Source organism: Equus przewalskii, chromosome 20, assembly GCF_037783145.1.
Source record: "Equus przewalskii isolate Varuska chromosome 20, EquPr2, whole genome shotgun sequence".
NCBI classification, from domain to species: domain Eukaryota; kingdom Metazoa; phylum Chordata; class Mammalia; order Perissodactyla; family Equidae; genus Equus; species Equus przewalskii.
Window position 1 is genome coordinate 11,217,146 of NC_091850.1, and position 72,089 is coordinate 11,289,234.

The 72,089-nt window shown below is 41.5% G+C and overlaps 1 long non-coding RNA gene across 1 annotated transcript; it reads right to left on the bottom strand.

Moving 5' to 3' along the window:
* Positions 1-3,299: 3,299 nt before the first annotated feature.
* LOC139077911 (uncharacterized) lies at positions 3,300-42,019 on the bottom strand. The gene is made up of 3 exons (XR_011530560.1): positions 41,775-42,019; positions 41,053-41,202; positions 3,300-4,544 (listed from the first exon to the last, which is right to left on the bottom strand). It is a non-coding gene; the product is annotated as an uncharacterized lncRNA (long non-coding RNA).
* Between the last annotated feature and the right edge of the window lie 30,070 nt (positions 42,020-72,089).

The window sequence follows — 72,089 nt, forward strand, 5'->3', positions numbered from 1 at the left end:
TATTTATACACATACACACACTCATACATGCACACACTCACATGCATGCACACACCGTGAGCTCCCTGAGAACAAGAATGTCTTTTACTCCCTCTGTATCCCCAGCACCTTACAACAGTGTCAGCCAATAGCAGGTTTCCAATAAGTGCTTTTGAAATTGAAAATGAAGAAGTGAGCTGGGCCATACGGGCAGTGGCCTGGGAAGGTACTGATGCAGATGCCAAGTCGGGCACAACGGTCGGTCAGTCTGAGCTGGCTGTTGGGGATAAGATAGGAATCAGAGGGAATAGAAGTGTTGCAGGCAGCAGCAGGGTTAGAAATGCTGGCGGCTGGTCCAGGCAGCTGAGATGTGGCTCTGGCAACAAGGAGCTCTCACTTCTGAAGCTGTCTTCAGCAAGAGGAACATAGCACAGCACTGAAGAATGCAGGGCTGGCGTCAGGGTCCCTGGGCTCATGTCTCTGCCTGCTGCTTACTAACTAAGAGACTGTGGATCACTTATTGATCCTCTTGATACTCAATTCCTTATCTGTAAAATGAGAACAATAACAGTACTTAGCACAAACAGTTTTTGGGGGACTAAATGAGTTATTATGCATTAAGTGTTTAGAGCAGTGCCTGGAATATAGTGAGTGCTCAATAGATATTAGTGATTACTAGTATTAATTATCATTCTCCTCTGAAGTATCTGTCCTTCACTGCTACTTGCATAGTTCAAGTCCTCACCTTTTTTTGCATGGACCGTTGCAGTAGTCTTGCTGACTCTCTGTCCTTAGTCTCAGTCTTATCCAGACAGAAATGATCTTTCTAAAGTGCAAATCTAATCAGACTGTCTCACTCGCCTGCCTAATATCCTTCAAGATTTCCTTTTGCCCTCAAGATCCTTTGGGTTTCCTTTCCCAAAAAGGATAGGAGAGCTCCTTGGAGAAATAGCTGACTCTAGGACTGGGGCAGGAAATATATAAAAAGAACCTGGAACATTTTGTAGTGCCAGAAAGTAAGGAAGCGCTCAAACAAACAAACAAAAAACCCTACAATGATGGAGGCATGTCAAAGGGACACAGGAACCAACTCAAAAGAGCTCCCAATGGCCAAAGCTGGAACAATTTGAACAACAAAATAAACAAAATAGCATTGGATTATAACTTAAAGTATAAAATAAATATCCACGAGACCATATTAATGTAAGTAAAAGATTGAATAAATAAATAAGTGGTAGAGAAGAGACAAATTTCCCCTGCAGAAGAATTCCAAATAAATCATGTAGCTACTCCACCCTCGAGGAGAGCTCCGTCACTGTGGGCTGAGCATTGTGACTTCCTTCCAAACCGGATAGCATGGTCACAGGAGAAAAAGACTTCATGGTGGAGAAACCTGAGAAACGCTGTCTTGGCCAGGTGATCAAGGTCAACCTCAACACTGTCACTCATAAGTGAGAAATTTCCTGTGTTAATAGTATGTACATTTGATATGATGTGATGAGAATGAATTTTCCTCCCCAAACTCATAACTCCAGGCTAATCAGGAGAAAAACATCAGACAAACCCAATAGAGGGATGTTCTACAAAACACCTCATCAGTACTCCTCAAAGCTGTCAAGGTCATCAAAAACAAGAAAGCCTAAGAAACTGTCAGAGCCAAGAGGAGCTTAAGGTGACATAACAACTCCTGGAACAGAAAAAGAAGATTAGGTGAAAACTAAGGAAATCTGAATCAAGTGTTGACTTTCGTTAAAAACAATATTTCAATATTGGCTGGTCATTTGTGACATACATACCCTACTAATGTAAGACGTTAATAATAGGAGAAACCGGGTGTGGGATTGTACTTGGGAACTCTATACAATTTTCACAATTTTTCTATAAATCTAAAACTATTCTAAAAATTAAAATTCGTTAAAATGATAGAAAAAAGATAGGAGAGAATTAAAAGACGAACTTTCCCTTTTTCAGGATTCTGATAGTCTCAGTTACCGTTCCACCAAGCTCATTCCCGAATCAGCAGCAACATCGCCACTACCCATAGGCACACTCAGACTCTGAGTTCTTCAGAGAGATGACAACAGCGGTGACCCCACTTTCTCCATTTAGAATACAGGAGTCACCCTCATTTGTCGTCTCATCATACGTAGGCCGCAGGGCATAGAACTGAGGGAAAACTTGGGCTCTGGAAGGAGGCCAGCTGGCTCTGCCATGAACTGGACAAATTTCTGACCCTCTCTGAACCCATTTCCTCACCTATAAAATGATAAAATAATAATACTTAGCACATAGAGTTGTTGAGATAATATAATGAGATAATGCATAAAAATGCTTAACACAGTGCATGGCAGGTAATGACTATGAAGCGTTACCATCTTATTCTTCCCAGACTCTGCCAGTAGAGCCCAGTGTGTAGACTCTACATGCAGGACAAACAGAAATAGAGCCTGCTCTCTAGCAGTTTCTTATCAGACTGAAGCGGGCTGATATAGTGGGAGTTAGAATACACATCAGGCAGTGAATTGTCTGAGAGACTTGGCCAGAACTAGTCGAGGAGCTCACGCTGCCATGTAGTGAAATGCTTTCAGAGGCTGTACCTTTGGAAGGGAGGCCATGTTGAGGCCTAACATTTACCCTGAGGCAACCCACTTGGCCATTCTCTGGATTGATTTCCACGGGATCAGGAAGCTCTGTTTTAATATGTTCCAGCTAGTTTTCAGCCTACAGAATGATTACAATCAGATCGAAACCAGTTTGAGCAGAATTTGCCAGTAAAATGTCATGAGACTGAGAGCCAATTCTTTATTACTTCAATAATTCTAAACATACAACAACTACAGTTTACCACAACCAATTGTGTTTTTGTAATTTTAACACAAATAACGATTGAGCGTGTCTGGGATGATGTGTTCTCAGCATTTTGCGCTCACCCTGCCTATTGAGCATAATTCTATCCTCCCCACTGGGGTTTACCAAGGTTCTCCTTTATAACTGTTTAGCTATCTGACCAGATGGAGATGCCAGTGGAAGAGGTGTTGTTGCTGGCATCTCTGTCCTTCCTTTCTGAGGAACAGCAGAGCAATTCCCTGTCTCCATCCAACTGTGTAATTTCCCGGCAGAGCGGAGAAGCTCCTGGAATGCCAGGTCTTGAGGCTGAGTTCCCTGCGTGGCAGGCCCCTACTTGTGCTCCTGTGCCCTTAAGCCAGACTCTCAGTAAGGTAGGGAACACAAGATTCCTTCTGGATCATCAGGCAAAGGCCAAGCCATCTTGTAGGATGCTGTGCAAACCTGCTTTCTTCTAGAATTTTGGCACATTCTTCTTTCTTTATAATTGAAAATTCCACGTTCAGTAAGCACATTAGCCAATTCCTTTTAATATGATATCAGTCAATCTCTATGCATTTGCTGTGAATCCGATGTGTCTATCATCACAGTAAAAGCTTTGTATTATCCTCAGAAGCCGGTCATTTATAATACATGTTTTGTGTTTTCTTGTAACGTTGTCTTTCCTGTTTTAGGTGCCTCGCAATTTTCACAACAGTTTCAACATTTTATATTTTAAGGTTTTCTTTGTTTCTCTTTCATTTTATTTCCTTCACAATATAGTTAGCTCTGTGTTCATGCAGGGGAAGTAAAGTTAATGAATTAAACAGTTATCTGATAAATTCAATTAAAGCACAATAACAGCTTGGGTCCTTCTGGCTAGATGGAAGTTTCTAGTAACAATTTCCCATCCACGCCACTTCATTATAAATAGTTGATTAATTCTCTTCTCAATCATTAGGGGAAAGGTAGATAATGATTATTGAATACTTATTATGTGTCAGTCACTCTGTTAAGTTCTTTACAGGCATCATTTCACTAGGAGTAGAGAGAGATTAGTTATAGTCATCACAAATTTGCAATTTCTTTGGTTTTCAGGCAGTTGAATTTCACATTTCCCTGAATACGTTCAGGATAATGCACAAGGACAGAATCGCTGCTTGGTGCACTAGTACATGGCCTTCATGAGGGCAGTAATCTCCTCCTGAACCTCGCATCTTGACGTATTTAGCTCCTCCGTGAGAGGGGTTGAATGGAATGTATAATCTCGCTTTTCAATCTCTACATCTACTCGTCTCTATGTACAACATGTAAAAATATCTTGTGAAAAAAAGCTAAGTTGATACTAAAAATGTATTCAAAAGTATATAAGTATTTTGGAATGATTTCTGACATTTAGATCTGTCTTTGTCCAATATTTGGATGTCTTGATAAGAAAACAAGAACTAAATCAATATTTGAGTGACTTAAAGGATCAGGTGACAGGTTAACTCACTTTAAATGCTATTTTGGCTTCAGAAAACTCCAACTGCAAAAGTGAACATTAAATGCCAGCAAAGGCCCCTCCTGCACGTGTGCACAATCAACTCCAGTTTCCCCTGCAAAGTCGGTCACACTTGCTGGCTGCACATGATGGGCTCAGGCCACAGTACTTCACATGGAGGGGAGAAGATGAAGCTTTGCTCGTTCAACCAAAGAGGGTTTACTGAAAATCCATTGCAGGTGTACCTGCAGAGTATGATCTGGAAAATACAAAGGATTAATAAGACAAGGTCCTGCTCTTCTTGGAGAGACAAGACTAGCATGGCTAAAATAAATATAAAAGAATGCAAAGGTAGGATCCAATTCAATTTAATAAAATTTTTCCTTTATATACGTCTGATTGAAAACTATTAGAAACTTAATTCAACAAATACTTTTTGAGCATTGACTATGTACAGCGCTTAGGAAGGCCTGTCCTGTTCATCACTGAACCTTTGTTCCTACAAAATGCCTGACAGTTAGCAGGTAAACAATACACTGTGAATGAATAATGGACTTTACTGTATAGAAAAGCTTACAAGGGAGTAGAGTGGTAAGACAAATATATAAAGAACTGTAGGGGCCAGCCCAGTGGCACAGCAGTTAAGTGCACACGTTCCGCTTCAGCGGCCTGGGGTTCACCAGTTCAGATCTCGGGTGAGGACATGGCACCACTTGGCAAGCCATGCTGTGGTAGGCGTCCCACATATAAAGCAGATGGGCACAGATGTTAACTCAGGGCCAGTCTTCCTCAGCAAAAAGAGGAGGATTGGTGGCAGATGTTAGCTCAGGGCTAAGCTTCCTCAAAAGAAAAAAAAAGAAAATGATCACAATGCAGTGTTACGAAAGTTCATAAGTGAAGGTACTAAGTAGAAAATTTGGAATACAGGTCCAGTGACAGATAATATAATTTGAGTGAATTTTAGGGGTGTGGTCGAGGGTAAAGCTGTAAAGGTGAGTTGTGGCATGTAGTGAAGGCCTTCTTAGGCGATGGAGCCACAATGGGATTTTAAAAAACAGAACAACATAACTGAGCTATCTGATGTTAAGAACAAGCTGGAAAGTTGTGTCAAGCAGATTGAAATGGGAAGAAAATAGAGGTAAGAAGATGGTTAAGAAGGATCTGTTACAATTGTACAGACAGTAGGAAATAAAGGGTGTAATTAGAATGGACAGTAGGATGGGAAAAGAAGTAATTTTTCAAATATGTAACAAAAGTAAGCACTTTGTTCTAGAAGTTGCTGGTCAAAACCAGGTTATAGGTTTTGCCTACTGAACATATATGGTGTATTAGTCTAAGGGAGATGGAGGATAAATCTAAACTTGAGGCTGAGAAGAAGGTGATTCCTTCAAATATAATGTGGAACAGGGGAGGGGTAGAGGAGGAAATGCGGTCTTTCCGTTTTCTGTTGAAGATTAGAAATTTATAGTAATTTAGTGAAAGGAGGTTTCATTCTGAGTTGGAGAAGCCAGAGATGGCGAGGATTTAGGACATGAGTTCGGCTGGATAGAAAGACAAGACAAGAACGTTATTGTTCAGAACAGTGAAGATCAACAGGCAAGTTAATCAGCTCTGTTTATATATCTGTTATTAACAGTAATTATTTAATCTGACACCACTTGAGTGTATTGAAGCAATTATTTACATGTTAGGTCTACACAATGCCAAACACTGAAATACGTTGTAATAACCCAAGGAGTTACAAGGGTTTTGTTTGTTTATTTTGTTTTGTTTTGACTCAGGAGTGTGAGATCATGTGGTAACGGCTTCAGCATTTGGCTTGTTTTTCATATTAGGGTTTTCAATCTCTGAGAAGATCCATCCAAGCGAGAGAGAATATTAATGCCACCAATTTAGCCAGGATCGCACATGGAGACCATCAATTACACAAGGAGATGTGTTTTTGGAAAAGGTTATTTTCCAAGTGAAGTTTCTGTTTAAGTCTATCAGGAAAATTAAGATATCCTACAAAACAAAAGTAGACAAAATATCATTTTGTTCATTTTGGATGTGACTTACCAAAATTCTAGATTATTTCTCGTGAGGAGGGGCATCTTTATAAAGTGAGAGAAATGAATGAGACAAGAATAAAATAAAACAGCAGCGAATCCTCTGTTTCACTCTGACATTGATAAACGGCCAATTCTGAGAAAAATTAAAACTGTTTTCTAACAACAAGATCAATTTTGGCAACAAATCATAGAAGTTAGCAGTAGCAACATGTCATGGCTGATTTTAAAATTGTATTTTGTTTAATGCTATAGATTAAATTTTACTGTTTTGATCACAGAGCACTTTGAGGATCTGATGAAAGCTTTGTACATTGTCCTCAGGAGAACATGCAACTTTAAACAAACACAGAGTGTTGCATAAATGGATAAAGTGAACATCCCTTGCTATAAGAACTTATTCCACTCCTGAAGGTAGCAACTTAAACAAAGCTTTTCTTTCCCATTGTTGGAGGAGTGTAAATATGGCTCCTCAGAATATATCAATCCAATGTTATTTGGTCCTCAGTTAAGTTTGACATTATGATAATTCTTCTAATCCTACATATTCTTTAAAGAAATTTGCATTCTTTGCAAAAGCTATTTGTGTGCCTGAGATGAGAGGTAAATCTCTGTCTAATGATCCAGACATAAAACAGGACCAAACTCAATCGGCCAGGGTTCCACTGGGAGCAGGCAGCGGGCCTGGCCCTGGAGCTGATGTTCCTGAACTGTGCTGAGCTGCCCTGAGGGGGTGAAGCAAACTCTTGGGGGCACCGCAAGATATCTTAGATATTTTTATGTGTGTGTGAGGAAGATGGGCCCTGAGCTAACATCTGAGCCCATCTTCCTCTACTTTATATAAGATGCCGCCTCAACACGGCTTGACAAGCAGTGCTGGGTCTGCGCCCAGAATCTCCAAACCCGCAAACCCCGGGCAGCTGAAGGGGAGTGCACGAACTTAACCACTACGCCACCAGCTGGCCCCAAGATATCTTATATTTTTGAGCAAAATACAGTGACGTGTCAGACAGCATGAGAACCACCAGCCCAAGGTGGTTCACAGTTTCAGTGTTAGATTGCATTACATCCTTCTCAGTGACGTCGGATCTTCGTGAAGCTGAGTTTGGGCAGCTGTTGTGATAAAAAGCAAGTACTGCATGAAAATCAATGTGGAGCAGGAAATGACGATGGTGACTTCTAATCGGGTTCTAAGATTTAAGAAATTGTGCAATGCCCAACAACCACATAGATCCCATTATTAAGTAACAGTGGTTATTTAAGAATAAAATAAAATATTATTTTTCCCTTCAATTTATATGAATTATTTTTTTTTACAAAAGGCTACTGAGCTGTTAGGACATAAATATTTATTGTTTGGGGGTTCTATTTAGTAAATGGAGCTATTTGGTGTTTCTTCTGGCCTATGGGCGCCATGAAAAATGGCTGACTCATTAAGGGCACTGTGAACCAAAATGTTTGAGAATGACTGTCCAAAAAGGGGACCACATGAGGAAGACCGAGTCCCTGCCTTCTAGTTGCTCAGAGAGACATAGGTACTGCTAACCACAGTTGAAAGTAAAGTGGGATATTTGTCATAACAGAAATATAGACAAAACTCAAAGAGCTGGGAAATCTCAAGTGCCATTCTGTTAGAGGCAGAAAAGAGAGAATTGAGGTGACATATGAATTTAGCCTTAAGAAAGAAAAAGATGGGAAATAGAGGAAGAACATTCCTCTATGAGGGAACAGCATGAACAATGGCACAGAGGCATAAAATAAACATCTTCTTTGGTTGGAAAGGGGAAAGGCAAGGAGTGGTAAGAAATAACCATGCTGGAAAGCGGCAACTTTTACCATGGACAAGGGGAAGACATTGGAAGCTTCTGGATAAGGATGTGATCAGAATTGTGCCTTAAAAAGCTAAGTATTCCAGTGATATGAAAGATGGGGTTAGGGAGAGAAGGTATTAAAGATGACTATAGTTTCCAGCTCAGACAAAACCTCTTGTTTGCACAAGCAATGCTTTATCAATCTGTGTGTTGATACTACCTAGCACAAGCCTGATAATTTGAGGCACTGAATAATTGGAATTTGAGGTACTGGAGCAGACAGAAATGTCTCATGGAAACTATGGGGAAATATCCTACAGTGCAGGAGAGAGGTCAAACTTGTGGTGTCAATTTGGGAGTCATCCACCTAGAAATGAGAGAAGGAACTGACAAAATACAATTTCACAGGGAGCAAATATAGATTAAAAAGAGAAGAAGCCCAGTGACAGATCCCTGGGGAACAGCCACCACTGGGAATAGTGGATGAGCTGCCGGCAGAAGAGACAGGGAGGGATGGAGGGACATGCACGGGGTAGAACCAGAGGGAGTGCTTTCCCAGGAAACAAAGCAGGACAGACTTTCAGGATGGAGACGATGGCCTAATATCAATCAGAGGAGGAAAAATCCTACAAGGAAGCTACTGGATGTGGTAATTAGCAGGTCCTTGGTGACCTTGGAGAGAATGAGTCCAGTAGGATTTAGAGGCAGAAGCCAGATGGCAGTGGAGGTGATCAGAGAGACCCTTCTGGAGAAATGTGGAAGTAAAATGGACCTGGAATGGGAGCTTTAGATGAAAAGAAGTTTGAGGGAAGATGGTTTGGGGACGGGAGTAACTGAAAGGAGAATGCAGTAAGAGGACTAGAACACAAACAGGTCCACATACAAGAGAAGGAAGATATCGTTCAAGTTTTCAATGAGAGAGAAGGGAGTGGAGTTAAAAACAGAGTCGGTTCCTTTTCTCTTCCTCTCTTTCTTCCTTCTGTTCCTTTGCCCTTTCCTTTTGTCCCCCAGAGCAGGAGCAGGGTGTGGAAGGGGTTCATGCAGGAGCAAAAGTGGGATGAAGAGGCCATCTGTGCTAGTGGAAGGGCAGCCCATAGTGGGGTGGGGTCTGGGTGGGGTGAGAGGAGGGTTTTTATGAGCTGGTGGGGGCCTGGCAGGAATGAGGAGGGCATAAGCGATGAGGTGGAGCAGCGATGGCGTGGGAGATTCCTTACACACAGGAGGATTGATCAAATAAGTGAATTTTCAAAGAATAAGGGGGGCTAGATTGCTCACTGCTGGAGAAGGAAGTTACAAATATGAAAAGGAAGAAAAGCTTAGACTGAACTCTATGATTTGGGATTGGAATTGAAGATATTAGTGTGAGCTCATGGATTTCAATATGTATAAGCATATATAAAAACCAACATGGATACATGTGTATGTGTACAATATAATAGCACAAATACACACTAAAAACACTCAAAAAAGACCCAGGAGAAACAGCTGGTTCCAGGGTTGGGAGCAGAAAGTACAAGATGAGATCAACATCTGCTGTTGTGCCAGAAAGCAAGGAAGTGCTCAAAGAGTACACGTCAAAGGACACAGAAGCCAGCCTGAAGTGGCTTCCACTGGCCGAAATGGTGACAAGTTAAGATCAGTACAATACTAATAAAAGATTATGCCCATTGAATAAAATAGGCGATCCTAACTCTGTAAAAATAAATAGAAAGATTAGTTAATTGATAGGAATTTTGATGAGAAACAGGATATTTACATAGTTTGATGGTACCTCTCACAAAATGCTTATTAACTACAAAGGAACAAAGAGTAACTTTACAAGGAGAAGACTGGCCGACATCACTTTAATCAAACAATCGAAGTGAACATCATCAGTAATAGGTCAAATTGAAATCATGTGCCACCTGAGAGCATGCAATGAGAAGAAGGCAGCATCACTTCTGTGATATTCCTGCTAAAGATGCTAAACTTCAGTCTAATCATCAGGAAACATCAGACAAACTCGAAAGGAGGGACATTCTACAAAATACTCTGCCTATAATCTTCAAACATGTCAAAATCTTCAAACATGTCATGAAAGTTAAGGAAAGACTAAGGAACTGCTCCAGACTGAAAGAGACAAGAGAGAAGACAACTAAAAATAAGGAGTGTATCTAAACTGGATCTATTTGTTATAATTTGACATTATTGGGACAACTGGCTAAACATGAATAAACCTGAATGGGGTCTGAGGATTATACGGTATAAGGAATCATTGTGAATTTCCTGATGTTGATCGATATATCCTGTTTATCTAGGAGAATGTCCTTGTTTGTAGAAATACATATTAAAATTGGGGGAAGGCGATATGATGAAGGAAAGTTTGGCAACTTACTCTCAAATGGTTCAGGAAAAAAGTTCTTAGCCCTGTACTTTGATCTTTTCTATATGTTTGAGATTGTTTCAAATTTGAAAAAAATATTTGCTGCTTTTGCACTTCTGCCATTGCTATGAGGAGCTACCCACACAGTCTGGACTCTTGAAGGCACACAGAGCAGACAGGAGCCAGCCTGCCATACCCGCAACTTGAAGCAGCACTGTTCAGCCCAGCCCAGCCCAGCCCAGCCAAAAGCTGTGAAGCCCCAGGGACCCACAAATGCAACTTGAATCTCCAGTGGGCTCACACAAGACTGAAAACGGTTGAAGCAACTGTCAGTCAAGGTGGAATGTCACACTGGAGAACTGGTCACCAAGGGGACTGCAGCCTCTTCTATGATCAGCAAACCAACCCCTGGCTCCAGTTCTATAATCAGGAAACAAGCAGCTTCAAGAAACTGCTACATTCAGGACCCTGCAACCACTGCTGCCTCCAGAACCATGCTGCCCCGGACACTGGAGTCTCATCATTGCCACAGAAAACCAGACCCTGCCACAGCTCTGCTGGACAGCAAAACAAGCGGAAACTGCAAAACCACGGCCCTTGCTTCAATCCTGCCTGATTGCCCAGACCTAAATCATCTCCCCAATGAAGGTTTTAGCTTTCAAACCTCTGTATTACTGGAAGGCATGCTAGAAGGAGGATGGAATGGATGTTGAGTGTCAAATCGCCATATTCATCATAGAAGGGAAAGAAGGAAGGAGCGAAGGAGGGAGGGAGGGAGGAAGGGATAATATATTGTAGTTTATTTAGATGATGAAATACTACACAGTAATGAAATTGAATGAACTAAAGCTAAAAAAATCAATCTGTATAAATCTCAATAATTTTGTATAGGAAAGGAAGTCATAAAATAATACAGAGTTTAACACCATTCATATATGGCTAAAAACATTGCAAAACAGCACTATGTTTTTAAAGGAAAGACAAGTATGTAGTAACATTCTAAAAGCGTGCATTGGAATGAGAGATAGTGTTTGCCTTTGGGGAGAAAGGAGTATAGGGAATGAGTTTGAGGAGGGTGTCCACAGGGTGTCTCAGTTATCTATTGCTGCATGACAGACTATCCCCAAAGTTAGGACCTTTAAAGGCACAGCTTTGCATTTGCTCATGATCTGTGGTTGGCAATTGGACAGGGCTCAGTTGGGATGGCTCATCTCTGTTCCACAGGGCGTAGGCTGTGCTCCCTCATATGTGTTTGGTCAGTTGGTTTGTCATCTTGAGCCGTCTGGTCCCAGAGGTCCTCCCTTAAATGTCTGGAGCCTCAGCTTTGATGCCCAAACCTCTCTCTCTATGAGGTCTCTCTCATGAACTCTCTCATCCTCAGGGAGGCTAGCCTGGGCTTGTTCACAAAGTGGCAGCCCTCCAGGAGGGTAACAGGGGAAGTTGTGAGAATTCTCTCTTAAGACCAAGGTCTAGAAGTCCTATAGTATCACTTCTACCACATCCTATTATCCAAACAAGTCTTGGGGCCAGCCCAGAGTCGAGGAATGAAAAAATAGGCTCTTGATGGGAGGAGCTGCAAAGAATTTGCATCCACATTTAGTGTACCACACAGGAGCTTCCCTTGTTATGTAGTATTTTATTACTACAAATCTAGCACTATATGTAGGATTTGGTAATATTGAGTTTTTAAATAGAGGATGGTCCTGTGGCCGAGTGGTTGAGTTCGCATGGTCCACTTCGGGGGCCCAAGGTTTTGCCGGTTCTGATCCTGGGCGTGGACCTAGCATCGTTCATCAGGCCATGCTGAGGTAGCGTCCCTCGCAGCGGAGCCAGAAGGACCAACAACTAGAATATACTACTATGTACTGGGGTGGCTTTGGGGAGAGGAAAAAAAAGAATGGCAACAGATATTAGTTCAGGGCCAGTCTTTAGGAAAAAGATAAAAGAGTGTTAAATATGGTTGTTTATTATGTAATTTCCTATACCTGGTCCTTATGTTTGAAATATTTCACAATTTAGGAAAAGAAAATGAAATTAAAATGGTCGCAACTGATTTATCCCCATATTGGCATCCTATAGAGACAGTACCTCCATTTTCGCCCCTTGGAGCCTCAGAGCTGCTCAGGGTCCTGCCCTTTCAGAACCTGATTGTTCAGCTGCCTTTTCAATCCTAGAATATAATCCATAGACTTCCAAAAAGTGGACTTTATGTTAAAAGCAAACTGTATTTGGAGAAGAGTTTTTGTGTACTAGCTCATGGTTGAGCGGGAGCTAGAGACTCTGGCACATGCATGTTAGGGATCTATTTATTGCCACTGATCTTCAGAGGCTAAGGAGACTCTTAGGCTAAATTCTGCCCTTAATTAAGATTCAGAGATATACAAATAGAGAGCCAACTGGGGTGGACCTGGTGGGAGCCAGATTACAGAGTGGAAGGTGTTGGGGGGTCCCTTGAGGAACAAGGACCATAAGGGGAGAGAGGACTGGTGCAGCATACTAAGACTCAACAGCAAGGTCTAACTGTGAGATGAGGTCATGGTTCCTGGCCTGTGTGGCAGCTGGTACCAAAAGTGATCCCAGGCCAACCTGTGCGTTAGGAAAAGAGCCCTTGGAAGTTGAAAGGGCTACTTTGCTAAGACCTCTAATGTTTTGAGGCTCAAGTAACCATGGTTGGGAGCGCCAAAAGTGTTAGGAAATTAGGAGTGTTCTCCTTCGCCATTTGTAAGAGAAGTAGTAAAATGCTGACCTCAAAGCATTTTGATGCTTGCCCAGTATTATCAAGATGCAGTGAGGCAAATCTCTGGTATAAATGATGTTGGAAGTGATGGCCAAGTGAATACAGCCCATAGCCTCAGAGCAGCTTTTCTGCAGAAATATGGGCCTGGGCTAGACAGTCCAGACTTGGGGATTGACCAGCTACCAGGGGGATTTGCACCCACACACAGGCATAGCCTTGGGATTCTCAGAAATACTTTAGGAAGAGGGCTTTTCAAAAAGCATCTTCTAGTCAAAGAGATGGTTTGAGTCCATCAAGATTGGAGTTTTACTCTAAATGAAACTTTAAGAGATACTGACTCTCAATGGCTTTAGATGATGCATTTGTAGTTTCTCAGCATTAATGAAACTAACATTTAGCATGTCTTTAATTACAAGAAGTTTATGTTTACGGCATCTATATAGAACTCATTTCAGATGCTAAAGCCTCGGGACACTGAAAACATGTTTAGAATGTACTTTCGTTAAGTACTGAATTCAGTCAGACAATTCCAGAGAACAAACTACTCCTCACTGGTGTTGGGTATTTGTAGGCAGTTTCCTTTATTATTTGACGATTATGATGACGACAATAACGACCACCAGCTGCTTCAGTGAATCTGATGCCCTTTCCTCTTCTTCCTTATATCAACCCGTAACGAATCACAAATTCTTCTATTTTTTGGTTAGCTTTTGTATCAGTCAGTGTTCTCCAGAGAAACAGAACCAGTCGGATGTTGGAGATATTTATATACGGAGAGATATACATATAATAAGATTTATTATAAGGCATCGGCTCATATGATTATGGAGGCGGAGAAGTCCCAAGATCTGCAGTTGGCAAGCTGGAGACCCAAGAGAGCTGATGGTGTAGTTATGGTCTGAAAGCCAGCAGGCTCAAGAGCCAAGAAGAGCCAATATTTCCATTTGAGTCCAAAGGCCAGAAAAGACTGACATCCAGCTCAAAGCAGTTGGTCAGGAAGAGTTCCTGCTTACATGCAGGGGGTGAACCTTTTTTTCTATTCAGGTCTTACCTGCTTGAGTGAAGCACACCACATTAGGGAAGGCAGTCTGCTTTACTCAGTCTACCTGTTCGAATGCTAATCTCATCCAGGAAAACCCTCACAGACATACCTCAAATAATGTCTCACCAAATATCCGGGTATCCTGTGGCCAAGTCAAGTTGACGCACAAAACTAACCAGCACAGAGCTGGCCCCGATGGCCTAGTGGTTAAGAGTTTGGCACCCTCACCACTTCAGTGGCCTGGTCGTGGAACCACACCACTCGTCTCTCAGTTGCCATGCTGTGGCGGCAGCTCGCATGGAAGAACTGGAAGGATTTACAGCTAGGATGTACAACCATGCACTGCAGCTTTGGGGAGGAGAAAAAAAAGAAGAATATTGGCAACAGATGTTGGTTCAGGGTGAATCTTTCCCTGAAGAAAAAAAAAAAATAACTACCACAGCTTTATTAAGGTATAATTTACATACAATGACATTCACAAATTTTAAATGTGCAATTCAATGAGTTTTAATATTTGCATTATTGTCACCACAAGCATGACACAGAACATTTTCATCAGCTCAAAATGTTTCCCTGTGCCCTTGGCAGTCAATCCTCTGCCCCCACCCCTTGAACTCTGGCAACCACTGATCTGCTTTCTAGCACTGTAACTTTGCCTTTTTTAGAATTTCACATAAGTGCAATCACAGAGGATATAGTCTTTTATGTCTGGCCTTTTCACATAGCATAACCCTTTCAAGGTTCCTCCATATTGTTGAGTGTATCAGCTGTTCATTCCTTTTTCTTGCTGAGTAGTATTCCATTGCATGAATGTACCACAATTTGTTTATCCATTCACTCGTTGAAGGACGTTTGGGTTGTTTCTAGTTCTTGGCAATGATTAATAGAGCTGCTATACACATTTGTGTATAGGTTTTTGTGACAACACGTTTTTATTTCTCTCAGGCAAGCACCCATGAGTGGGATTTACTGGGTCATACGGAAAGTATTTAAGTTTTTAAGAAGCTGCCAAAATGTTTTTCAGAGTGGCTGCATCATGTCGCATTCCCACCTGCAGTGTATGAGAGTTCTAGTGGCTACGTATATTCCTTTGTTTATTTATTTATTTATTTTCCTTTTTCTCCCCAAAGCCCCCTGGTACCTAGTTGTGTATTTTCTTTTTTTTCAGTTGTGGGTCCTTCTAGTTGTGGCATGCGGGATGCCTCCTCAGCATGGCTTGATGAGCGGTGCCATATCCACGTCCAGGATCCGAACCAGTGAAACCCTGGGCCACCGAAGCACAGCACACCAACTTAACCACTCGGCCATGGGGCTGGCCTCTAAGTATATTCCTAATAAATAGTATTTCAGGACAATCACGGAAGGAAGCGTAAGGAGGAGCAGAGGGAGAGAAACGCAGCAGAACCTGGTTGCTCTAGAAACAAACTAAGCCACTTTAACCGTGAGAACTTTAGAGTTTAGATACTTGAGGCAAGAGTGAGAAGGGAAAAAATGGTCATCAAGAGGCAATTATCACTTTAAAATGTAGTGAATATCAGCTGAAACAAAAGGAATTGAGGGTTGTGTATCACTGTAACTGCAGTGAGTTCTTGTTATTGAGGAATGATTTACTTTCTTAATATTAACTACATATTAATATATATACAAAACGTGTATCTCTTGGAGGGTGTAGAGTACAGTGTTTCTTAAACCTTAATATGGATGGGAACCACCTGGGATCTTGTTAAATGATTCTGGTTTGGCAGATCCGGTGCAGGGCCTGGCCTCTGCGTTTTTAATACAATTCTCAGTGAGGATGGTGCTCTGGGCTGCAGGCTGCAGGCTGCAGGCTGCTGGTGATGAGTGCAGACTCTGGAGCCAGACTGCACAGGTTCAAATCCTCCCTCTATCACTCATAGCTGTGTAAACCAGAGCACACTTCTTCACCTCTTCACCTCAGCTTTTTCATCTGTAAAATGGGGGTGATATCAGGACACAGTCCCTCACAGGGGTGTTGCAAGGGTTACATGAGTTACTACACATCAAGCACTTAGACCAGTGCCAGGCACACAGTAGGTGCTGTATCATGTTCCTTTAGTTTTCAGTGGATTCCAGTGGTCAAGGCAGTAATATGTGTAACAGCTTTGAACCATGTTGCCTGAGTCCTGCACAGTGCTTTAGACCCTCCCGGGTCCTGTGCCATACTCTGGTGGCAGCCTCCAGTCCCACTGGCGGTGCTAATTAAGGGAGCCCATTCAGAGACACTAGACTGAAACTACCACAAAAAAGAAAACCCACTGAAAGGATTTCAAAGAGAGAGAAAGAGATTGACCACTCCATGTGCTTCACCTGGTGGAAATGTCACCAGGTTCACCCCTGACTGAGGCCTCCACACAATAGACATTCCTACAGGCAGGACTTGTGTGGGGACAGTGCTCAGATAGCGCATTTGAAAGAATTTCCAGCCTAACCCGAGGGCCCAGCTGATAGCTGAGAGAGCAGTACGAGTGTGCCCTTCTCTCCACGAGACCCAGGCAGTGGCTTGGCCACACCATCCAATGAAGAGACTCGCTATTGTTGTTTGCATCCTGCCCCTTTAATCTGCCTCCAGCACCCCTGTAGACATCCTAATTGGTCCTCTGGATCCGGCCCTGTTTGGCCTGTCAGCGCGGCTCTGTGTTCATGGCCCGCTTTCATCTCCCTGCTTGCTTGGCAGAGCGCTCTACTCTCTTAGTTTTCTGATGTGAAAACGCAGCTTGTAGAGCTTGGATGATCTTCATACCATTTCTGCCTCCCTGTTAGTAACTGTACTAGAAAAACAGCTGTTAATCTCAATTAGGTTTTGATTGCTAATTAGCAGCTACCTGTCAGGATCAAGCAGCCCTCTTCCTGGTCCCCTCGGCTATTTCTCATGCACCTGGTACACTTGGTTTCCATGAGAACCATTTAGCTAGATGCCTTCTCAACCAAAGCTGTCATCTCTTCTGTGGCTTTTACAATATCTTTCCAGGAGCTCTGAGGTTCCTTGTCCACTTCCCTGCTCCCTGGTTTCTTAATTTCATTGTCCAGCCAATTTCCAATGAAAGTCCCTCTGTCTCTGTTGCCTGTGTGTCTTGGAAGGGAAACCAGGCAATTAATAAGTCCATTAATTGAACGTAGGTTAAGAACCCATATTTAAAATTTTTATCTTTAGATTTCTGGTTTCTGGGTTTGCACGTAAGAAACTTGGAAGCTGCCACTCTATCCTAAAAACAACTAAAAAGCTGAACAAACCAAAAAGCCAACAATTGGAAGATTTGATTCTTTCACACCACTCTTTCAGTCCCTTCCAAGGGCACAGGGCACCAGAGAGGAGATAGATCCGTATGCTTCATCTTCCACCATAATTTACTTTTCTTTTGTGATTTCTTCTCATTAATTTATGTTTAAAGAGGACTTCTCACTCTATGTTTACCTCTAGTATTTAATAAGTTAAAGGTCATCTATTGTAATTTATTTTAGAGTGGTCATTTAACTTTGTTTTTCCAAATAGTTAACCATCTGTTCCAGCACCATTTATTCAATAATGATTCTTTTTCTCACTGGTTTGTGATGCCACCTCTAATATATACTAAAGTCCTATACATATTGGGTCAATTTCTAGGCTATCAAATCCATTACATTGATCTGTCTGCCAATTCTGCTTTAATGATTGAAGTTGTATTATCTGGTAGGACAAGTTCTCTTTCATTAGTCTTTACTTTCAATATATTCTTGGCTGTTTTCCCCTTTATCTTTAAATTTACTTTGTCACATTCCCCTCTCCCTGTCTATCTTGGGTTTTTAATGAGGATTTAAAAATCTATTTTTTTAAGTATTTTGTGAAAGATTAGCATTACTTTTCCCACGCCAAAACATTCTCTCGATAAGTTTATTCAAGACTTCTTTCATATATCTTAAACACTTGTAACATTCTGCAAATGGGTCACATACTTACCTAGGTATTTTATCTTTTCTGTTGAAATTATGAAATGGGACTTTATTTTTCATTATTTTTTACTCCTGTTTTGAGGGAGTTTGTGGTTGAAGTATGGGGAATATTTGCAAGAAGGCCTTTTTGTAATAAGAGAATTCTATGTGAATTAGGAGTTTTGGTTCATGAAAGTGTTTATTTTGGATTTCACTATGTTCAAATTAATGGCAATATTTGGTGGTTCTTGACTTAAAACCCATAATAATTTGCTTGCATTGTGCTGAATTTTTACGATAAAAAAAAAAGTATGTTAAAAATCTAATAACAGAAACCTAATTCATAGTTAAGTTGCCCTTCAGTAACCAGGGACAATGGAACGCAGCAAGCATACAATTAAGCAAATACCCTCCTTTTCATTTTATCCAAGGCCAGTTCGTTCAGTGCCTAAGTGTTGCTAGAATATGTCAGCCCCTTAATAATATTTTTAAATTTAGCTGATATTCCCAAATGATCTTTCCAATTTTGGATGATGTTTTGCATATTACCTTTAGTTCACAAAACAGAATGTATTCTTCAGGTAATAAAATCTTATTCTGGTACTAAAATTCACCTAGGCATGCTCTAAAGATATGCTATCATGAAAATGCTGCTTCATTATTCTGGGGGACATATAAAACTTGAGGAAAAGATTATCTTAGAAGAAAAGCTTACTTAAAAAGTTAAACAACCATAAGTACAAAGAAAGAAAATCCTAAAGCCTAAAGTATTCATCAAATCTAAAGTATTTCATCAGATCTAAGACATCACCAATCATAAGACACACCTTTATTTCATGTACTGCAAAGAAAGAAAAAGATTACACCAGGTGAACTATGTCATGCTGCAGATTGTAAAACTAATCGCAGTTTTAGAGATTTTCAAATTGGGGGTGGGTGGGAAACGTGCTTCTTTGAATCACTGATATATGTTGGAATACTTTGAGCTGTAATTAACAGAAATCTGACTCAGAATATGTTGGTTCACTTCCCTGGAAGCTGAGAGAAAGTGGAAGCTTCAGGAAGGGGCTGATCCGGTTCAATATTGTCATTAAGGACCCACCATCCTATCAAGGATCTACTTCATTCTCCAAGGCTGGTTCCCGTTGCAGGTAAAACACAGATGCCAGTGGCAAATGGGCTGCAAAATTCCATGTTTACATTAAGTCAAAAGCAGATAATTATTTCCAATTAAAAATTAAATTTTTGAGAGTTCTCGTCAAGATGGCGCTGTGAGCAGACGTTGAACTCACTTCCTCCCATGAACACAACCAGGTTACAACAATTTTGGGAAGAATCACCCTGGATTGAAAACTGAAAACTGGATAAAAAGAAGCCCCACGACAAGGGACAGTCCTGATGAAAGCAGAAGAGGCAGCAACTCTGGCCGGAGAGGAAAACAGCCACCTTTGGGAGCAGCGGAGCTTCTCAGCTGGCCAGGCAGCAGCCAACCTAAGGTACGAGCCCTCCCCGGAGGAGTGAGGTCCGGAGCGGGGGCAGTACTGCTATAACCATCCTTAGGACTCAGCCCAACTGAGAGGGGGTCTTACTGTCTGGCCTTGATGGCTATTAACTGCAGCGAGGAAACCCCAGAAAAGCTATTGGCCGAAAGCCGAAAAGATCCGGGTCTTAAAGGGCCCACGCACAAACTCATTCATTGCAGCAACCTAAAATCACCAGAGAGAAGGTTGACTGTCCCTTGGTGAAACGAGACTCACCTGGTGGGCCCTGGGGGCATCTTGGTGAGAGGAGGATCCTCTTGAGACTGAGACATTGGTGGGGGCCTTTGTTCTGAGCAGGTCCAGGCATGCTGATATGGACACCAGTGGGGGCCATTGAGGTGCATCCCTTGGGCTGTTAGCCCAGGGGTCTTCCACACCCACAAGAGCACAGATTTAATCCAATTCAGCCAGGGCAGGCAACCCACCCTAGGGACTGGCCCTGCCTAACAGCAAGCCCTCAGGCTACTTTTCAGCCTGCATTGACTGAGTGCCTTGATCCTCTACAGGCAGGCAAGGGTGTCTGCCTCTGTGGGGCAGGGCTTGTGTGAGGACCAGGTGAACTGTCGGGGGCATTGGGGCAGAGATGGGGGCCTCTGCAGTGTGGCAGTGGGGTATGCTCCAGGGGGTTGAGAAGTGTGCATGGACCAGGACTATGCTGACAGTGTATGTGGTCCAGAGGGGGGTGAGGCTTATCAGCGGCAGAAGACTTGTGCTTCACAAATGGCCAAAAAAAAGGATCAGCCCCACCTTCCAAAGGCTGAAACAACTGAGTGCCTCCATGCCAAGGGCTAGCCCTACTCAGCTGCACTCCTAAGAGAACTGACAACAGCCTTGTTGGCCTCAGGCCTATCACAACTGTATGCCCCTGAGCCTAGCAACCAGCTGCACTCGGGTACCAACCCAATTAAGAGGACAATTGCAATAAGAGTGTGCTAATAGACTTTGTAGCCAACAGTGCTGAGGCCCCTCCAAACCGGATTTACAAACAGCTGGCAAGGGAAGGAAAGATCAGACTCCCTGGGTACCTGCAGTGGGAGCCACCCTGCCACAGCAGAAGAACACAAGTAGCCCACAAAGGGGTCACTCGTGGTTTTTATGGTCTGGTGACAAGAGAAAAGCACACTGTTGGGCCTCATAAGGCATCTCATACATAAGGCCACTTCTCCAAGATCAGGAGACATAGCTCACTCACCTAGTACAAAGAAAATAGCACAGAGAAAGAGGCATAATGAGGAGGCAAAGGAATACTTTCCTAGCAAGGGAACACTACAAAACACCAGAAAAGGAACTAAGTGAAACAGAAACTAGTGACCTCCTTGACAAAGAATTCAAACAAAATATAATGAGGATGCTCACAGATATGCAGAGAAGAATGGATGAACACAGTGAGCACATCAGCAAAGAATTGGAAGATATAAAAAAGAACCAATCAGAAATGAAGAATACAATACTCGAAATGAGAAATTCACTAAAGGGACTCAGTAGCAGAGTAGAAGAAGCAGAAGAACGGATCAGCAAGCTAGATGAAAGATTAGAGGAAATCACCCAAGCAGAACAGAAAAGAGAAAAAAGAATTAGACAGAATGAGAACAGTGTAAGGGAACTCTGGGACAATATCAAGCGTGCTAACATTCAGATTATAGGGGTCCCAGAAGGAGAAGAGAGAGACAAAGGGGCAGAAAATTTATTTGTCGAAATAGTAGAGGAAAATTTTCCTCACCTGAGGAAGGAAACAGACATCCAAGTTCAGGAAGCACAGAGAGCTCCAAACAAGAGAAGCCCAAAGAGGCCCACACCAAGACATATTATAATCAAAATGTGTAAAATTAAAAACAAAGAGAGAATCCTAAAAGCAGCAAGAGAAAGGCCACAAATGACATATAAAGGGAAGCCCATCAGGCTGTCAACAGACTTCTCAGCCGAGACCCTACAGGTGAGAAGAGAATGGCACGACATATTTGAAGTGCTAAAAGGAAAAAACCTACAACCAAGAATACTCTATCCATCAAGGCTGTCATTCAGAATGGAAGGAGAGATAAAGAGCTTCCCAGACAAGCAAAAATTAAAGGAGTTTATCACTAAGAAACCGCTTCTACAACAAATGCTGAAGGGACTTATTTAAGTGGGAAAGTAATGACTACAAATAGAGATAAAAGAAAAAAAATTATCAAAAAAACCCAAAACAACAACAAGAAAAAACAGGCAATAAAATCACTTGTAAGGTAAAAGTATAGTAAAGGCAGCAGATCAACTACCTGTGAAGGTACTATGAAGGTTAAAAGACAAATGTACTAAAATTACCTATTTCAATGATAAGAGGGTAATGGATATACACACACTAAACAAAAGACTATATATGATGTGAAAAACATATAAGGTGGGAGGAGGGGAGTGAAAAAGTAGAGCTTTTAGAAAGAGGTCAAGGTAAAGAGTCTATCTACTCAATATAGACTGCTATATGCATAGTATATTAAATAGGATCCTCATGGTAACCACAAACCAGAAACCTATAACAAGCAGGAAAAAAAGTAAGACAAAAGAAATCAAACATATTACTAAAGATAGCCATCAAACCACAAGAGAAGAGAGCAAGAGAAAAAGAAAGGAACTGAGAAGAACTACTAAAACACCCCCAAAAAAGAAAAAGAGATAAAATGGCAATAAATACATTTATCAATAGCTACTTTAAATGTCAATGGACTAAATGCTCTAATCAAATGCCATAGGGTGGCCAACTGGATAAAAAAACAAGACCCATGTATATGCTGCATACAAGAGACACACTTCAGACCTACAGACACTCACAAACTGAAAGTGAAAGGTTGGAAAAAGATATTCCATGCAAATGGCAAAGAAAAGAAAGCGGGGGGTAGCAATACTTCTATCAGACAAAATAGACTTTAAATCAAAAACTGTAATAAGAGACAAAGACGGGCACTACATAATGATAAAGGGAACAATCCAACAAGAAAATATAACACTTGTAAATATCTATGCACCCAACATAGGAGCATCTAAATATATAAAGCAATTATTAACAGACAGAAGAGGAGAAATAGAGAGTAACACAATAATAGTAGGGGACTTTAACACTCCGCTTACACCAATGGATAGATCATCCAAACAGAAGATCAATAAGGAAACACTGGCCTTAAAGGACACACTAGACCAGATGGACTTAGTAGATATATACAGAACATTCCATCCAAAAACCATAGAATACACATTCTTTTCAAATGCCCATGGAACATTCTCCAGGATTGATCACATATTAGGCCACAAAACAAGTCTCAGTAAATTTCAGAATATCAAAATAATACCATGCATCTTTTCTGACCACAAAGGTATGAAACTGGAAATCAACTACAGAAAGAAAACCAGAAAAGCCACAAAAATGTGGAGATTGAACAAAATGCTACTGAACAATGATTGGGTCAATGAAGAAATCAAAGAAGAAATAAAAAAATTCCTGGAGACAAATGAAAATGAAAACACGACATGCCAAAATCTGTGGGATACAGCAAAAGTGGTTCTACGAGGGAAGTTTATAGCAATTCAGGCCTACCTCACCAAAGAAGAAAAATCCCAAATAGACAATCTAAAAGTGGACCTAAAGGTACTGGAAAAAGAACAACAAACAAAGCCCAAAATCAGCAGAAGGAAGGAAATAATAAAAATCAGAGCAGAAATAAACGAAATAGAGACTAAAAAAACAATAGAAAAAATTAATGAAACCAAGAGCTGATTCTTCGAAAAGATAAACAAAATTGACAAACCCTTAGCTAGACTCACCAAGGAAAAAAGAGAGAAGGCTCAAGTAAATAAAATCAGAAACGAAAGAGGAGAGATTACAATGGACACCTCAAAAATACAAAAGGTAATAAGAGAATCCTATGAAAAGCTATACACCAACAAATTGGATAATCTACAAGAAATGGATAAATTCTTAGAAACATACAACCTTCCAAAACTGAATCAAGAAGATGTAGAAAATTTGAATAGACCAATCACCAGTAAGGAGATCGAAACAGCAATTAAAAACCGCCCAAAAAATAAAAGTCCACGACGAGACGGCTTCCCTGGTGAATTCTACCAAACATTCAAAGAAGACTTAATACCTATCCTTCTCAAACTCTTCCAAAAAACTGAAGAGGAGGGGAGGCTTCCTAACTCCTTCTAAGAAGCAAACATTATCCTGATACCAAAACCAGATAAGGACAACACAAAAAAAGAAAATTACAGGCCAATATCACTGATGAACATCGATGCAAAAATCCTCAACAAAATACTAGCAAATCGAATACAACAATACATTAAAAAGATCATACATCATGATCAAGTGGGTTTCATTCCAGGGATGCAGGGATGGTTCAAAATCCACAAATCTATCAACGTGATACACCACATTAACAAAACGAAGAATAAAAATCACATGATCATCTCAATAGATGCAGAGAAAGCATTTGACAAGATACAGCATCCATTTATGATAAAAACTCTAAATAAATTGGGTATAGAAGGAAAATACCTCAACATAATAAAGGCCATATATGACAAACCCACAGCAAATATCATTCTCAATGGAGAAAAGCTGAAAGCTATCCTTCTAAGAACAAGAACCAGACAAGGATGCACACTGTCACCACTCTTATTTAACATAGTATTGGAAGTCCTAGCCAGAGCAATCAGGCAAGAAAAAGAAATAAAAGGGATCCGCATTGGAAAAGAAGAAGTGAAACTGTCACTCTTTGCAGACGACATGATTTTATATCTAGAAAACCCTAAAGAGTCCACTAAAAAACTTTTAGAAATAATAAAGGAATACAGTCAAGTTGCAGGATACAAAATCAATGTACAAAAATCTGTTGCGTTTCTATACACTAACAACGAAGTAGCAGAAAGAGAAATTAATAATACAATCCCATTTACAATTGCAACAAAAAGAATAAAATACCTAGGAATAAACTTAACGAAAAAGGTGAAAGATCTGTACACCAAAAACTATAAAACATTGTTGAAAGAAATCGAAGAAGACACAAAGAAATGGAAAGATATTCCGTGCTCTTGGATTGGAAGAATTAACATTGCTAAAATGTCCATACTTCCTAAAGCAATCTATAGATTCAATGCAATCCCTATCAAAGTTCCAACAACATGTTTTACAGAACTAGAACAAAGAATCCTAAAATTTATATGGAACAAAAAAAGACCCCGAATAGCCAAAAGATTCCTGAGAAAAAAGAACAAAGCTGGAGGTATCACACTCCCTGATTTCAAATTATACTACAAAGCCATAGTAACCAAAACAGCATGGTACTGGCACAAAAACAGAAACACAGATCAATGGAACAAAATTGACAGCCCAGAAGTAAACCCACACGTTTATGGACAGCTAATAGTTGACAAGGGACCCAAGAGCATACGATGGGGAAAGGAGAGTCTCTTCAATAAATGGTGCTGGGAAAACTGGACAGCCACATGCAAAAGAATGAAAGTAGACCATTCGCTTACACCGTGCACAAAAATCAACTCAAAATGGATTAACGACTTGAATGTATGACCTGAAACCATGAAACTTCTAGAAGAAAACATAGGCAGTATGTTCTTTGACATCGGTCTCAGCAGCGTCTTTTCAAATAGCATGTCTGACTGGGCAAGGGAAACAACAGAAATAATAAACAAATGGGACTCCATCAAACTAAAAATCTTCTGCACAGCAAAGGAAACCATCAACAAAACAAAATGACAGCCTAAGAATTGGGAGAAGATATTTGCAAACCATATATCAGATAAGGGGTTAATATCCAAAATATACAAAGAACTCACACATCTCAACAACAAAAATACTAACAACCCACTTAAAAAATGGGCATACGATCTGAATAGAGATTCCTCCAAAGAAGATACAGATGGCCAACAGACACATGAAAAGATGTTCAACATCATTAACTATCAGGGAAATGCAAATCAAAACTACAATGAAGTATCACCTCACTCCCGTCAGAATGGCTATAATTAACAAGACAGGAAACAACAAATATTGGAGAGGATGTGGAGAGAAGGGAACCCTTGTTCACTGCTGGTGGCAGTGCAAACTGGTGCACCCACTATGGAAAGCAGTTTGGAGTATCCTCAGAAAATTAAGGATAGATCTACCATATGATCCAGCTATTCCACTGCTGGGTATTTATCCAAAGAACTTGAAAACAGAAAGGCATAAAGATATTTGCACCCCGATGTTCATTGCAGCATTATACACAATAGCCAAGACTTGGAAGCAACCTAGGTGCCCATCAAGGGACAAATGGATAAAGAAGATGTGGTATTTATACAAAGTGGACTACTACTCAGCCATAAGAAATGACGAAATCCAGCCATTTGTGACAACATGGATGGACCTTGAGGGTATTACGCTGAGTGAAATAAGTCAGAGGGAGAAAGTCAAATACCATATGATCTCACTCATAAGCAGAAGATAAAAACGACAAAAAAAAAACAACCACATAGCATTGGAGATTGTACTGGTGGTTACCATTGGGGAAGGGGGGAGGGGGGAGGGCAAAAGGGGTGATTAGGGTCACATGTGAGGGGATGCACTGTAATTAGTGTTCGGGTGGTGAACATGATGCAATGTATCCAGAATTTGAAATATGATGTACATCTGAAAAAAATAAAAATTAAAAAAATAAATAAATTTTTATTTATTCTTTAAATAAACATTTTAAATGTTAAAATTAAAATGAAATTTCCCAGATGTCCCTAGCCAACTTCTCATTGCGTTCTCAGCAGGTCAGCTCCAAACTGAGTCACCTCCCCAGGCCTGAACAAACTACTCTCTGAGCCGTCTTGTCCAATATGTTGATGACTCACTGTTATGGTCACCTGAGGAGGTAGATGGACCCCCCCCCCACCCAAAATTTGGCTCTGATTTTGAGACTGATGATGCTATACACACACTGGGAGGGCATGAGAAGTTTCATAATCTACATAATTGAAGTCTCTGGGGAGATCAGGGCAGGCCTCTCAGGCAGGTTCAAAATGGCTTACGAGCACAGGGAAGGAGCACCAGCCTGGTTGGTTATCGTTGTCAGGGGTGGGGCCAGTGGGAGAGGTCCTCGGTGCAGGCAGGGCCTTGTGTGCTTTGAATCTCCCATGGGTGCCAAAGGAGGAAACACCTGGGCTTTCATATCTGCTGGCATAGATGTGGGGCACAAGGGAAGAGACGAGGGGAGGCTGGAAAGCAGTCAGCAGTCAAACATCAGAAAATAGAGTGAAATTCCTTATTACACTACCCAAAGGAGATTGTTTGCATTTAAATTAATTAAAATTAAATAAAATTAAAAATTCAGTTCCTCAGTCACACTGGACACATTTCAAGCGCTCAGCAGCCACATGTGGCCAACTTATAGAACATTTCTACCATCTCAGAAAATGCTGTTGGATAATGCAGTCTAGAGCGTGTCAGCCAACTACAGCCTACAGCAGTGTTGACCCAGTGTCTGTTTTTGTATAGCCTGCCAGCTAAAAATGGTTTTTACATTTTTAAATGGTTGGAAAAAAATCAGAAGGAGAATGATATTTCACAATGTGAAAATTATATGAAATTAAAATTTTAGTGTCCACAAATAAAGTTTTCTTGGAACCCAGCCACGCTCATTCACTTATGTGTTGTCTGCACTGCTTTCACACTGCAACGGCAGGAGAAGTTGCAGCAGAGATGCTACAAGCACAAAGCCTAAATGATTTACAGTCCGGCCCTTTACAGGAGAGGTCTGCTGACTCCTGGTCTGCAGGCACAGGGTGACTCTTATCTGGTCAGGCCCACTCCTGGGAGCTGTGGGAGAGTCACGTTCCCCTAGTCTCATCGGTATGTGGAGGCTGAGGAATACCTGAACAATCTTGGAGTTCTGCTGGGAAGGAGAAAGCAGAGGTGGATGCTGGGTAAGCCGCCACCAGTGCCCACTACATCTAACAGGAAACAGAGACGAACATCCAACTATTGTGTGGAACTGAGTTGATGGTCTCCAAAGTGGATCTCTCTACTCACCAAGTAAATGGCATTTCTTGCAATAGCACTGAAACCCTTCACACTGAGATACAGCACTTGGATTCCACTTTATCTTCAGGATTTCTGCCAAGATCCAAGCTTTCTGGGTCCTTGCATATAAATTTTCTATTCATCCGTCTTATTTCATTGTTACTTCTGGTATGCATAAGATACAAAATTTCAAACCAATTCCTTATGTCACAGCCTTCATCTTCAATTTCTCCATCTCTCTCTCTACCCCCCTCACCAACTTGTATCCAGTTTTTCTGTCAATCACTTAAATTTCTTACATTAAAAGATCCCTGCTTAATTAACTTTGGTCAGACAATTTAAAAAAGTAATACTCAAGTGAAAAAGAAAATTTAATATTAGAAATTATTGATCTTTTAATCTGTAGAAGTTTCATCACTACCCATTCATAAATTGACTGGGTTTTTTTCCCCCCTTGGAACAGGATACACATTCTAGAATACGAACTACAGCAGATTTAGTTGATGTCACAGGAACAAATTATTAAAACATCTTTTCATCTGTTTAGGATAGCATGGTTGTGAATATATAGGGTATAGTGTAAATAAACTATAATTAGAAAAGTTATTTTCAAAATGAATCTCTTATCTAGACAATTTGGGGTAAATTTGACTCTAAAATGTCTTAGCTTTCTTTTTTTTTTTTTTAATTTTCTTCCAGTGGGTTTATCAAAGTGGAATTTCCCCGTAATTCAAATAGATGAGTGTTCCTGTGAATGGTCAACGAGCTTTGAACAAGAAGCCTTGGCCCTGACTTTGTACATGTTCTAACATCGCACTTCTTTCCATTGTTTGTCAATGAATAAAGTTTGTGGATTTTAAGGAAAGTGAACCAAGAAAGGGGAGGGATTGAGTTAACTAACAACAGAAGAGTGGTGTCAGGTGAGAATATTTCAACTTGACTAGTTTTGGAAAAGCTATTGTGACATTGATGTTGTGGAAGTGTAGAAAAAGCCCATTGTTGCTCTGATGGCTAATTGGTTTTGAATGGAACAAATTGTGGATTTTAAAATTTGTGTCACCCCCTAGCTATTCTCTTCTTAAAAACAAAAGAAAACAGTGTCTATTGAAAGCGTTTATGGCTTTTGGCAGACAGAGTTTTTTAAAAAAGGCACACAGCCCTATAGAAACAGCTCAGCTCACCACCTCACCCTCTGCCAACCAGAGTGGGAGGATTAGCAGGTGCTGCCATCAGAAATGCTGATGTGCATCATTGGAGGGAGGGAGGCTGCTGAGTCCCTGAGGAATGGGCTGTAGGAACCAAATGGGACTCAGTTTCAGGAAAGAGAGAAAATGGAGAGGAATAGCAGGGGTGTGCTCATGTCTCTTCAACTTTCCTTCCTGCTTTTCAGAGTATATGAAATTTAATCCTCAGGTGGATAATATGACAGTGAAAGGAATGACAAAGACGTTGTTTGCTCAATGCGTTCTAGTCATGTAGAGGTCATGTGGCCACATCTGCCCGCTACAGTATCCTCTGATGCCAGGCTAGGAAGACTGTTCCCTGTAGCTGCCTCCACTGTTAAGGCCCACCCTTGCATCCTCAGTCACCAGCCATGGCCATCCAATTATTCCCAAGTCTTCAGCCTGCCTAGAAAAATAGCAATAGAAGGGGTCAGGGGAGACTTTGCTCTATCCCTTTCTACCCAAACAGATTTTATTTGGGAGAAGGAACCCAGGAGTAGAAACTCGAGATACTAGGTATCCTCTGAGCATAGAATGCTAATACATTCCTCACCTCACACCTCCGATTCTCTAGTTTGCACATGCTTTTTTCCTGCCTAGCCTTTGAAGCTCTTTGAAGACAAAGAAGCCCTCTATCCTTTGCCCAGAAAAGTTCCACATGCAAAGAGGGCCTTTCAAGGGAAATTTTAATCACACCAGAGACAAGTTTGCCCTATAGTTTCAAGTATGGGGCTGGCCGACTGTAGGCCATGTCATTCTTAAGTTGATGTTATTTCCTAGAACCTAAAGATTATGTGTCTAGATACATTATAATAAAAGGGATGTGCTGATAATCATACTAAAATCATAAAAATACCGTTATGTTTTTCAAGATAAAGTCAGGTTTAGTTAATCAGAATTGGTTTGCAAGATTCCATTTGTTTCTGTGTTTAAAATAGTGTCAGGTTGACAAGTCTTTTGTTCCCACACTATCACTTTGGCTTCTATTCTAATCTGTGCAATACTCAGACAATACAGATAAGTTAACCGTGGTTTAATCCATTCTGACTCTTCTGATCTGACTGATGTTTTTGCATGGATTTTGATTAATCATAAACATATAGGATATTTGTGCCTCATCCCATATTTATGACAGGTGCAGACTTTGCTTTTCATATGTTCTGAACGCTGCCACAATTCAAAATGTCCCTTTTGTCTGACATACTACTAACTGAATGATGTCTACGCTTTTTTGAAATAAAGAATAGCTTGTTGGTTTTTTCCTTCTGAATAGGAAATGAGAAATGAGGTTTAGAAAATCTTCTGTAAAGTGTTATCATTGGTAAATAAATTTGTAATCATGTAATTCACATACTCTCTCATCATAAGAGAATTTCTGGAGGTTTTATTAATTTGATAAGGAGAATAATGGGAAAATATCCAAAATGGACTCTATAAAAAATGTCAAAAGACTGAAATCAACATAGGCGGTAGATATCATTCTACCTTCAAAGGGAGTATATTTTTCTGTTCTCCATCAGGACCTTTAATTCCAAATCCCTGAAAATACTGTGAAAGCAAAGGCATAGGCAGAGGTGGACAGAATGAGATCTGGTCTCAAACACAGTGCAGATCTCTGATTGTCTCATCAAAAGCAACAGAGATACTTTCTGTTCTATCTGGGAAAGCAGAAAGCTGGAAAGAGCATCATGCCCATCCTCCCAACAATAACATATACACCAAAAAAAAAAAGACAAACAGCAAATGCACGTCTTTTTTTTTACTCTATCAGAGAGGTAAGGAATGACAGATGCCTACAAAGAGAGAAGAGGTGAGAACATCTTCTTAACTGGGACAGATGCAGCTGGAGACTGGTAAGAAGAACTTAGCTAAAATTGTTAACCAATTGGTGAAGACTGAGTGTAGGCAAGCAGAGACTGAGTGCAGGTAAGTATTATCGAGAATATAGAACTGCCAGGGCTTTAGATTTTCACCCACTTGTATGCTCTTTTCCACTAACCTCACCATATGCTCACAAAAAAATAATGGTGAAGGCCTTGAAGTATATGCTTGCAGGAGGTGAATGGTAGGGCTGTGGGAAAGGCAGGATCCTCTTCTCCCCAGTCCTTTCCCTGACCTCCCTTATGGAACACAAGCCTTATACTGTGGGAAGCAGGGCAACAAACACTGTCACTCATGGGCACTGGTGAAAACCCTTTGCAACTAGGGAAGAAAATAGAAAAAAAATAAACCTTCTAAACTTAGCAAAGGGGCAGGAGCATTGAGAAAGCAGTGAAAATCTATGAGACTCAGGGACACAGTAACGATTAAGTCTGAAGCTGATCTGAACGATAGAGAATACTCCTGTCACCATCACCAGGCTAACAAGTATCAAGTAACAGTGGAATTCTGCTGGGAGAATTGCAAGAGTGCAGAAAGATACTCGGAGGTGCAGCAAAAAGTGCTGACCTAATGCTAAGGGTGAAGCAGACATTGAGAAAAACCCCATGTTGAACCAGCCCCATCCTACAAACAGGTTATCACTGGAGGGATTTGAAGCCCATGGTGCACTGCAGTAGCCATTGCAACAGTAAACTCTAAGCACAAAGTCCTCTCTAGATTGATTCAAAACTCCACAATAAAGGCCCACCACTAGGAAAGGTATGCCCATTTCCAGCATAAAATTATCTCAGTCTCTACTACTCTACGTGAGAGGTCCAGGTTTCAACAAAAAATTACAAGGAAGGTAAAAAAGCAAGTAGATGCCACATGCTGCAAAGAAACACAGCAAACAACAGAACCTGATTCAGATGTTGGAACTTTCACGCAAGGAATTTAAAATAACATGATTAATAAGCTAAAGACTCTAATAGGAAAGGAGGGCAATATGCAAGAGAATATGGGTATTTTCAGCAAAGAAATAAAAACTGTAAGCAAAAAATCACATGGAAATGCTTAAAATGAAATGACCGCAGTAATAGAGCTAAAGAATACCTATAATAGGCTCATCAGGAGACTCAACACAGCTGAAGAAAGAATCAGTGAACTTGAAGATGTTGATATAAATTCACATATCTTTTATGTCACCTTCAGCAAAAAGCTGAAACACAAAGAGTAAAACTAAGGTAAATAAACAGAACAGAGCATCTAAAAGCTGTAGGAAAATACCAAATGGTCTAACATATGTGTACTTAGAATCCCAGAAAGAGAAGAGAGAAAAGTAGAGAAGAAATACTGGCTGAAAAATTTCCAAAATTAATGACAAGTACCAAATCCCAGATTTAAGAAATTCAGAGAAGATTAAGCAAAATAAATATCAAACACGCACACACATACACACAAACACACACAGGTTGCATACCCCTAGCCACATCTTATCTTTGTCTATCTGTAACCTCCGTTCTTGTCTTTGTCTGTAACACATTTTTTTCCTCTAGAAAAACAAGCATTACTGATAGACAAAGATAAGAATTACAACAGACTTCTTGTCAGAAATGATACAAACCAAAATACAATGGAGTGACAATAGCACTGAGAGAGAAAAACATGTCAACTCAGAATTCTACCCCTGGAAAAAATATCTTTTAAAAATGAAGGAGAATAAAGAATTTATCAGACAAAAAAAAGTATAATATTTACTGCCATTATATCTATCCTGCAGGGAATACTTTTAAAGGTCTTCAGGCAGAAGGACTGTATCAGACAGAAAACTGCATCTACACAAAATTAAGAACTATAGTATAATATAAACTCACATATTCTTACTTTTTATTCCTCTAAAAGATAATAGAGTACCTAAAGCAAAAAATAATTTGCTTCTCAAAATTAAAGTAAAATTTTCTTGACAAAATTCAACATCGATCCGTGACTAAAACCTCTCAGCAAACTAGGAAGAGGGGAACTCTCTTAGCAAGATAAAAGGCATCCACTAGGAGCCTACAGCTCACATCATAACATGCATCCAAAATGCATGCCAGGGCTGGAGACCAGAGGACGCAGGAGCCACAGTGGCACTTAAAGCTCAGCCCCTAACCCTCCCCAACAGTGGTGGTGGTCCCCACCACCTGAGGCTTCAGGAGCCACAGTGGTGCCCATAACTCAGCCCCTGGCAGTGGCACCACTGACACAGGCCCTGCCACCCCCAACACTGGCCCTGCCAGCAGTGGGGGCTACAAGACTCTGGGCCCCCAGCAGTGGCAGCAGTGCTTGTGACCTGAGGTTCTAGGAACTATGCAGGTGCTGGAGACCAAAGGCTTCAAGAGCCCTAGTGGTAGTTGTGACCCAGGTACCACTCTCCCCATGGTGGCAGTGTCACCCATGACCCTGGCCCACCCAGAAGCTTCAACCACATCTGTGAACCCAGTGGCCCCAGAAGTCATGTTGCCAGCATCCCCAGATAACCCAGGAAGAACAGCATAGGTGGTGCATGAGGGATAAGTGCCTGAGCCCATGGAGGGCCATGTAACAATGACAGTGGAACCCATGACCCTGTTCCCCCCAGCTGCAGAGGCACCCACAACTTTAGCACCCATAGCAACCCCCTCTATAGCAGCACCTACAGACCCAACAAACCTGGACATGGCCAAGGTGCCCATGACCCCAGCTTTTCCCCCACTCTCCCCTCCCACCAACCACAGTGGGGAACACATGACCCAGGTGACCCCAGAAGCAGAAGAGATGCTTGAAGCCTAGTGACCACCAGTGGTGACACCTGCAACTACAATGACTTCATAAACAGCAAGGCAAGAGCAACCTCAGAGGAACAAGCAGCACAACAAAGGCATTAATGCTGCCTCTGGCAGAAGCATTAGAGGGTGAAAAGTGCAAGCCCTCAAATACAGCCAGAAGCAGCTCAGAATCAAAGTAAACAAAACTGTACCCAAATAAGAAAGGTGTTTGCTACCACAAATGTGCCAGCAGAGGAACACTCATCAAACACCTTGAAGAATTACAATAACACAGTAGCACAAAAAGAAAATGGCAATTCTTCAGAAACCAAGTTTGAAGTCACAGAAGATTGTGATCTGACAGAGAATTGAATATTGCTGTCATGAAGAAACTTGACAAGTTGCAAGAAAATTTAGAAAGACAGTTCAATAAGCTCAGGAATAAAATTAATGAACAGAAGGAGTGCTTCAGCAAAGAGATTGAAACTCTAAAAAAAAAAAAAACCCCAGAAATTCTGGAGCTTACGAACACAATAAATGAGATGAAGAATAAAGTAGAAAGCATTGGAAAGAGAGCAGATTATATGGAAGAGAGAATTAGTGAGCTTGAAGATAGAAATCTAGACATGATCCAGGTGGAAGAGAAAAGAACTAAGATGCTTTAAAAAAAAAATGGAAAAATTCCAGAATAAATGTATGACACAGAAAAAGCAACATAAGGAAAATGGGTATCCGAGAAGGAGAAGAGAGGGAAAAAAGACCAGAGAGTTTATTTAAAGAAATAATAGCTGAGAATTTCCTAAACCTGGAGAAGAAACTGGATATAAAAGTACATGAGCTAATGGCACTCCCAATTATCTCAATGCAAAAAGACCTTCTCCAGGGCACATTATATTAAAACTGTCAAAAGCCAATGAGAAAGAAAGAAAATTAACAGTGGCCAGAGAGAGGAAACTAACATAAAAGGAACCCCCATAAGGCTATCAGTGGATTTCTCAGCAGAAACTACAGGCTACGAGAGAGTGGAATGATATATTCAAAATATTGGAAGATAAAAACTGTCAGCTAAGAATACTCTATTCAGTAATGCTATCCTTCAGAAATGAAGGAGAAATAAAGGCTTTCCCAGACAAACAAAAGCTGAAGGAGTTCATCACATTAGACCAGCCTTACAAGAAATGTTGAAAGGAGCCCTCCTACCTGAAACAAAAGGGCAAAGGAATACAAAGCTTTGCGCAAGGTGACAAATAGACAGAATCAGAAAATTGCAAATCTGTATCACAAAAGGTTAGTACACAATTATAATATAAAAGCTAAAGGGAAAGAAAACATAAAAATAACTATAACCACTTAAATTTGGTAACAAACTCACAATACAAAAAGGGATAATTTGTGACAACAAAAACATAGAAGGGGAAGAGGAAAAGGATGGACCCTGCACAGGCAAACGGAGATAAGATGCTTTCAGCAGAAAAAGGACTATATCATCTATGAGATCTTTCCTACAAATCTCATGGTAACCACAAAATAAAAAATTAGAGCAGTGTCAGAAAACATTAAAAAGGAGGAAACTGAGAAACATATCACAGAAAACTGCCAAAGTGAAATGGCAGACAGAAACACAAGGAAAAACAAAAAATGGAAATAGAGAACAACCAGGAAACAAAAGATAAAATGGCAATATTAAGCCCTCATATATCAATAATCACCCTAAATCACCAAGCAAAAGACACAGAGTGGCTGGATGGATTAAAAAACAAGGCTGAAAATGTGCTACCTCTAGGAGACAGTTCTCAGCTCTAAAGACAAACATAGACTCAGAGAGAAGGGATGGAAGACGATACTCCAAACAAATGGCAACCAAAAGAAAGTGGATGTAGTCATATCTCTATAAGACAAAATAGACTTCAAGCCAAAAAAGATAACAAGAGACAAAGATAGACATTATATAATGATAAAGAGGACATTCCACCAAGAAGATGTAACATTCATCAATACATATGCACCTAACATAGGAGCACTGAAGTATATATAAAGCGACTATTAACAGACCTAAAGAGAGAAATTGATAGTAATACATTAATAATAGGGCACTTTAATACCCCACTAACATCAAAGATAGATCACAGACAGAGAGTCAACAAGGAAACATTGGCGTTAAATGAAACACTAGATCAGATGGACTTAATAGAGATATATACAGAACATTCCATCCCAAATAGCAGAATACACATTCTTTCCAAGTGCACATGGAACATTCTTAAAGATAGACCATATGTTGGGAAACAAAATAAGTTTCAATAAGTTTAAGAAGGTTGAAATCATATCAAGCATTTTTTCAGACCACAATGATATAAAACCAGCACTCAACCACAAGAATAAAGCTGGAAGAGTGACAAATATGCGGACTAAACAACATGCTACTGAAAAACTATTGGATCAATGGAGATATCAACGGAGAAATAAAAAAATACCTGGAGACAGGGGCTGGCCTGGTGGTGCAGTGGTTAAATTCATGCACTCCACTTTGGTGGCCCAGGGTTCACTGATTTGGATACCAGGCATGGACCTACACACTGCTTATCAAGGCATGCTGTGGCAGGCATCCTATATATAAAATAGAGGAAGATGGGCACAGATGTTAGCTCAGGGCCAATCTTCCCCCCTCCAAACAAAAAGGGAAAAAAAATACCTGGAGACAAATGAAAATGAAAACACAACATTCCAAAACCTATGGGATGCAGCAAAAGTGGTACTAAGTGGGAAATATATAGCAATACAAGCCTACCACAAGAAAGAAGAAAATCTCAAACAATCTAACATGATACCTAAAAGAACTAGAAAAAGAAGAACAAACAAAGCCAAAAGTCAGTAGAAGGAAGGAAATAATAAAAATCAGAGTGGAAATAATTGAAATAGAGACTAAAAAGACAATAGAAGATATAGATAAAACTAAGAGCTGGTTCTTTGAAAAGATAAAATTGAAAAACCCATAGCTAGACTCACTAAGAAAAAAGAGAGAAGGTTCAAACCTAAAGAGCTCACACAACTCAACAACAAAAATCAAACACCTCAATCAAAAAATGGGCAGAGGATACGAACAGACATTTTTCCAAAGAAGATATACAGATGGCCAATAGGCACATGAAAATATGCTTAACATCACTAATCATCAGGGAAACGCAAATCAAAACTACACTGAGAAATCACCTTATGCCCGTTAGAATGGCTATAATCACCAAGACAAAAAATAACAAATGTTGGAGAGGATGCGAAGAAAAGGAAACCCTCACACCGCTGGTGGGATTGCAAACTGGGGCAGCCACTATGGCAAACAGTATGGAGATTTCTCAAAAAATTAAAAATCTAAATACCATATGACCCAGCTATTCCAATACTGGGTATTTATCCAAAGAACTTGAAATGAACAATTCAAAGAGACTTATCCACCCCTATGTTCATTGCAGCACTATTCACAATAGCCAAGATGTGGAAGCAACCCAAGTGCCCATCAACTGATGAATGGATAAAGAAGATGTGGTATATATATACAATGGATTACTACTCAGCCATAAAAAAGACAAAATCGTCCCATTTGCAACAACACAGATGGAACTTGATGGTATTATGTTAAGCAAGACAAGCCAGACAGAGAAAGACAAACACCATATGACTTCACTCATTTGTGGAAGATAAACAAATACATGGACAAAGAGATCAGACTAGTAGTTACCGGAGGGGAAGGGGGTTGGGGAGTGGGCATAAGGGGTAAAGGGGCACATATATATGGTGATGGACAAAGAATAATGTACAACTGAAATTACATAATGTTATAAATTATTATGACCTCAATTTAAAAAGAGAGAGAAGGCACAAATAAGTAAAATCAGAAATGAAAGAGGAGAAATTACAATGGATACCACAGAAAGACAAAAAATTATTAGAGAATACTATGTAAAGCTATATACCAAAAACTGAACAACCTAGAAGAAATGGACAAGTTCTTAGAATCATACAACCTTCTCAAACTGAATCAAGAAGATATAGAGAATCTGAATAGACCAGCCACAAGTAAAGAGACTGAATCAGTGAAAAACCTCCTCCCAAACAAAGTCCAAGAACCAGACAGCTTCTCTGTTGGATTCTACCAAACATTCAAAGATTTAATATCTATCTTTCTCAAACTCTTCCAAGAAATTGGAGAGGATGAGATGCCTCCTAACTCATTTACAAGGCCAACATCACCCCGATGCTAAAACCAGACAAGGACAATGCAAACAAGGAAAATTACAGACCAATATCAATGATTAACATAGATACAAAAATTCTCAACAAAATATTAGCAAATGTAATACAATACATTAAAAGGATCATATACCACAATCAAGTGGGATTTATTCCAGGGACACAGGAATGGTTCAACATCCACGAATCAACGTGACAACCACATTAACAAAATGAAGAATAAAAATCACACGATCATCTCAATAGAGGCAGAGAAAGCACTTGAGAAGATCCCACATCCATTCATGATAAGAACTTTCAACAAAATAGGTATAGAAGGAAAGTACTTCAACATAATAAAGGCCTTATATGACAAACCCACAGCTAAAATTATACTCAGTGGTGAAAAACTGAAAGTTGTTCCTTTAAGAACAAGATAAGACAAGGATGCCCACTCTGACCACTCATATTCAACATAGTATTGCAAGTCCTACCTAGAGCAATTAGGCAAGAAAAAGAAATAAAAGGATCCAAATTGGAAGGGAAAAGTAAAATTGTCACCATTGCGAACAACATGATTCGATATATAGAAAACCCTAAAGAATTCACAAAAAAAAACTACTAGAAATAATTAACAAATACCACAAAGTTGTAGGGTACAAAATCAACATACAAAAATCAGTTGTATTTCTACACACTGAGAATGAGCTGGCAGAAAGAGAAGTCAAGAATACTATCCCATTTACAATAACAATAAAAAGAATAATATACCTAGGAATAAATTTAATCAAGAAGGTGAGAGACTTGTACACTGAAACCTATGACATTGTTGAAAGAAATTGAAGTCATGAAGAAATGGAAAAATATTCTGTGCTCATGGATTGGGAGAATTAACATAGTTAAAATGTCCACAGTACCTAAAACAATCTACAGATTCATGCAATCCCAATCAGAATCCCAGAAACATTTTTCATAGAAAAAGAATAAAGTATCCAAAAATTTATATGGAACAAGAGAAGACCTCAAATATCCAAAGCAATTCCGAGAAAAAAGAGCAAAGCTGGAGGTATCACACTCCCTGATTTCAAAATATACTACAAAGTTATAGTAATCAAAACTGCATGGTACTGGCAGAAAAACAGACATACAGATCAATGGAACAGAATAGAAAGCCCAAAAATAAACCCAGACATCTATGGACAGCTAACTTTCAACAAAGGAACCAAGAACATACAACGGAGAAAGGAGGTCCCTTCAACAAATGGTTCTGGGGAAAACTGGACAGCCTCATGCAAAAAAATGAAAGTAGACCATTATCTTACACTACATACAAAAATTAACTCAAAATGGATTAAAGACTTGAATATAAGACCTAAAATCATAAAACTCCTAGATGAGAACAGGCAGTAGTCTCTTTGATAGTGGTCTCAGCAGTATCTTTTTGAATATCATTTCTCCTCAGGCAAGGAAACAAAAGAAAGAATAAACAAATGAGGCTATCTCAAACTAAAAGTCTTCTATACAGCAAAGGAAACCATCAACAAAATGAAAAGACAGCCCACCAATTGGGTGAAGATACCTGCAAATCACATATCTGATAAAGGGTTAATGTCCAAAAGACATAAAGAATGCATACCACTTAACAACAAAAAAACAAACAATCCAGTCAAAAGATGGGCAGAGAATATGAATGGACATTTTTTCCAAAGAAGATATACAGATGGCCAACAGACACATGAAAAGATGTTGAACATTACAAATTATTAGGGAAATGCAAATCAAAACTACAATGAGACACCATCTCACGCCTGTCAGAATGGCTACTATTAACAAGAGAAGAAACAGTAAGTGTTGGAGAGGATGTGGAGAAAAAGGAACCCTCGTGCAATGCTGGTGGGAAAGTAAATTGGTGCAGCCACTATGGAAAACGGTATGGAGATTCCTCAAAAAAGTAAAACTAGAAACACCATATGATCCAGCTATTCCACTTCAGGGTATTTATCCAAAGAACATGAAAACACGAATTTGAAAAGCTATGTGCACCTCTGTGTTCATTGCAGCATTATTCACAATAGCAAAGACTTGGAAGCAACCTAAAGGCCCATCAAGGAATGAATGGGTAAAGACGATGTGGTGTACATATACAATGGAATACTACTCAGCCATAAAAAGCACGAAATATTGCCATTTGTGACAACATGGATGGACCTTGACAGTATTATGCTAAGCGAAATAAAATAGACGAAGAAAGATAATTACCGTATGACTTCACTCATATGTGCAAGATAAACAAGCAAACACATGGATACAGAGACCAGATTGGTGGCTACCAGAGGGGAAGGTCGGGGGTGGGGGGGTGAAAGTAATAAAGGGGTACATATGTGTGGTGATGGATGGCAACTAGACTTTTGGTGGTGAACACGATGCAATCTATACAGAAGTTGAAGTATAATGATGTACACCTGAAATTTATATTAAGTTATAAACCAAAAAGTCACCACAACTAAAAAAAGTTTAAAAAAAATAAATAGTCAGATATACTGTGTTCATGGTTTGACTCAATATTGTTAACATGTCAATTCTCAATTCTCCCCACATTGATCTAGAGATGCAAAGAAATTGCAGTGAAAATTCCAAAGGATATTTTATTGATATTGATAACTCGTTTATAACATTTATGTGAAAGAAGAAAGGAACTAGAATAGCCAAAATGATTTTGAAAAAGAACAAAGTTGCAGGACTCACACTAGCTGATTTCAAGGGTTACTATAAAGCTATAGTAATCAAGACAGTGAGTTATTGGCAGAAAGGTAGACACATAGATCAATGGAACAGAATAAAGATTCCAGAAACAGACTCACACATATGTGACAACTGATTTTTGACAAAGGTGCAGAGACAGTTCAGGAGGAAACAAGGCTTTTCAACAAATGGTACTGGCGGTCCGTATGCAAAAAAATTTACCCTGACTCGTACCTCACACCTTTTACAAAACTTAACTCAAAGTGGGTCACAAACCTACAGATAAAATATAAATCTATAGAATTTAAGCTCCTAGAAATCCAGGAAGTCAAATCAAATTATACTTAGCAAGTAATGGTGAGATTATGTAAAACTTTAAGCTCTTCTCGTACTGTGGATCCTTAACATCTCTGAGCGCCTACTCACAGAGTATGAAGTCCAAGTGCAGAACTTGGCACACAGTGGGCCCCTGGCAAATGCTAGTCTCCATGAGCGTGTGTCTAACAGATTCCATTCTATCGTCCATCTTCTCCAAGGCTGTAGCTCTAGTTTGCTATCAAGTTCTCATTCCACTCACTGTAAGAAAAGGTAAATCAAAACAGACCTAAAAACCTTGCTTTTCTTAGTTGGCTCTTGCTTCTGTCCAATTGTCCCTTCTTTAGGGACCCCTCTGTGTCAGTGATTAGTGTTCACGCCACATCCTGACTTAGTATAGTGTGCAATTTTCATGAACGTGGAGAGAGATTGCTTCCCTCTTCCAAATTAATGATGAAGGCATAAACTAAGAGGGTTCCCGACAGCCATCTCCGCACCTTCCTACAACCAGATACTTTGCATCAATAACCTTTCTTTGCGATGTTGTAACTAATTTTGCAAATAAAATTTCCTGAGATATATCAAATCTTCACCAACATAAGATACATTACGTCTCTTGCATTTCCGCTTCATCTATTCATAACTCTGTCAAAAAAAGCTATTGTGCTGGCGTGATTTGTTTCTTTGAAGCCTAAGCCACTTATTGTTCCTGATATCATCACTTTCCCGCTACTTAAACACACACATGCGTGCACACACACACACACATACACACACACACATACGCACAGAATTATTATGGCTGTAAGTGATGTTTACAGGGTGATAATTACCAGTATCTTTCTTTTCTTCTTTCTCACTTTGAAGAACAGGCAATGTTTCATATTCACATCAGTCCATTCATCTCGTAATCTTCCTGATTCTACGCTAGGCGTTCAGCCTGATTTTCTATGATTACCATGTGAATCTTATCAGGAGGCCCATCCTCTGGATCTTGAGCTATATCCTGAGTAACACAGGCCAATGTCAAGGGGATCCCTGCCCCCTTACAATGCCAGGAAAAAGCACTTTCCAGGCTCTAAAAGAGAAGCACAAGAATCCTAAGTTCTGCCATTGGTAGAAATATTCTTTTTTTCAGGGAGTTCCTGTGGAGATACAGGGTTTTTAGAAAATGATAAGCATTACAGAAATCAGTTAAGAATAGAAGTTCTGTCTCATTTACATGTGGCCTAAAATAAATTGAGAGATTTGGCCATCTTAATCTCCTACATATTTTACTGCTTTTGGTGTCTTGTCTTTGAAAGAAAGGAAGTTGACATTTACTGAAAGCCTATAGTAGGCCAGACATTCTTCTAGTTCTCATTTAGTCTAAATAACAACCCTTAATATATGTTTTATGGTCCCCATTTTACAGATGATGTAGAGGCTGTGTTACGTGGTTATGCCTGAGGACACAGGATGAGGGATAGATCTGAGACTCATGTGCGGTCTGCGTGATTTCAGAGGCCCGTCATCTTATGCAATCCAGACTGTTCTTGACTTTGCAGAAAATTGCTCTGTGCCTGTAGGTAAGTCTCTTAACCACTCTGACCCCAGTTTCCTCAGCTGTGAAAAGGAGGGGTTGGGATAGCTCAGTGCTAGCGTCTCCACCTGTTCTAACCTTCTGAGAGCCTTGAAGAATTTGAATTTAGGGCAAGAGAAGACAATACTTCCGATAGGGAAATATTGACTTAACAAATAGAAAAAGAGAGAGAGAGAGCAATAGGAGGTGGGAGGTGCTGGCCTAGTCAATGTGGGTGAGGCTCACGCAGATGCAGAAAGCTTAACAGTTAGAGGCAATTTTGCAGTCTTAGGATGCCTGCGGAACTGAAGTTCCCATTCAAGTTACCTTAGAGATTCCGATGAAAAAGATGGGAAATGCCCGGGTTTAAAAGTGTCTGACTTCTCAACTGCTGCCTCCAGCTCTCGAGTTGCAGTGCTTCTCCAGGTAATCACGAGACTTCCAAAGGGACTGTGTGTACGGAGGTCCAACTTCCCAAGAGCAGGATCCTGTTTACCCATGATATTTCCAGAAATCTTCATCACTTAAAGAATTTAAATTACTAGCCTTCTCTTCTCTTCTGTTTTACATCCCTCTCCCCCTCTTCCTCTATGCATAGTAGACAGGGTGACTTTTCACATAATTTAGTACTTTCGATAACAAGAAAAGTGATCTCAGGTTGTGAGAGGTGCCGTTACCGAAATGGTTGCCTCTTTCTCAATGTTCTCCTCTCTCCCTCCCTTCTTTCTCTCCTTCCCTCCTTCTTCCCCCCTTTTCGTTTTTTTTTTTTGAGGGGGGGTGGTTTTTTGAGTAGGGTTTTGCTTTCAGGAGTTATTCTGTTCCGATTTGTAGCTTCTACAAACAGTATCATATTTTAAAGGCTTCAACGAGCACAACCTTACTTAAAAATTCTCCATATTATCATGAGCGAAGTCAGCCTAACTCTTTTAAAACGCTCTGATGGACCAAGTACTTTAAGCAAGTGTTCCTTTCTTGGCAGCTTGAATACAATGAAATCTTCTAGAGTAGATCCCTGTGCATTTTTGGGTGCTAAATGACGAATGGAGAAATGTGGGCTAGCTGGTAAAAACTCAAGTCCGAGCGCCCCTTCAATCATACTGTAAAAATACATGTATTTTAAAAATTGAGATTCATGCAATTTTCTGACTTGATTAAACTAGAAACTCTCAGCAAGAGCTTGATTTCCAGCCCATTATCCAGACCAAAGAGGTTTGGATGAGCTTCTGTTAAGTATGCAATTCTTAAGCTGTCTGAATCCAGCTCATCAAGAGGACAGGCATGTTGCAGACGACAAGAGGAGGAGCTTTTGTGTCCTCTAATTTCCTCTGTCTGGGCCATCAGGGAGCAGCGCGCAGCATTGTAATACGCAGTGCTAGCACGGCACCCTTTCCCAGAACCAGAACGGCTTCTTTGCTACTTCCCTCTGATTACTTCTCTGGACTGGGAACATGGAGGGACGGTAACTCTGGGATAACAAAGGCCACTGCATAATATCATCAGGGATGCAGAGTGGTGGTGAAGTTATTAAGCCATTTGGAGCCTCAGTTTTTCTATCGTGAAAATGGGGGTAATACCTACTGCTCAAGAATGATAAAAACAGAGGTGATGTATATGTTATACATACCAAGTGTCACATAAAGTGCTTGGATAGAAAGCACACTAAAGTGGGCAAGGCATCTGGTGTTGTTGGTATTATCTAATGAATGCAACACACACATATTGGGGGCCGGCTTCATGCCCATTCCTTGCCAGGCTCTGAGATGACAGATGCTAGGGCTCCTGTCCAGGCAGAGCCTGCAGAGGCCCCTCCCCCAGCCATGCTCTGCTCAGGCCAACGTGCCCAGAGGCCCTGTCCATGTCCCAGTCTTATAAGGGACTCCTCGTGTGCTCCCTCATCTCATCCAGCTCACCAGGCCCATTACTAATGCAATTTCGGGCGTGGAAGAAATCTTTGCCAACAAAATGAAAGAGGGCTTCTAACTTCTTTCTCCCCCAATTCCCGAACGTAGATGGTCATGAGAACCGAGATATACACTTTTTTCACCAGTACATCAAAATGTATCTACTTCTCAGCTCAGGCCTGAAGGTGATTTGTTCTTTATGAACGTAATATTCAGGGTGTCAGTGCTCAATTGAATGCATCTTAAATAAGATGCCTTTTTTTATGAAAAAGTTTTGGGAAACTGCAACTGTCTGACATGTGCAGGTAGTTTTAATGAGTGTGTGGGTGTGTGTGTGGAGCTTAAGTCGTGCATGCTCTTTTAGACAAATCATAAAATTGCGATATACCAGAAGAAATAAAAATGTAAGTGACTCAGAATCCCACTATCCAGCGTCCATTTAATTGTTAATCTTTTAGAATCTTGAGATTGTCCATATATGTGCATCTAAATTAAAAATGTAGACACCTTGTAATAAAATAGGGCTGCATTTTACATACAGACTTTATTCCCCTCAATAATATTATGACTCTCTTTGCATGTCTATATATATACTTACATTTCCATTCCAAATAACTATAAGTACCATAATTTATTTAGTCAATTTCCTGTTCAGAGAGTTGGTTTTAAGTTTTTACTCATAAATGTGACCTGGATGTCTCAGGCGTTACTAGACAATGAGTACAAACATAGTAACATTAATTCCCCAAATTTAAAAACCCCAAGGCCCCAACTCCCATCATTTTCAGAGTCTTCCTCCTTAGATATTTCTAGAATCCCCAGGAGTACTTACATGCGTCGGTGGGTCACTCCTGGCGTTGTTTGCTTCCACGGGTGGCCGAGTCAAGGTGCCACATCCTCCATCTGACGGCTTCACAGGGATGCGCTGTGGGCTGGAACTTTGCTCGTGTTGTTGTACCAACTCATCACCATGTTCTGAAAATCTGCTACTCCAAATGTTGGCACAACCAAAATACTATTAGTGTACTTCAAAACTGACGGTCTTTATTGCTATTACCACCCTTGGGAGGTAAGAAGGAAAATATATCTTCCTTTGTTTGGGTCCCGTCGCAAGGATGCTCAAAGCCCAATGTGTCCAGTGTTGAGTTACACAGTCTTATCATTCTTGCAAAGCTTCTTTCTCTAAGTCCCACCCACACCTCCCTAGTAGAGGGTAGGATGAGCAACCGTTCCAGTTTGCCAGGACTTTCCTGATTGTAGCACTGGAAGTTCCACTTGCCAGGAAATTCATCAGTCCCCACCAAACCAGAATGATCAGTCACTACTAGAGAAATGGGTTCAAGTGCTAGTATCAGCCAACATGCTGTGTTTGGAACCACTGCTTCCTTGCAACTACTGGGCCCTATTGCTAAGCCCGGCTTGCTTTTTCCTTTACGGTAAAATTTATCTTAGGATGCCCTCCATCTGGTTTCCACTGGGGCAACATTCACCAGACCTGCCTATATATATCTCAACCTAAAAAAAAGACAGAGTCTCAATTATTTATCCTCAGGAAATTCTTCAGCTCCTCACTTAGCCTTGTGTTCAGCCTCTTAAACTAGTGGATGCAAATGCATATGTGGTGGAAGAGATGTTGCCTAACTGCACTTAGTAGAAACTCTGGAATCCCATTGCCTTCTCATAAACAACACTCTGATGAACATCTTGTACTGAGAGCTTTATGTATGAGTCTGATTGTTTCTTTGGAATAAATCCCCGAAACTGTAATTGCCTTTTAGTTTTTGATGCCTATTGTCAGGGTGCCCTCCAGAAAGTCTATTCCAATGCACTTTTTCGGTTTATTTTTTAAAACCATGCAAATTTATGTTCAGGATAAAAAGAAGCTCTGACCTGTTTCTAGGACAACAGAGGATGTTCCATGCCAGAAGGTCTTTGCCACAGGGGAAAGGGAGAGAATATGCGAGAAGGGCTAGGGAAGAACAGTCCCGAGTTGCCTGACAGGGTCCGAAGCTTTAAGAAGCCCCTTACGCTCAGTGCTTTGTGGTTATTGTCCCAGAATATCCACGCAGTCCATCCAACACAATGCCTTCTCTTTCACTCACATCCACAGTCCTGCAGGCTGTACCCAGCCAGGGAATCTGCACTTGGAAGGAGAATACAGGCTGGGAAAATTCCACTCTGACGTGCTACTCTTTTCTTGTTTGATTCCCACAGAACCTATGGCTGTTGGCCCCCAGGAAATAAAAATGAAGAGAAAGCCAGACCCGGGTCACCATTAGCCAAATGAAGCAGTTGTCTAGGTAGCTGGAGAGTGGCTCAAGGTGGGGTGAGGGATTCTGCCTCAGACAAAGTTCCAGAAACGATGTTGGAGGCTGGTCAGGGTAACTGACAGGGCTTTGTGCATCATGCAACACATTGTCGCCAGGCCTCCGGGCTGCCTGGGGCCAGTTCTGTAATGAAGGGTTGGCTGGATAACTCTTGGAATCAGGGAAGGTGAAACCCGGCAGCATGGAGCATTTCAAGTGATTTTACCCCATAAGGTATACTCAGTACACACTTTGGGATGAAAAACATGGGAGATATGCGCCAAGGGCATGTCTACCTCTATCGTGTTTCAAACCTAAGTAAACAAAATGTAAAGCATTCAAAATAAAGAGTATGCCATGTTTGCATGAACAATTTGTAATTCTCCTCATGCAAAAGTTACTGGCAATGATCTGCTCCTCACTGGGCAATATGGGAAGCAAACCAATATTACCATTAGATCTGATTTAAAAGCTGAGCACACTAAATAGACACATATTTACATAACTAACCATCCAAACTAACATAAATAGAAGGCCCAATTCCCTCAGCACTCCCACAGAGCCTGGAGCAGGCGGATGGTCCTGATCCTAGTCCTAACTGACCAGGGGTTTCCAAGCAGGAAAAGGCTTCCAGGATGCTCCGACCTTGCTCATTCAAGATGTTCCCCTGAGCTGCCTGGACGTGAATGAAAAACAAGGGACAAAAAAAATCACTGCATTAAAGATCATGTCTGAGACACTGTTTTTATTTGGGTGCTTAACTCTCCTATGTCTCCTAGAGGGAAAAATTCCAGCAGAACATAACGGGAAATTTGGTTTCTAGCCCCAGTATGTTAGTTGCCTGGTTGTGTAACCATAAGCTAGTTGCTTCTCCTTTCTGACCATCAGTTTTCTGACCTTTAAAATTGGGAGCTTGAACTAAATTGTCTCCCAAGAGCTTTTCACCTCTAATGTTATCAGCAAAATAGCTCTTACCGAATAAATAACCTGCCTCTCTTTTGAGTTTTGGAAAAGTTCAATTTCAAACCATCAATTGAATTTCTGCAGCCTCCATCTGGAAAGTCACATGCTGAAATTCAAATCCACCTCTTTGCCCTCCATTGGTCACTATTGTTACCCTGGGTGATCTTGGGCAATGGCAATTTCCAAGACTCCTGTGCATGCGCAAAAGCACCCCTTACCATAGTAAAGGCCAAAGAAAGTGTAGTCTTGCTCTTTTTGTGCTATTCTTTGGATTTCCTTGGCTTCTTACAAGGCAGATAAAAGGCAGACCCTTTAAGACCTTCACTGCTAGACTCCTTCTATATTTTATGCTTTTCTGAAGTAGACATTATGCTCTCACCTAGAGCCCAGATTCTAGATGGACTGAAATTTACTCCAACCTTCAAGCTCCAACTAAAACATCTGAAATAAACACTCGCACATTTGTTGTACCATTGTCATCTGTTTTCCAATGTTGATGTTGCAAAGTCAGCTGTCAATCTGATTATGATTCCTGTGGAGTAACCTGTTTTTTCCTTAGCTACTTTTAAGACTTTCCCTTTATAGTTCAGGTTCTATAAGTTCACTATAATGTTTCTAAGTGTAAATTTCTTTTCATTTATCCTGATAGGAATTTATTTGGCTTTCTGAATCTATAAATTCATTTCTTTCATCAATTACAAAGAATGTTCAGCCATTATCTCTTTGAAGATTCCCTCTCTTGCATTCTCATTTGTCTCCTGAAATTCTGACTAGTCCATGTCAATGTCTCTCACTCTGTTCTCTGTAACTCTTGATGTTTCATTCATATTTTTTTCTATTTCTTCATCTCTCTATGCTTTAATTTGGGTGATTTCTCAGATCTAACTTCTACTTCACCAATTCTCTTTTTAGCTATATTTAACCAGCTGTTTATACTGTCCATCGAATTTATTTAAATTATCAAAATTTTCATTTCTAGATGTATTTTTGGTTCTTTCTCAAGTTTTCCTGCTTATTTCTGTTACTTTGTCATATGCTCAATACCTTGTTTTATCTTTTTTCTTTTCTTTTTTTCTTTTTTGCTGAGGAAGATTCACACTGAGCTAACACCTGTTCCCAATCTTCCTCTTTTTTTCGTATGTGAGCCACCGCCACAGCATGGCCACTGACAGACGAGAGGTGTAGGTCCGCGCCCAGGAACCAAACCCGGGCTGCTGAAGCGGACCATGTCAAATTTCACCACTATGCCACCAGGGCTGGCCTTTATTTCTTTAAACAGAAACATACTTATTTTATAAGATTGTTTTTACTTATTGTATTCAATATCTGAAATTCTGATATCTGCATGTTTTGTGGGATCCAGTCACTCTCTTATTTCTGTCTTTTGTTCATGTTGGCTGTTTCCTCATGTTTTTAGTGATTTTTGATTATCATCTCATATTCCCTGAAACATTGCTTATAATAATTATCTGAGGCTTGTGTTCTTCAGAGAGGGACATTCAACCTGGGATTAGTTTCAACCAAAGTTTTCACTTGAGGTTTTCAGGCCATTGAGATTGTGTAAATTTGGGTCTGGATTCCCAAAGCTAAGGTTCAGGGAGACAAATGCCCCTTGTGGGACAGGTCCTCCCACTGAGAGTGTAGCCCTTTAAGGGTGATGGTTTATTCAGAGCCCCAGGCTTTATTTCTGTTTCCCCATGGATGTGGCTCTGGGCCACCAGGATCACTGCATTTGGGGGAAAATGCTATCTGTGCTGGTTTAAAAACATGTCCATACATTCTTCAGTACTCCTCTCTCCAAAGAGTGGAGCCTAACTTCCCTCCCCTTGAGTGTGGGCTGGACTTAGACTTCCTTCTATGAATACAACACAATGAAAGTGATGGTGTGTGGCTCAAGACTAGGTCATAGACGGCATTGTGACCTCATCCTTGCTCTCCTTGGATCATTCACCCTGGGGAAAGTCAGCTGCCATGTTGTCAGGACATTCAGTCAGCCCTATAGAAGAGCACACATGACATGGACCTGAGGCCTCCTGCCCAAAGGCATGTGAGTGTGCCATCTGGGAAGCAGATCTTCCAGCCCAGTCAGACCTTCAGGAGACTGTAGCCATGACCAATATCTTGACAGCCACCTCTGAGCTAAAACATACAACTAAGCAGCTCTCAAATTCCTGACCCACGGAAACTATGAGACAATAAACGATCATTTTAACAAGGTTTTAGGGTGATTTTCTACTCAGCACTAGATTATCTCCTGGAATTCTGCTTTCTCACTCTTTCTGGCCTCCAATTGTTTATTGCCAGCACAGCCATATTTTTTTCAAAATATGTATTACATTTGATCTAGCATTCTTAGGAGTTCTTTATTGGGAGAAGTTTCTGCACATAGCTTGCCATATTTCTGAAAACAGAAGTCTTCATGTTTATTACTGAATCCTCTTATCTAATATAAACTTGGCAAAGTAAGTTCATTAACCTCATTAAATATGTAAAGAAGGAGGTTCAACGAGGTTGTCTCCTGCCCAAGGTCACACCACCAGCATGTGATGGAGCTGGGACTTAAACACAAGTATGACAAATTCCAAAGTCCGTGCTCCTTTCAAAATCACAAGTAGCTTTCCATGGATGTAATTGAAAACAATGTTATCATCCAATCCAGCTGTTTATCCACTGGGCACAGGTGGTTACAGAAGGAATAGATGGGAAAAATAGAGGCAAAGGCTGGAGATCCTGCTAACAGTGTGTTATGCTATAGAAGGACTCTTATGAGCCTTGAGTGGACTCCCAATTTTTTCTTGGAAAGGTCCTTTGGCACCATGTCTGTCTCCTCCTCTGCTTCTCCAAGTGTTTCCCAGGGTCCTGCCATAAAGAGCAGTCTTCAGCACTCTTATCTCTCATCTCCCTCTACATGTATTCTCTCGGGGATCTGGGCTGCTCAAATGGCTTCCATTAATGCTCATTCATGGACAACTCCCTCCTTTCCTTGAAGCCACATCTCTCTTTGTCTTTCTTGGGCTTGTCTTTCTTGGTGTCATCTGGAAGAATGCGTACCAGATGATGAGTTCATAACAGCACACACTCAGTGGGTAAGTAATTTAACTTCCCTCAGCCTCAGATTGCTCATCTAAAAATGGGAACAACAGAACCTGTCTTGTGCACTTGTTGTGAATATTAAATACTGTAATGTGTATAAAACCAATGCTTAGCACATAGTAAAAGGTGAATAAGAGGTAGTTATCTAGAAAGTTTAACAAATTTGGTCGAGAATCACTTGGTAGCATAGAATGTGGTAAGGAAAGTTTCATTTTTATATGTTTTCCAGATTTTACATTTCATTGTAACAAAAATGTAATTTCAGTGAAGACACAGGATAAGAGTATATAAAGCCTGTCCTATGGCCTCTACCAACCCTGGGGTTTAACAACATTAAGAGGGCTATTTAGACAGTTTAAGGCTATGTATTTGCAGATTGGATTTTAAGCCATTTGTAACCCTAAGGTGTTTAAACAACCCTGCAATTTGATCTCAGATTCCCCCCGTGCTATTTTACCTCCTCCAAGCTCCTGTCTGCCAAGCCAAGCCCTCCTTCCATGACCACCTGTCACTTGCTGTAGTGGCTGGGGTTTTGTGAGGCTTCTGGCTGTAACCTGATCCCCACAACTGTTCAAGGGATGCTGCAGCTGCCACAAAATTCGTTCAGTTTTACGGTGTAGAGTGGCTGGGGTTCCATGGCATGCCTCTGGAAAGTTTCCATTCATTTATTTACTCGTTCACCAAAACATGTTGGGTACTTACTAAGGGCCAGGCCGTGTGCTAACTATGCACTGGGAATAGAAAGGGAGTCAAATAGGGCCTCTGTCTTCAGTGGCTCACAGGTTAGCAGCAGGCACAGACAGACAAAGAAATGCTACAACACGGCATCATGGCATAAGAACAGAAATGGACGCACACCAAGAGAAAGCAACTACCCATCCTAGGTGGGAGGATGGAGAGAGGGACGACTTCCCAGAGGAGTGACATTTGAGTGGGCTCTTAAACATTTCTCTTGGCTGTCCCTCCAAATCCTTTTCTAGTTCCCATGTCATTGTCAAACAAGCTCCCAGTTTCTTCTTCACCTCATCTTTGTACCCATGTCTGCCACCCCCAACACACACCCAGAGGCACTCTAAGTTCAACATTAAATCCTGCTGTTTCTTCTTCTGTCTGCCTTCTCCTTCCCACAGCTTTGGTCCAAGCCATAATCGTTGCACACCTGGACTCCTACCTCCCAATTAGCTCCCCTTCCTCCAGCCTGTGTGGGTCCCCTCTCACCTATTGGACACACATCATTGAGAATTATCTTCCTCCAGTGTCACTTAGCTCTCATCACTCTCCTCTTTGCACGCCTATAAAGGCTCCCAACTGCCTCCCAAATCATATTAAAACTCCTCCAGTCTTGGACTTCAAGGCCCACTACCAATTAGCCCTGTTTCGCCTAACTGCCATCCATTCCTGCTGAGTGCAGGTTGCTGCCCTTCGCTCTAGCCAGGCAAAGCTCTTCCACCTGCTTCTTTCCACCTGCACTGCCATCCCTAAGAATGAGGCTATCTGAGTTGACTGCGTGTGCCCAGGGGTAGTTTTCAGGAAAAAGAGGAAGAGAGAAAGGAAGCCAATACCCCTTTAGTATTCTATTATAGGTGAAAGCTTTAAAACATGAGCAACAAGGGTAGAGACAAAAGGAAAACCCAGGATAGAGTGGTGTGGACTGCTGTCAAGTTGGGGCAGGGTGCTGCTGACCAGTGAGTGCTCTGGTGCTGGTTGTGGGCAGCTGAAAGGGCATGGGAGACATCACCAAGCACCTCTGCCAGTTGTGTTGCCCTGCCTCCCTGTCTTCCTTCCATGTTGCCCTGCCTTATCTTTCCTAGGCTGATCTCTCAAGTCCCTTTGACCTGTAAATTGAATGAGGTCATTCCTATCCTTAAAACCTCTCCACAGCTTCTTCTCAGGGTGGAACACAGCTCTAAACTTTTACTCAGATGGCCATGATCTCACTCTGGCTCCTTCTCCAGTGTCATCTCACACCACTTTCCTCTTTCCTCACTATGTTCCAGACACTCTGGTTGTTCCTCCAATCTCAGGAATATTCCAGGTTCTCCCATTGCAGGGCCTTTGCACATACTGTTCCCTCTGCCTGACATCTTCTTGATCACATTCCTCACCTCACTGACCCTTTTCATCATTCAGCTCTCAGCTTCCGTGTCCCCTTCCATGACCACCTTCACTGTAATTCTCTATGAAAACAATACTCTGTCCATTTTTTTCATGGTACTAATTACAGTGTGTAAATCTGCATGGCATAGTTTGTTTTCTTGTTGACTGGCCCCCTCCACTAGTAGGCTGTAAGCTCCTTGAGGCAGGAAACCATTCTTGTTCACTGATGTACTCTTAGAAAATGCCTGACACAGAGTGGGAGCTAAGATCTTGCTCACCCAACATCATCTGGATTTCTCCAAAGCATGGTGACTTGTGATTGGCCCAATTTTTGGCCAAGAGGGAATACTCTGGTCTTTTGGAAGCTTCCCTCTAAAATGCCCCACATACCCAATCCACCAGGCCATGATACCTTGCCTTTCAGAATCTGTTCAAGAATCTCCTACTCACGAGACACTTTGCCAAACCAACCATTCCTGAGTGTGGTCCAGGACTTGCAAATTGGAATGCCTACGGAGACCAGGCAAGTAATTGAGAGGGATGGGTCAGGTGTAGGGTGATAGGGGGTACTGGGGACCACAGTTAACTGCTGAGCTTATGTCCCATATAAAGGGGGACAGTTTCTGCTCAGCTCCAGTGGCTGTTAACATGCAAGAAAAGCAAGCCTTGTTTGTTAGATTTTCCAATTTTTTAAAAGAGCTAAAAATAATCTGAATTTTCATATGAAACATCTAGATTTTTTAAAAATGGTATAGGCCTATTTCTGCAATCTCTATCAGCCTGATGGTGAACTCCTGTTCTGTTCTTTCAAGGAAGTTGCTTGGCACTTGTGTTCATATGCAGTGAGCATGTTTACATTCCTGAGTCCTCTGCTATGTCCTGTAGCCAGTGCCAGGCTTCTCCTGAGGGCAGAAATTATGCCTTTGCCTTCTTCGCTGTCCCTCAAAGCACCTAGTGCGCATGGCACCCTCTTCTCCCTGTCAACACCGGTGACTAAACAAAGGGTTCTTAGGAAAGCAGCAACTGGCTTTGCTGTTTTGTGAGCAGACGCCTTGCCTATTGCACACAGAAGCACGGCCCTTCACTCAAGCTCATCTGTTTTGTTCATTAGGTCTTCAACCCTCAATCACTGTGAGAGTTACAGACTTTCTCCACTTCGTTCATTCTCTTGCCTTAGCATCTTGTTGAAAAGTATCCTCATCCTTTGTTCTAAATTCCAATCTCTTTTGTGCTATGATGATAATGTTAACTTTGTAATTGTGCATAAGTCAGCAAACCAGAGTAATGCCTTATTCATCCAGCATCGTCAGGAAATGAGGTGTTCCACATAATTAAATTGTCCGGATAACTAGAGCTAACCAACATTTTAAAGATCAACATTTAAAAAAGAGTAAATGGAAACCTCCCAAAACGTATTACAAACCCTCTTGCCTTCTTCATTTTTAAATTGTTTTATATCATTTTTTTTTCAGATAGAAACAAAAGAGTAGAGAGTAATAATTAAGGCTTCCTCCCCCCCAGTACCCCAGCCTCCCACTTCCCATCCCTATCAGATGCTGCATTATCACCAACACCAGGTTACAGGCTATCTCCTTTCTTAGATAGTCTATCCACATACAAACATTCTTTCTTTATTTTCCACAAAAGGTGGCATGCTATGACACTGTACTGCACCTTCTTTTTAAAATCTTATATCTTGGTTACCACTTTTCATTGATACATAAAGACTTGCCTTATTCTATATGATGGCAGCCCCCTGTCCCATAGTATGGGTTCAGCATGATTTATTTAAGCAGTCCCCTACTGGTGGGCATCCAGTTGTTTCCCATCTTTTGCTATTATAAAAAATGCTGCCATTATAATCTCTGTATTTACTTCATTTTTTACGTAGGTTACATCCCCGGAAGAGAATCACTGGGTCTAAGAAAGGACATGTGCATTTGTAATGTTAATGACTTGTTCCATCATCCTTCACAGAGTTTGCATCAATTTATTTCTCTTGCCATCACTGTATGAGCAGACCTGTGTCCCCTTACCTTCACTGGCACAATGTGCAACCGAAATTTCTTTTGAAGTTTTGTCAGTCAGTGAGTAAAGAATGTTAACTCACTTACTATTAAAATTATGTAATTTTTATTGTGGAATGTGGCTTTTATAAAGTGTCCTTCTTCGTCTCTTCTAATCTGGTTTGCCTTGAATTATACTTTGACATTAGGATTGTAGCACCTGCTCTCTTACTGCTCCCACTTTTCTTATAAATCTTTGTCCATGTTCCTTTTCTTTTCAATTAAGAGACTTTATTTTTTTAGGTCAATTTCATGCTTACAGAAAGATTAAAGAAGAGTACAGCAGAGGTCCTACATACCCTCTTTCCATCCTCCCCCAACCCCCAACCACCACACAGTTTCTTCAGTTATTAACATCCTGAAATATTGTGGTGCATTTGTTGTAATTGATGAACCCATATCGATACATTATTATTAACAAAGTTCACAGTTTATATTAGGCTAACCCTTTGTGTTGGGTTTTGATAAATTCATAATATCATGTATCCACCATTATAGTATCATACAGAATAGTTTCACTGACCTAAAAATCTTCTGTGCTCTGAGTATTCATCCCCCCCTCCACCCCCAATCCCTAGTAACCACTCCTCTTTTTACTGTCTCCATAGTTTTGCTTTTCCAGAATGTCATACAGTTGGAATCATGCACTTGTAGCCTTTTCGGACTGGCTTCTTTCATGTAGCGTTATGCATTTAAGGTTCCTCCATGTCTTTTCATGGCTTGACAGCTCATTTCTCTTTAGTACTAAACAATATTGCATTGTCTGGATGTACCACAGTTTGTTTATTTGCCTATTGAAGGACATCTTGGTTGCTTCTAATTTGGGTAATTATGAATAAAGCTGCTATAAACATTCATGTGGAGGTCTTTACATAGACGTAAGTTTTCAATTCATGTGGATAAATACCTAGGAGCATGTTTGCTGGACTGTATGGTAAGGCTATATTTAACTACTGTTTTCCAAAATGGCTATACATTGGACATTCCCATGAGCACTGAATGAGACTTCTTGTTTCTCCGTATCCTTGCCAGCATTTAGTGTTAGCGTTTTGGATTTTAGTCATTCTAATAGGTGTGTATTCATCTCTCATTGTTGTTTTAATTTGCATGTCCCTAATGACACATGATACTGAGCATCTTTTCATATACTTGTGTGCTCTCTGTATAGCTTCTTTGGTGGATGTCTGTTAGATCTTTTGCCTACCTTTTAATTGGGTCATTCATTTTCTTATTGTTGAATTTCAAGAGTTTTTTGTATATTGTGGCTACAGGTTCTTTATCTGATATTTGTTTTGCAAATATTTTCTCCCAGTCAGTGGCTTGCCTTTATTTTTATGTTTAAGTTGAAGCTTTCTTATTCTGAATGAGGTTGACTATCTTTATATATTTTAAAGATCATTCATATCTCTCTTTCTGTGAACTATGTTGTCATATCCTTTGGTCCTTTCATGTTAATGACTTAACAGACCTAACAAAATTTAACCATTATTTGAGAATAGAATCATTAACATGAGCGTTGATTGCTACACTTTACCGTGATTGTCCAAAGTACTTTGCTCTCTTGTATCTATTTTTTTGTCTTCCTCTTCTTTTCTTAAGTTTTAGGGTATGTGCTATCCCTTTTTGCTTCCCTCAAATGTATGGCTTTCAAAACCTCTGCCCCCTCTTGTAATTTGCTGCCTCTGGTAAAAAGAGCTTCTGATACTAAAACAATAAAATTTGTTCTAATAGCCTGGGAAGCCTGATCCACGAGTTGAGTTCACAGGGCACAACACATATATTTTGTACATCTATTGTGGCCATCCAGAGTCTTTATCATTTCCTCATTCTTGGACATCTTCAGAATATTCAGAATCATCCAGCAAATGAATCCCTAGTTCTAGCAGTCTCTGCCAGGATATTTGAGGGTAATCACAAGTCAGATTTCCTAGTTATGAGTGGGGCCCCTGTGCCCGTATGTTACTTACACATAAATATGATTGCCTTGAATAGGGGACTCTATTCTATAGCTCTCTGCCTCTCTACAGCAGCAATATGAACTTCTATTTCTGGAAAACGTTACACCGATGATTTTTCAGTGGTATTTTCCCGTGGACGCTCAGTGCCATGCCTGGGCTTGCTGCGCACAAACATTTCCGCGTTGCTTTGTAACTGGAGCCTCCCGTGAGTTCCAGGGAAAGGGGATGGCAGCCCCGGTACATCCCATAGATGGCAGTAAACACACTTTTTAGCACTTTTCTTCATCTTCATTGGGATCAGGCTCCTTCAGGGAAAGAAAATGAATGCAGAAAATGTGGAGTAATAATTAGCAAACAGACTCTAGTCATTTGAAAAATTGGCAAGAAGCCTTATTAAAGGAGGTAATAATAGTCATATTTTGCACTTCTAATAGGGCCTTTTATCTCTAGGCCTCCAAGAGCCTGTCTGAGTCATGTAAAGGGGGAAAAAAAATAAAAACCTGAGCTAGGTCAGAAGTCAGGAAACAGGGGCTCTGTTTGACATTCCGTGAGCCTTTCTCATTTCAAAATGAAGGTAGAGTGTCTCCGATGCATTTAAATTCCAGGAATTTATGCCGGTTAGAAAAAGAAAGACAGCAATGCACTGTGAGATAAACTCCATATTCCAGGTTAACACGGCAAACTCACTCTCTCACAGTTGTTTTCTGTGGAAATAACAATAGAGCTCTAAATGCTTTGCCTCCTATGGACACATGGACAGCATTATTATTCACAGCGCACTAGGCCAATTGAGAAAGTGTTTTTGTATGCTCTTTCGTGTATCAAGGCGTAATTATCAGCACATCCTTGTATTTATTCCTATGAGCCTGGAATAAATACCGTGGCTGATGGATATCAGTCCTGTGAACTCGCTATCATTCATTCTTTATCTCTGGCAGTGGTGGTAGCAGAAAAAAACGACTCCTAACAGGTATACACAGCAAACGACTTAAATCTACACGATCCGGCTGTCCTCCTCGGCCCACGTTAAATCTGTGTCTTCAATTTCCCCCATAAACTCCACAGTTTTGAAATCTTGGAACATTAAAATTCTCCTTCATTGTTGTCAAGGTTTAGTAACTTGACAACCAGAAGACAGACTCTCTATTTGAGGGAACGTAGGTTTGGAAATAAAGAAGAGCAGCTTTTCCTGGTGCATTAAAATTTGCTCGGGGCTTAGTAAAAAGAATGTGTTTTAAAATAACCACTCTTTGGCTGTGTGGCTTTGACTTTGGGCAAGGTAATTAACCTCTCTGAGTATCAATTTCTTCACTGTAATAATTCCTACCTCATGAAATGAAATCATGAATGTAAAAGCATTTAGCAAAGCACCTATCACTCAGGAAGTATGCAATAACTATTCATCAAAAAACATACACATGCACATGCTAACATACATACATGAGAGAGAGCTCCAGCTTCCTATGGGCTCCCCTGAAACTCAGAGATTTAGGTAAATTGGTTCAAATCCTCAAATTCTGAACCCATCGGTCCTCCTTATAATTCCTACAAGTTCATGACCTTACTTCCTCTTGATTTCTTCCAATTCTTCTAAATCCAAGAGTCTCAGGTTAATTCAGTGCCCAGACACTAGTCTGTAGAAAAGTTGCTCCTTAGCTATTTTTTACACATGAAAATATCCCATCCTCTCTCACAGATATGGTGACTCTGGTATGTTGACTAGAGATTCACAGTTGAGAAGAGAGCAGATCCGGAACCTCTCAGCTTTCTGTCCTTCTCCTGGCTCCCCTCATGCCACACTGTCCTCCAAAAGTGCAGGCTTGCAACAGGGAACTCACACGCCCATGCAGCCCTATCCCTAGGTGGGGGAGAACCCAGGCCTTCCCCCACTCTCCAACCACTTGGTGGGGGATGAACAGCTCAACTTGACCAACTGGATTGTTCCAGCTTCCTTGGAATTTTGGAAAATACAATTTCTTCCCCCTTATTACCTTATAATTATTAATTCACTGTAAAACTCAGTAGTCAACATTCTCATCAATAATACCATTTTCTGTATTCTACAGAACAATCTATTCTTAGACACTTATATATAAAAGCATATATATAAAGGAAAGAGTAGGAGCTGGCCCGGTGGTGCAGTGGTTGGGTTTGCACATTCCGCTTTGGCGGCCTGGGGTTCGCCGGTTCAGATCCCGAGTGTGGACATGGCACCACTTGGCAAAAGCCATGCTGTGGTAGGCATCCCACATATAAAGTAGAGGAAGATGGGCACGGATGTTAGCTCAGGGCCAGTCTTCCTCAGCAAAAAGAGGAGAATTGGCAATAGTTAGCTCAGAGCTAATCTTCCTCAAAAAAAAAAAAAAAGGAAAGTGTAATGTTATTTATTTCAGACCTTGAGACACATTTCTACATAACAAGCTATTCTTTTAAGGATTACTTAATTTTTTTTGGAATTTTAATGTTTGTGTATAAAGTTTTTCTGTTCATTGTATTCATCCTTGTCTGATTTTTCTTTGTACCCAGAACACAAATTCATCTTCTTCTGATGGTCCGGAGTCCTCAGTATGTATGACTGTGTGACGTGCTGCCCTCTGGGGTATTGGTCCCTGCACTAAATGTCCCCAGATTCTTGTGCATTTGGAGTCACTGTGTCTATTTGTTGGGATTTTTTTTTCCCTCCTCTTTTGTCTCCTTGTCTCTTTTTGCTGTTATCAATGTATACTGTCTCCAGCAGTAATCCTTTCCCTTGTAATTTTCCTTTGCAGCTTCCAGTCTGCTGATCAATGGAAATAAGGCAAATATTAAAGGTGGTTTTAAAGTCAAAGCCGCTGGTGTAGAATGTCTGTAAGATCTGTACTGCGAGCAGAACACGTGAGCTTTCTTCTACATGCGTTAACTGCTCAGTCATCCTTTTGCTGAGCTCTCCCGATTCTTGGCTGGGTTTTAGATTATTTAACTCCTAGGAGAAATTATCTGAGAGGAGTGATCTGTTGCTGTATTATTTTCCCATTGGTCTCATTTTATAGCTCCAGATCAAGGCATCCAGGAGCTGAGGTTCCGTTGGTTCTCATGGGCACCCCGAACCAGGGAGCATCTCTTCTGATCAGTCGGGGCTCCAGCCAACCTGGTTGTAAACAAATTTTGTATCTCACCCTGAGACACACCACTCTAAGACTTAAGGAAGGTTACATAAATGAAGATCTTAAATCAAAATATTTCCTATGAAGGCAAAAATAATCACTTCACAAAGGGCCACCAATAAGGCCAATTTTAGGTGATCAGATTATACTCTCGTTACCAGGCTGTCATAGTTCGATCTCAGTAAAAGTTTTCCGTTCTCCATCCCCTCCCTCCTTCTGTCTATCCCACTTTCCTCTCTCCTTTTTTCCTTTCTTTATATAAAAATCAGTAATTCTCTTTTTTACTGATGGCAGTGAGAAAAAAGGATACGAAAATGCTTTGCATTTAGGCTGAGACAATCAAAGTATTAATAAATGCCGATAGCAAGAAACTTTTCTATCTAACTTTGAGAGCAAATTAAAAAAAACAATATCTTGCAGGATTTTCACAGTATGAACATGTTGATCCTGAGTTTCACATTATTAACACTTGAAAATTAAGCCGTTCCTATAGTTCAGGGAACATTTACGATTTCTCTCTCACAGTGTGTGAGATTCCAGGAACAAGGATGGCCGCAAAGGGACGGGTACATGACTGTCATTCAGATAGTCTCCACCTGCTGAATGCCCTATAGGGTTGGTGGCCAGAATAAGTGTCCTGAGTCCTTGCTGGGTGCGGCTCGTTCCTGAAAAGATCCTTCCTTGCAAGACGTGTGACTACGCTCTGTATGCTTTCCTCTTAGGCGCGGGCTTGGGGTCATGGTGTTACAGATAAGAGCCGACCAACCGCCTGAATTAAAATTCTGACCTTGGGCAAGTCACTTTAACCTCTGTGCCTTAATTTCTTTATCTCTGAAAAGTAGATAGTAATAGTGTTTACCTCCTAGGGTTGTTTCAAAGTTAATAGAATTGATATACCTGGAGTTCTTGGAACAAAACCTGAAACACAGTAGCACTGTGTCGGTATTTGTTATTATTGTTTTCAGGATGCGACTGAGGCCCTGTAGGAAGAGACACTGTAGCTGTCGGGGGGATTTTTAACAGCTTGCGTTCTGGAGTCAATCCCACGTGGATCCCAGCATTTGCCCTCTCACATCCTGGTCGGCTGATGTTGAGCAAATTCACCACTCTGAGCTTCAGCTTCCTTATCTGTAGAAAGGGGTTAATTATAATATCTTCCTCATAGGGCTGCTATGAGGATGAAATGCTTGTAAGATGCCCACAAGATGCCCAGCACATAGAAAACGCTCCATAAATGTTAGCCGCGGAGATGTGGAGGAGGGGGAGGAGCGTGTCAATAATGTGATGACCTGTCTACTGAGAATTTTTGAAGGCAATGTCCATATCTTCCTTTGGGAAGTGAGGGAACCAGCCAGAGCTGTTCTTTGGGAACTGAGGAACAAGGTTGACATAATTCTTTCTGTGCTTATTTGGGGGAGAGAGGGAAAAGCAATTGAAAGCAAAATAAGGCTTGGTGCTTCTGCAGGTACTTGAGTTCAGACACTTCCGGAATGGACGTCCTGAGTTTTACCCTGTAGCCCCTAACCAGCAGCAAATCTCCTAGACCAGGGAGATAGATGAAGAGTCCTGGTACAGGACTTAGGACACAGCAAACGAGACCCTAGAAGAAACTAGGATTCTATGTTCTGGGTTTTCCTTCAATTCTCAAGTCCATTTCCCTGAAACTTGAGGGCAGGGGAGGATGACTTTGATGGCTTAGCCTCCGTTCTGCTATTTCATTCACTTGGAATGTGTTCTTCCTTAGAGGACTCCTACCTTCCTTTCAAGGCCAAGTTCAAATGTCACTCCTCTTTAGCTAGACATGTGTGTTATGGAGGTAGGAGGGATTGAGGTGGGACCATGAAATTTTGGAAATAGCTATTTTCTATTTGCCACCAATAAGCCGGGTGAATTTTGTATCTGCTGTGATTTGTAGTTCTCCTAAGCGCCTGGATAAAACGGGACATTGACTAGACAATTATGTTTTCTACGCATTTGAAGGTCTGTATCAAGCAATGAAACGTTTCTTCTGTAGCAAGTTGTCCAACAGTGCAATGGGAATGAAGCTTTCTCTACGCTCAGAGCCCAAATCTATCTCTGTAACTGTCACTCATCTTCCAAGTGTAGCCCTCTTTTTCGTTATTAGTACTGTGGACTCCTAGTGACCCTGTGTCCCTGTGTACAGCAGAACAGAACCCTGCCCGGTCTTTTTGCACCATCCTCTCATCTTCCAACACTATATCAGACACTGTTCCACTGCAATTTGTGGCCATTTTTCAGAAGCGGATGGTCAGTTTCTTCTTCCTAGTCTGTCTTTGTCTGGAAGCTCCACTGAAACCTGTCCACCATGGGTGACTCTGCTGGTATTTGAAATACCGGTGGCATAGCTTTCAGCTTCATGGCAACATACAGCCGCCCCACCATGACAACCGACAGACGGGTTGTGTGGTTGCCTGACCAGGAAACGAACCTGAGCTGCCACGGTGAGAGCACCGAATCTTAACACAGCCACTGAGGCCAGGTAAATTAAGTCCACAACTTTTCCTATATTTTCCCTACCCACAGACAATGCTGGACTTATCATGGACCCTCCTTCCCTCCCAAATTTCTCTCTGTCCTTGGCCCACACTGTTTGTCATATAGCATTGTTGTAATTCCCCTTACTTCTAGTGCCTCTCCCCCAGACTCATTCAAGTTCATCAACATTCCTTTTAAAATGCTGCCCATGGAATTGAACTCATTCTCCCCTCCTCCGGCCTGCTGCCCTTCTGCCTTCTTGTCTCCTTGTTAATTGAACTCCCCATCACTTACGCCGGCCACTCCGGGCTCCTTCACTGCGGCTCCTTCATCATGTCCCCCATCCACCTCCCGTCAGGCACTAAGTCCTATTGATTGTTCCAACTAAATATTGAACAACTATAGTAGGTATTCAGACGGTCTATGGTGAAGGAATATAAATGAATAAAATTCGTCACTTTATATTCATTCCTGCTATTCCTGCCTTGAGCAAGGGTTTTGTTTTGCTTTGCTTTTATTTCTAAAAATTTTAAACACACAGAAAAATTAAAAGAAATTGTGATGAACACCCATCACCATTGAAGAACTTCCCCATGACTCATCAATTGTTAACATTTTGCCTCAATTACATCTCTTTCCCCACAAAACACATACACTTTAAAAAAATTTGTTGTCAAACCATTTGAAAGTAAGTGGCAAGCATTGTGACATATCATCTTTAAATACCACAGCACACATCTCATAAGAAGTAAGAAATTCTCCTTAGGGAACAAATTATTTCCCAGAAATACCTTAGAGTGAGAGGCAGGGGTTTATGGTGGATCCATGCAACCCGTGAAATCATATGCAAAACTTTGAATATATGATCACTTTTCTGGGGAAGAAGCTTTCATCAGAGCCCCAAACCTCCAAACTATTGTGGGCCCCACCTCCAGTCTCTCCCTCTTAACCCAAGTAGGATGGCAACGTGGTCGGTTGTGGGTTTTCAGCCACCTCAAACTAGTGAGAATTCAGAAGCTACCTAAAATGTATTCAGTGGCTTCCTGTTGGCCACGTGAGATAGTTAACGTTTCTTAGCATGACACAGAGAACCTCTGCCATCAGGCTTCTGAGAATTTTTTCAGTCTCTTCTTTCGTGGTCCCCCCTCCTCACAGGGAACTGGTCACACATCCTCACCCAGGTCATGGTCTGAGCTTCACCTCACCCCACCTCCACTCCCTACTCATTTCCCCTCTTGGCAAACTTCCACCTCCCTTTCAAGACTTAAGTTGGTTGCCACCACCTCTGGGAAGCCCTCCCAAATCCTCTCCCCAGTTGCTTCTGCCTATAATTTGTACATTCCTCTGTTACATTAATCACATTTACTATGCTTTTTTTTTTTTTTTAGGAAGATTAGCCCTGAGCTAACATCTGATGCCAATCCTCCTCTTTTTGCTGAGGACTGTTGTCCCTGTGCTAACAACCGTGCCCATCTTCCTCTACTTTATATGTGGGACATCCACCACAGCATGGCTTTGACAAGCAGTGTGTAGGTCCGCACCCAGGATCCAAACTGGTGAACCCCGGGTGGCCGAAGCAGAACGTGCGAACTTAACCACTGCACCACTGGGCTGGCCCCTTACTATGCTCATTTGTTTACATAGCTGCATCCTCAGTGACACCATGAAGGACTCAACATATGAATAAACAGACACATGGTGAAAGATCACACGGCCCCCACCCGTTGCCTGGACTCCAGCCCCTCCTGCCCTCTGCTCTCTCAGGACGCTTGGACCCTGACTCCAGCGGGCTCTCCTGGTCTCAGGCCCTGGTTTTGCTTCCCCAAAGGCTTGCATGTCTCTGCCCGGCGATGCTCTCAGCTCCTCTAATTCTGACAGATTACCTCGTATCCACATCCCTCCTATCCCTTGGCTGTCCAAATTCAACTGCTTGAAAAGACAGCCCTATATCCGTACATGGTAAAGATTCTACAAGGTTTAGAGGGACACAGACACCAGGAAAGGATGTCTGTCCAGGCTCTGGGACACAAGGAAAAGCAAGAAATGGAATCAGTTCCAACGCCTTGTGAAAAAGTACTAAGTTCTACTGCAGCATGCTGCTAACCCAGAATAGAGTGTGACGCTACGGCAGTTGAACTATAAAAGTTGGCATGGGGAGAGGTGACAAGCACCCTGGCAATACCCCTGCACTGGGAGGGGAGGAGAGAGCACAAGCTCGAGGCTGTTCTCTTTGATTTTTCCTGGGTGACTCCATTGTGCCTTTCCAACATTGGTACTAACACTTCTAATCTAGAAATCAGATCCTGACTTGCAAGATGGCAAGCAGCTGGCCCGTTGGCTGGCGTCCAGGTCTGCAGCACAGGTAGGAGACCGGCATTGTATTGCTCCAAAGCAGAGTACACTCAAATGAAACAGAGCAATGGGTTGGAGTGGGAGAGGCAGCCGTTCTGCTGAGCCTCTGTTTGCTTGCAGGAGGGGTTGCCAGAGGATTCGTGGGAGGGATTGAAGATTCAGAGAAGGGCTGGGACATCCTGCTGAGCTTCCAGCTTCCCCAGAGGGTAGCCCCCCAGCAGCCATGGGCCTGTGCTGGGAAGCTCAAAGGCTGCTAAGCTGTCTGCTAATGTCAAGGCTGACCTCAGCTGGCAGCGCCCTCCCCCTGCTTCCCTGGTGGGATGGCCCCTGTGGGATGTTAGCCTGTCTGCTTTCAGAAATGCGGCTGCCCCAGCCTGCTTCTCCCATGGCTGTCTTCGTCTCCCCCAGCAGGAGCGCCTGGGCCCTGGTGAGCGATGCTTCTGAACGGCTTCAATCCCCTGTGCTCCAATCGGAATGTATTACCAGGCGGGGCGCATCGGCTCGGCGATTTGGCTTCGACAATAAATCTCCTTGCTTTCATGAGTTTAAATCAGACTTTAAAACATCACCCTTAATATTCTTTTAATGCAGTTTTCTTCTGAATGAGTTCCCTTTAGGTCCAGTCCTTGTCGTTAATACACTCTCTTGGCAAACGAAGGAGGGTTTCTTCGAGGAAAACCCTGCCAGTTTAGGAAACCAGTTGAATTGCCTTGGTGATGCCAGGAGCCTCTTTTGCATTTTACAAGGACACTTGAGAAAACAAAACTCTCTGACTGTAAATTTAATTTTCTCTTGACAACCTCGGTGTCTCTGCAGCCTCAGAAGTTATCCATTACTTCTTTCTTCTGTAATTAAAAATCAAGGAGGGGGGGGATGTACAGGATTAACAAGTTCTAATTTTCATTGATGAGCTCTAAGAGCTTATCAATAATGGGATCAGAAAAGCCGCTTCGCCTAAGCTCTATTTTTCTAGGGCGTCTGATTCTGATGGAGAATCTCACTCCAGCTGGAAAATGCCAGCTTTCCAATTGCTAAAGTCAGGAATAAGGGGAGGGCAGGCTGAGTGGGTCTCGGGCAGGAGTGGAAAGAGCAGCCTGGGCTTGCAACTTTTACAGACTCAGCATTCAGGCTCCGGGGAGCTGATTACAGGCAAAGATTAAACAGCCTGTCTTTCACACACATGTTCCTTTGCTATGGATGGCTTCTGCAGGAAAGGGACTTGCACGTGTCTGCTTGGGAAGAAGAAAGATATTTCCAATTAAAAGAATATTGGTGGTAATTCCTTTTGAGTTCTACATTTGTAGATATAAATACTTTATCAGGGGATAGGAGCATCCGTCGTGTTTATCACCCACAGGGATGCAGCTGAGCATGGGTTTCTCCAAGAGACACTGAGCTGATCGATAGCATCTGGGCTGCGTCATTTCAAAAGCTGTGACACACAGGCTCCTAGTGAATGTGACAGGCATGTGACAGGAATGCGCTGTTTAATTGACATGCATGGGTTCCACAAAACTCCCAAACATTCAGGTGCAGAAATGAATCAAGCTAAGATTTTTTTTAAAAGATAGGACGAGTCCAGTGTAGACACCATGAAGATACCTGACCTTGAGGTCCTTGTGTAGGAGAACCTGTTCCTCAGGAGAATAGAGCCCTCTGCTATAGTCAACAAGGGGTGGGGTTTATGAGTTTCAGGCAGAAATTGGAGGATTTGGTTCCAAAGCTTTCTTGCTTAGGGCTGGAAAGTTCAGGCCATCTCTGGAGACCAAAAAAATGCACAGGACAGCAGAAAAGGCCAGCAGCTGGGGATTCTGTCAAAATGACACCAACTTGGCTCCTGCTACAAAGAACTTCTGAAACCAAGACTAGAGAATCTCAGACCACGGAGTTGCCCACTTTCAGGGGTCACCTCTTTTGAGTATCCTGCCAGCCTTCCCACCAAGCCTCCCTCCTTCCCCCAGTGGGAACAGGCTTCATTGCAGAGAAGTCAGGCTGCTGAGGACAGTCTCATCTATAGGATATTGGGGGCAGGAAAATCTATTACAGGTGATATTGTATGGATAGGGTAAGAGCATGGGCTCTAGCCAGATGGTTGAGCTTAAATAGAGGGGTCCACTCTTATTGTTGTGTGATGTTGGGCAAGTTATTTAACCACTCTGAGCCTCTATGTTCTTTTCTGTAAGATAAAGATGATTTTAGTCCCATCTCATAGGGTTATTATGAGGATTAAATAAGTGAATACACATAAGTCATGCAGAACAGTGAGCGACATATAGGAGACACTCAATAAATGTTAACAACTTATATATTATGCCATGTAAGCAGTGATCTAGCCAAAGACAGAATGATTGGCCTCCCAGAGCCCTTTCCAACTCTGTGGCTTTAAGCAGCCAGATGGCCTAGCTCACTCTTTTGAAAAGCTGGGGTAGTTATAGGGGTCCACAAGACGATCTTTGAGGGGTACATGGATGGAGACTTTTAATTTTAATAACTATGCATTTATTATGTATCAGGAACAAATAAGAAGTCCATTATTCCCTGAACATTATTGATCAGATAGAAGATAAGGCTTTTAAAAAGTGAAATATGTATCTCTCAGAACATGTGCTATGCAACATGGGAAAAATCTTAATGATACCTGGGCTGAATCTTAGAGGATGAGTAAGAGTGATCAAGGGGATTCCTGGCAGGGAGACTGTGCAAAGGCCCAGGGGAGAATCCAGCATAATAGCAGGAAGACGGATGAGACTGGAGAGGGGGCATTCAGAACATGGAGGCCCTTATCTGCCCCGTTAACAAGTTTGGACTTTGTCCCAGAGGTGATGGGAAATGTTGGAGGATGAAGCTGAAGGGGCCTTGAAGAAGAGAGCTGGCTAGGATGCTTTTGCCAGTTAAGAGATGATGAGGACTTGAACAAGAGCAGTGGTCATGGAGGGAGGGAGAGAAGCAGGTGAAGTCATGAAATCTCTATAAGGGAAAAGAAGATGCCCAGGATTCTATCTGGGCATCCAAATAGATGCTGTGTCAACAACCAAACCTGAGATGAAGGGGGTTGATGAGGAAGATGATCACTGAGCAAAGGCAGGGAAAATGATAAGTTCAGTTTGGGACTGTAGGGCTTGAGGTCCCCATGGGCAGACTTTAGCAGACAGATCCAGGCCGAGGTCTAAAGTCAGTGGGAGGTGAGCAAGTGGAGATGGAGGAGGTTGGCTACTCTTTCAAGAGGCTTGGATGAGGTGGGGAGAAGAGAGGCTAAAGACAGCTCTGGGCCAAAGACTGAGAACCCTGAGCGTGCTTTATTGGCTGAAGATGAGCCAGCAGAGAGGGAAAGTTGAAGTACAGCAATGCTTCTGAGCCCCTGGGCTGACCTCACAGCGTCCTCAGTGTGATATTGTGTGTCATCACACACTCACATGTGCTTTCTCTCTGCCTGTCCTCCAGCCCACCCTGGCTGCCTCCCACTGCTTCTGTCCATCCTTCCTTCAGCAAATATTTATTGAGCACCTATTCCATGTTCTAGGAGCAGCTATTATATGCTCTATTATATGCTCTATTATAAATCAGAACAGACGATCATGGAGCATCTATTCTGGCGAAGGGAGGCAATCAACAAAACAAAAAGTAAAACATAAAGTATGGGAGAAGGTGATAGATGCTCTTGATAATATTAAAGCAGGAAAGGAAGACAGAGTGTGCCTTGTTGGGTGAGGAGCAATAGTAAGTAAGGAGGTCAGAAAAGCCACAACTGAGAAGGTGACGTTTGTGTGAAGAGCTGAAGGAGATGAGGGAGGGAGTGATGTAAATATCAGAGGGAAACGTGTTCTCAGTAGAGGGAACAGTGAGGCAAATGCCCTGAGTTAGGAGAGGGCCACACTGGTCCGAGGAACAGCAGAGCAGCCTCTCCACCTTCCAGGGTGACATCGAAGAGTCAGCACACATGTCATCAAGACACATCCAGATGGAGTTTGTAGCTCATTGTCTTTGTGGCCACAACACTTGGCACTTAACCTTGATCATAACACAATTTTCAGTGAGCCATCATGTCATTGTGTGTTTCTGTCCTCTTTGACTCCTCTTTCTTGACTTCAAGCTAGTTGCTCCAGTCTGTCCCAACTCACAGGGCCCACCTTCCCTTCAAACTCATGGGGAGCATTTAGGGAATGAAACATTCTTTTGACTTTTGGTATTGACTACCCGATATCACTAGCTGGATTTTCAATCTGGGAGCCAGGACTTAGGAGTAGTAAAGGAGACCAGGGCAGGGGAGACCAGGTTGAGGAAGGCCAGGATCATAAGTGTAGGCTGAACCACAAGATATGGAAAAGCCAAATTCTAGTAGCAAGGGAAAGCCTAGGCGTTCCCAGTCCTGAATCTGGAAATAGTTCTGGAACTCTGGTTCTGTCCCATGGGAGAAGCCAGGCAAGGAGTAATTACTGGTGGTTTTCACATCAAATATTCACAAAGTCAAGTCAGACAAAGTTGGGCACCTGGGCAACTTATGTAAACCAAGAAGATGACTTAGGAATGTGCTGATAAGCCAGCGTGTTAGGGTAGGTCTGGTAGCAGATATCTGGGAAACCCAAGTTCAGGGTCAGGAGATGCAGTCACCAGAGCACCTGGGACCCAGACAAGACTTGGTTCCAGCCTAGTTGGATCAGACCCAACTCAGTGATGAGCCAGAGAGGTATCGGCTCGAGATCCTTTCACCCCTGCCTAGGGACAAGACTAAATCCTGGGTCTTGGATCGGGCTAACCCTGACTGTAGGATTAAATGGCTCCAACTTTGAAAATATGGGGGTGGCCACAACCTAGAACCCAGGCAACCTTTAGAAACATATTAACAATTTGATTGTTGGCTCTAATTATTTGCCAGTTCTTGCAACTACAGTCTTGGGATGGCCTCACAGAGGAGAATACTTCCCATCCTCTTGACTTTGGACTTGGCCATATGACTTGCTTTGGCCAACAATAAATGGGTAAAGTAATACTGTATCAGTTCCAAACCTAGGCCTTAAGAGGCCTTGCACATTTCCACCTGCCCTCTCGAGCTTTTGCAGTTAGTGTGAGAAGAACATGTGTTGACCAGAAGAACAGGTCCCAGAGGGGAAATGGAGATATGAAGAACAGAGCTGCCCTGGCCTCTGCAGCCTGAAGCAGAGCTTCTAGCCAAGCCAGGTCTAGACCAGGCAGACCCCAGACGACCTGCAGACACAGGAGCAATAATGAGTGATTGTTGTTTTAGGGTGTGAAGATAAAGACCAAACAACTTTTTGCCCTGCCTCAAGGTGCCTAGCACAGTGTTTTGCCCCCAAACCTCAGAATCGACTTACTGGTTTTATTTGAGGTGCTCACTGGAAATCAACTGGATATCTGGCTTCCTCATGGCGAGGGGAAACCTAGATGCTCCCATGCGAGGGACAGAAAGTAAAAAGCCACAAGGTGGTGTCCTTAGACATCAGGGGCAATGACTGAGCTTATTGTCCTGTGCCTGCCCATCGCAGAGTCACAGTATCTGAAGGAGAACACTGGAGGTCTACAGTAGTTTGGGGCTCACAAAAAATAATTCATTATGCATAATGGTGATGTTGGCAGTGCATGCCAAATGGTTAAATCTAATGTAGCATACAGTTTCATTAAGGCACAACAAAATTAATCTATCCCTTCCCACCAGGAGGTTTAAACAAAAGCAATGGGGAAGGAGCTGCATGTAAAAAGCAGCAATTCATTAATGAAATGAAGACATGTAAAATAATTAGGCTTATAACAAGAGATTAGAGAAGTAATTTAACCCTTCTGTTTACTCTGCACAGAACGCAACGGAGAACTTTGGCAAATGTTAAGTTATTATGGAAATGTCACCTCAAAAGATTAACCTGGTGGCCTCCCGTGAAATGAGTGACCTGTGTCAGTCCCCCATCTAGCAACTTTGTTTTGTGATAGTTAAAACCGTATAGGTGAGGTATTTCTGTTTTGGTCTTGGAGGCATGAAAGAAAGCAAGTACAGCCATGGAGTTGCAAATGAAACAGTTAATTCGAAAAGAGTCTGGGTTTGATGTTGACATGCTGTATGCTAACTTGGGTAATTAATAATATTGAAATGAAGGGGGTAATCTACATCAATGGTGGGCTGAAGCCTTCCTCTGCCTGGTTAGTAATGATAAGCCAAGGGGGACAATTGAGCCTCTTGTCTTAATAACTCCCATGTCCTCATCCTTAGGAGGGAATGTTGGGAACAAGAACTTAGCCACACGGTGGGATAAAATGCGGCTTAGGACAAAACGGACTGGCAAGCAGGATGTGCGTATCCTGGCAGACACCCTCAATGCTGAGGAGCCCAAGGCTCTGGAATCTGATCCTGGTTTCTTGCATCTTGGCTCCCCAATTTAAGGGCTGCAGTGCATATCTGCAGGATTGTGTTTCCCTCACTGGTCCATGTGTTGTTCAAAGAAGTCTAGACTCTTGACAGATTTATGCAGTAAATCTAGACTCCATGCATCCTGTCACTGAGGTTGGGGATGTGTTGAGAGTTGGGAAGTGAATGACCATGGTAAGAGTCCACACTCACCATTTGATGGAAAGACTCAGCTAGAAGTGTCGTGCCCAAGGGACCATGGCAGTGAAGAGTGAGCAGACAGCAGAAAATGGCCCAACCTGCTGATTCAAGCAAGATCTTCTCAGTGGAGATGGGAGACAGTGCCTCCTTTAGGAGTCTACCTGCAGTGACAGCCCCACAAAGGACAGCTTAGTCCAGGCCAGGGTCTACAATTCCCCAGATACACCTACATGTCATGCCCAAGATCATAGATGTTCTTGTGTCTCAAACATTGATGGCACTCTTTCCAGCTTGCCTTATGCTGATGAAAAACAGCAGCTGTTAATTTGTTCTACATGATGAATCGAGGATCAGAAGGTCGTGCGAGATACTGAGAATCAAAATGAACATTTCTTTAGCACCTAGTTTGTGACTGGTGCTTTTCCTACATTATCTTGTTTCATCATCCAGTGTCAAAGTATTTTGTTCCATTTTACAGATCAGCAAACTGGAGCTAAGACACATAAGGAATTAGCCTGGAATCATTTTAAAGATGACTATGACTCTTGAATTTTTTACAGATAGGCAAATCATCTTCATCTCCCCAAACTATGTGGAAAGTGGAGCAGATAAAATTATGGTGCGGGAGGGAAGGGAGACCGGAGATAAGTTCCTCAAAG